Genomic DNA, 72089 nt, shown 5'->3' with positions numbered 1-72089 from the left:
TACTTGTTACCTCCTCTTGTTTAAGAAAACTTTAAATCACAAATGTCACTGTGAATTAAATCAAGGGGTTTAGTGTTTCTTTCAACCGTTTGGAACGATGAGCTGGTTTGTTTTTCCTCTACACAAATTTCACACTTACTTTTGGAATCAATATTAAACGTGGGTATGTGATTCAAGTTAATCAGTCTATGCAAAGTATGATAATTAACATGACCTAGTTTACCATGCCATAAATTTGAAGACTCAAGCATGTAAACAGAAGAAGTAGTAGCATTATTATTATTAACATTATTTGGCTTAACAACCATTACATTCATCTTCCACATTCCTTCTTTTACATAACCCTTCCCAATAGGAACACCAGCTTTAGTAAGTACAATTTTTTGGGGCTCAAAAACCATATTGAACCAATGTATGCTTAGCAGTGTTCCAGAGATCAGATTCCTACAAATGTCATGCACATACAACACATTCTGCAGCTAGAAACTCTTTCCAGACGACATCTTCAATTACAAAGTACCTTGCCTCTATATCTCAGAGGTTTTCTAGTTGCCCATGTATATCTTATCCCCTTTTTCTAGCGAAGTGAGGCGAGAGAAGGCAGACTTGTTCGCACAGACATGACGAGTAGCTCTAGTATCGAGCCATCATTCCTTTGGATTAGCATCCAACAGGTTTATTTCAAAGACTAGAACACATAGGTCTAGGTCAGCGACCTCTTGGGACATGGCTTCCAAAGCATTGGCCTCATTGCCTTTCTTTTTCAGCAGTCTACAATATGACGATTTATGTTCCATCTTGTTGCAGTTAAAGCATTTCCCTTGGAATTTCATCTTCTTTGAAACTCCACCTTTTGGTCCTAGTTTAGACCCTGGCTTAGGCGTAGGTTTCTTCCCCTTGGATTTTTTGTCATGCTCCATCATATTAGCCTTAGCAACATTGGGATTTGAGGATCGCTTCTCAGAACATTTGTTATCCTCTTTAATGCAAAGTCTACGAATGATATCTTCAACACTCATTTCCTTTCGCTTGTACTTCAGAAATTTTTTGAAGTCTAGCCATGCAGGGGTAACTTCTCTATAATAGAACCTACTTAGAAACACTCACTCAAGACTATCCCTTCAGCATGTATTCCATGGATAATCAACTGAAGATCTTCCACTTGGCTTATCAATTTTGAATCTACCATCTTGAAGTTCAAGAATTGGACAAACAAGAATCTCTTGGCTCCAACATCTTTGGCTTTGTACTTGTGGTCGAAAGAATCCCATAAATCTTTAGCCATTTTCTTCACACTATACAGCGAATGAGACATTCATAATATAATTCCTACAAAGGAATTCAACGTGCTTCCATGCCTCAACTGCATGTTGAGTTTGCACATCTACTTTTTCCTCTCCAATAGTGGGAGTATCCTCTTTCAAGAATATCGCAAAACTCAATGTTGTTAAGTAGAATAGCATTTTTTGCTGCCAGGTCATTTCTCATTATGGCTCATAGGAACCGAAACCTGCACAGGTTGGTCCCTTGAGGACTGGTTCTTTGTGGTCGAAGCCGGAGTTCGGGAAGATCCACCAGTGCTTTCAGTAGGAATAACATCCATGTGTTTCAACCATATCAAAATGGTGAAATTTTGTACTTTTATCAATTATGTCTTAAGATCAAAATTTAATACGAGCAATCATGTCATACTTTAATGGTGAGTACTCACATGTGAAAAGCAAAACAACAATATATACATGAGGTATATAAAAGTATATATATTAATTTGCATGCATGTATATAAATATAAATATATATATTTTTCTGTCATATTAATCTTATCCATAAATATAAAAATTTATATCTCTATTTAAAACGCAACACAAAATTAAATGTGAAACTTATATATATATATATATATATTTAAGTATAAATATAAAAGAAAATAAAAAGAAACTATTGGACATATATAGTATAGAATCAGTGCACTATGTATAGAAGTTAATAAAATATATACACATATATATGTAATGTGTCTAAATTGCAATATTAAAAGAAATATGTATGTTTGTCAATTTAAACATAAAATATGAATCAATAAATATACACACTTCAACTTAATAAAAATCAGATGAGACTAATATATATTATGTTTATATATATAGTTATGAACAATATATATATATATATGAATATAAATATACATGAATCCCTAATTTTATATATGAAAACTTTATAAACGTCGGATAAAAATTCAATAAAAGGATCATATATAGACATATACGTGTTTTTATTTGATAATTAAAGTTTATATAAATGTGCACACATGAATCAAGCATAATATTTTTTTTATGTGTACATGCATAAACAAGTGAAGCTATTTTTTTCCATCAATATTGATTAGTAAAATTGTAATTCAAATAAATCATATATAGATATGCATTATATATATATTAATTAATGGTAAGCACGTAAGAGAAAAAAAATGGCATACATAAATATAGAAATATATTTAATGGCAAAACTCATTAAGGTAAAATACATATCATATATGGAAAATATGTTATATATATATATTTCGTGCATATAATATGAACCATAAGAAATATAACGATTACATACAAATATGCATATATATTATATGTTCCACTTAAATGATAAAGGGAAAAAAATTAGGCATATACCCATATATGCTTAAATAACTCAATATAAAAATTGGAAGAAAAAGAACGTTAGGAAAAGAAAAACTAACGTATCAGAAGGAAAAATTGTACCAAAAAAAAAAATAGATTAGTGCACATATAACATATGTGTGTAGATGTTTTTGGCACCGATTAAACTGTAAAAAACTAGAATTAAAAGAAAATTTCTAAGAAAAATTTCCGTCCTTCAACCTGTTCGTCTTCTCAAAAGGAGTCGAGATCTGCTTTAAGATTGTTAGAAATAATATAGTGGAGAAGAACAAAACATATTTATTAATATATTTAATTGAAGAATGGAGATACAAAAAAATACAGTACAAAGAATAAACCAAAGCCAAGACACACAAAATACACTTTCCTTAAAGCAGATTTGCCCCCTCTACCTGAATGGTGCTAGAGGATTCGTGAGCAACCACTTCCTAGGATACAACAACTATCAAGAAGGACGAAAGCACCACACCGTTTGGTTAGGCGAACTCAAAACAAAGCTTCCCTCTATCAGCAGAAACTACTATAGAGACTGAAGAGAGAAAGAGACTAAGTGTGTGATACTCTGTATCTGTGTGTCCTGGAATGAGAGGAGAAGCCTCCTTTTATTGGCTTCATGGAGAGTTGAAATTGTATGAGAATCAAGTGCATTAATGCCAAAATATCCAACAAATCTGAAATATTAAATTCTGAAAATCAATAAGAATTAATCACACTTATTCTTGTAATATCAGCAATTACCCAAAGAGATTTTATGAAAATAAATATGAATTAATCACACTTATTCTAGTAATATTAGTTGTTACCCAAAGTGATTTTTTGACAATCAATCAGAATTAATCACACAATATTCTGATATCTCAATTTTGACTAAAGTGATTTGCGAAAATACATCAGAATAAATCACACAATATTCAGATAATCTCATCTTTAATCAAAGTGATTTGCTAAATCATTACCATTTTATGCATCAATTTATGTGTATCATTTTTTTTTAATTGTAAGTTATTCAAAGTTTATACTGGAAAAAGATTGGTGACATTATACAAAGAGAAAAGATAACTAAGTTCTGAACTGTCGTATTTTAATTCCAGAAACCTTGCAATGGTTCAAGTAAATGTCACATTTTAGATATAAGATGATCATGCAAATAAATTTTATGTTATTCAAAAACAATAATTTTGTTTTATTCTCATTGAGCTTTTGCAAATAAGGATATACTTAGTTTTAGTTGATAAATATTTGGAGACATTTCGTCTTGCAATATCAGCTAATAACATAATTTCCATAAATTTCTCTGCCCTTTGTAGGAATGATTATTGTTGACACGGTTTTTCACCAACAGTGTATTAAGAAATTAAATAGGTAGATTAGTACTAGATTATAAACCACAATGAAGTAATAAACAATCTCTCCAATGCACACAACTTTTACGTGGTTGAGTGGTTAAAATCCACCTAGTCCACGAGTCAATATTATTAATTTTCTCTCTCAATTTTTGCGGAGTTTTATCTATACAAAAATGATTGTCTCCTTCCCTGTCCAATATTCCTAGTATTTATAGGGGAATTTCATGGACAGGTTTGGGTAACCGCGTGAATAAACTGTGTGATTAAATAAGGTATATAATTAATACAAATTATTTCCATTTACATTGGGATATGATTTTATAACATAATAGAATATACTCCTGCTATCTCGGATAATAAATGATGGATATGCGATACAGTCTGGGCATTAATGAGTGTATAAAGAGTCTCTGAATCTCTTGAGATCCTTCAATATACGTTCTATCCAGGTTTCCAAGAGCTAAATATCTCGCCCGAGCTCTTGTTCAACATCTATCTAAACCCTAGCTCGTATTAAACTCAGAGCGCCCAAAGTTGGATTTGGTGAATATAAATCTTGAACTTAACCGTTATCTTGAGAGGCGGTCTGGTAATAAATTGTGTATCATGCTGTCAAACCCCCAAACTCGAGCTGTTCACATCAATGTTAACCAGATATTCCACTTGGCTATTTTTCCACACATTCATCTGCCAGCTATACCCGAGATGAGTAATTGAACTCGTGCTAATTTCAAGGTACAACATTTTCTCCTCAAGCTCCTGCTCGTGCTTGATGTCGTCACTTTTTGACTTGCACATTAGGGGCTTTTAAGCTTCTATCATGTAAAATCATGCTTGCTCACTGCTCAAGTACTGGACACGTGGCTTCCTGCAATTGGTGTCTGTTTGGGTTTCGATGATTGACAACTCTCTTGTCAACTTTTTGCCACCGTATGGTTCATTTAATCTTGGCCTTCGGATCTCGAATTAGCCCAATCGGATGTCCTGGATTAATTCCTGTATTTTACATATAAAAAGGATGATCAAACTTTAAACTTCACCACCTTTGCATTCAAAAAAATTCTTTTTCAAAAACCCAAGTTTCCATTTTCCTTCTCCAAAATCTTCCGAAAACCCTCCATCGCCTTTCAGACTTTCAGAAACTTTCAAGGAGCTTCCTGTGGACATATCAACATCTTCTTTGAATGAGCATATAATCTGTAAGTATTTCCTCACCTAGTTTGAATTTTTTTTCAACTCTTTATTTTCCAATGAGTCTTTTACTCCAAAAAATGCCCTTTGGTCAATATCATGTAGGCTATGTCTGAGTGCCAATAGGAAATAGGGTTCAGTTTAGGCTAAATAAATGAAATCAGAATTGTTTAGAAATAAGGTACTCATAAAAATGGGCATATTTTATGGTTTTTTATGAGAAAATTCTAATGGTAAATTAGTTTGTATACCTGTTTGGAGTGTAGAAGCCAAAGGGGTTTTAGGTGTAATCCTAGGTAGCTTAAAGGTTATGATTCCTTAGGCAATTTTGCATTAAATCGCTTTCAAAAGGAAAATAGTGGGTCTGACGGATCGAACACGCGAATCTCGAAGTATCTGGGACTTTTAAGAAATCGAGGCACGTGGCCTAGGACCACGCGTTTAGGCTAGGGCAAAGCTTAACTCGTATAATTTTTCAAATCTCGAAAATAAACCACTCAAACCTTGGATCTTCCATACCTCTACAATCGTAGCTAGAAACCATCTTAGGTCGCCTACTAATAGGTCGCTTTGTCGTCAGGCGATTTGAATCATGAGCTAGAGCATCTCATTGAGAGCGAAGTGGTGTTGGATGTCTTACCGGTGATGGAGGATGCCTTATTCGCGAGGCTATCCTCCGTCAATCAAGACGAACTAAATTAGCCCACTTCGGTTCTATTCCAACGTCCCTAGTTCTCTGTGCCTGGGGCTTTGACCATGGCACAGGGGGATTCGTTGGAGCATTTTACCTTCGCGAACTTGTCCTAGCCCCTCCCCGCGGGTTGTTATGGGTTCTGGGAATCTGTGAAGAAGGAACAGAGCTGGGGGTTGGAGTCCTGATCGACCGACTGACATGCTGATAATGACCCCTGTGATGACCAATGGGCTGAGGATTCCGTTGGTTTTGCTTTGTAGGCACAGAACTAGGAGTAGCGATTCTGACATAACAACTCGATTTAGACCAGTTATTCCTGTGGGACTTATGAGACCCGCTTTGCCTCTTTCCGACATTAACGTCGGTTGCGAGAGGGGGTCACTGAGCTGAGACCTCTTCAATCTATCTATTTTCCTTAGCGATATGGCTCCTTAACTGGGCTTTTTCCATCTCAATGGCAGTTAAGTATTTTGGATTAGGATTTGGTGGGAGTGACGCTGAACTTCCAGCGTCGTCCTGACCCACCGGTTGTTTCCCAGGACGCTACTGAACATCTGGGCCCCTTTCATTGGGAACAGCGGTATGATGGGCCTCTTACCCACTAGGCTATCCATCTCATTATCATGCATCGATCGAGTGAGCACCATGATGAAAGTCGACTGAAACTTGTGAAGCACTAATTTCCTCTCAATGAAAGCACCAAACTGTTTGCGCAGTTTTTTTCCAACAATGTATTAATAAATTAAACAGGTAGATTAGTGCTAGATTATAAACCGCAATGAAGTAATAAACACTCTCTCGAACACACACAACTTTTACATGATTTAGTGGTTAAAATCCACCTAGTCCCGAGTCAATATTATTAATTTTCTCTCTCAATTTCTGCAGAGTTATAGCAATACAAAAATGACCTTCCCCTTCCCTATCCAATTTTCCTGGTATTTATACGGGAATTACAAGGATAGGTTTGAGTAATCGCGTGAAGAAAACCATGTGATTAAATAAGGTATAAAATTAATACATATTATTCTCATTTACATTGGGATATGATTTGATAATAGAATAAAATATAATCATGTCATCTTGGATAATAAATTATAGATATGTGATACAACCTGGTCATTAATGAGTGTATAAAGAGTCTCTGTATCTCTTGGGATCCTTTAGTATGCATTCTGTCCAGGATTCCATGAGCTGAATATCTCGCTCGAGCTCATGTTCAATAACTATTTGAACCCTAGCTTGTATTAAACTCAGAGCGCCCAAAGTTGGATCTGGTCATTATAAGTCTCGAACTTAACTGTTATCCTGAAGGTTGTCTGATAATAAACTGTGTATCGTGCTGTCAAACCCCCAAACTTGAACTATTCTCATCATTGTTAACCAGATATTCCACTTGGCTATTTTTCTACACATTCATCTACCAACTGTACCCTTGCTGAGTAATTTAACTCGTGCTAATTTCAGGGTACAACAATTATCTTGTTCGAAAATGTCCAATTGGCCCAAGGGCCAACACTACTAGGCTCGTAGCCCTTGATCAAGATCTTACTGGTATGTTACATATCATGTTAGAATATTTGATATGGACTGACATAATTAGGTATTGCTCATGCAGGACAACGATATATTTAATGCATGGTATAGTGTCTATTCTGAAATTAAGATCATAATAGGATGGTCGGTTTAACTAACTATACTAGAGGCACATGGTTGCTACATAACGACTATTAGTTGGCCCATTATGTTTTAGTCGAACACATAACCAGTCCACCTCACATTGTTAGAGGCTCGTCCATTATAGGACATTGACCCATTCGGCCCATTCAACTACCCATTTTGCTTTGTGGTAGATTGATATATGTGAAACAACAATAATGTTGGGGGCAAATATTTTTTAGTAATAATAGTGCTATTAAGTAATGATGGAAATCTGCCATTGGTCCTCTTGTTACACATTTTAGCAGATTTTGGAGACCTCCAAAAGCATCTTCATCACTTCATACTAAGGTATGTCCCCATTGATATGCTTCAAGTTCTATGATTTGTTTAGGTTGATTGTTTACACTTAACGTGCATTTTTCCAACAATTGGTATCAAGAGTCTTCTCGTTATAGATTTGGGGCTATCAAGTTTTTTCAGATTTTTATGGTATTATGGGTTTGATAAATCCAAATCTCTAAATACATTCTTTTAGTTTAAATAAATGTTACATTAATCTTTATTAAGATGAATATGACTTGTGGCAGATGTTTTGTGAGATTGTTGCACACATATTTGGCCATTTCAATGAGTTTGTTCAAACTTTTTATTGTTAGAGATGGGTTTTGAATCATATTATTTTTTATGCTTGTTTTGGCCAAATACCTTTTATTGTTCAATAGAAAATGAAATTTGGAGCAAAACCCCCAAAACGGTTTCGAAAAAGGAGTTCCAGGGGTCAAAATGCGACTGGTGCAGCTTCCAAGTCCAAAACGAGCTGGGTCGACCCATCTAAAGGTCAGGGACGACCTGAGAAAACGACACGTCATTTTCAGTGTAAATTGTCATTTTCTAGCAACAAAACGACATGTTACGTCAAACTACATGTTGTTTTTCTCCCAAACTACATGTTGTTTTTTTGCCAAATCACATGTCGTTTCCTGCCAAAACTACATGTCGTTTTTCGCGTACAAGGGTAGTTTTGGGCCAATTTTTTGTACCATTTGACACCAAATTTTATTTCCTAATTTGGTTAAGGTATTATTATCACAATATTTGGTAAATGCATGGCTTATATTATGTTTGTCTTTAGTTTAATTATGTGATTTGTTGGGTTTAAAACTCTTGATTATTTGCTCACATAATTATTCTCATGTTTTATAAGCATCCATGTTCTCACAATTATTGAATAAAATCCTACTTGAGAATATGAAACATGTATAGTTCAATTATTATAAATTTTGTTGAAATAATATTTCATATTTGTAGACATTAAAAATTGTGAGATCGTAACAAATTTTAAACCTCTCGTGAGTTTAAGCTAACAAATTTTGGAATCTCAATGATTATTTTAATCTCATAGAAGGTCAATCTTGATTTACTTTCCTTAAGTTTGTTATATATGGAATTTTTGATTGTGTGGATTATGTTATTGTAATATATAATATTTTGGCATATAGTATGGATGGTTCATGATAAATTATTGAATATTATTGAATCATTAGTTATGATGATTATTACCAAATGCTTTATAGTTATTTTGGTTATAAAATTTGTAAAAAAAATGAAAAGATGTATATTTGACCTTATTTGATAATTATGAGATTAAAATTATACAGTCAATTTGTAAGCTTTCACATGTCAATTATTGAAGATTGTGATTTTTGTTATTATTATTATTATTATTATTATTATTATTATTTTCTCCTGTGTTAATCACAATTAATACTACTATCCATACGAACAATTTAGTCATCCTGTCGATGATTTTATTGTTGGGTAGGATGCTTAGATGGTGAAGGAGACAGATTAGATGTGAAGAAATCAAACAATTTCTCTATCCTGTTGGTAGTAAATTGATGCAATTGGTTGTTACACTTGACACTTGGTGTGGTTGTCTTTACCTGCATAGGGGTCATATGGTTTGTTAGAATGACTCTGGCATGATATGATTGTTTCTACTGATAGATCATGGAGAGAGCTAAGGAAACAAGTACATAGCATGATCTTTGTTCTTACACGCTTATTGCTATTGCTCTTGGATATTTCCTTTAGCTTCAATGAATCCTGAAATCTCTACCATTTTTATTATCAACAATGGGACAATAATTCATATGTTTGACATATCGATCTGTCATTAAAAAAAACGGACTAGGCTTTAGAATTGATTAATCTTGATGTCATTGTGGATTTTCTAAAAGATGCCAAATTACTCCTTAATTAGTGGGTGTCAATTGTCTATAGTGAGGTATATATGTGTCAATCGATCCTACTATGACAACTTTTATGAGGATGAGATTGCTTAAGCACTTCTTGAGGTATTTGAAGTGAAACCCTTATGTTTTAAGACAATGATAGTTCAGGAGACTACTGCATTGGTTTTATGTTTTGAAATAGTTTTGATTGAACTAGTGAGTCACTTGTTATGATTTTCCTTATAACAGAGGCTCAAGATATGCAACAGATCACAAGTGGACAAATTTTTTATGTATATGAGAATAGATGTGGGATGGTCATTAACTATTTGTGAGGTAACAATCGTGTTAATTGTTGATGTACGTAAATACGATGAATCTGAATTTAATGGGATGATACATGTGTACCAAATATATATTGTGATTACAAATGACATTTGAGGATGTTTGAATCACACATTTAGGCTATCAATGTTTGCTTCAAGATATACTGATTGATTAAAGTCTAATGGCTAGGATATTTACGTAGGCTGACATTGGTGATTTTGTCATAATTCTAGATGAGAAACGAAAATATTATGTTAGGTTTTGACTTATTTATGACCAGTACACATTCATATCATATTAATTTGTTTGTCCATAAGCTTTTTTATGATCTATAATATCATGTATAAGATTTGAGAGACATCAAATATTTATTACTCTTTTGTTAAGGTCTCTCTTGCATGGTTATCTTGAGCGCAGTCTTTTCAAAGTTTTGACTCATCAAAGTTTAAAAGCTTTTGGCTCTTAGAAAGCTTCAAAGTGGAAAACACCTAAAGCGATTAATCCAAACATGCATAATGATATGCAATCACTTCTTATATATATTGTTTGACGAAGTGACAAGTACAAAATGAGACGAATGTATAGTCTTAATTGTTGTACTACATGCATGTTGTTTTAATGGTTGTTATTATATTTGAATGTCTCCTAGGTCAAATCATGTGTAATATATGTATCCTATCGGTATGATGTTATGCATGATTTATATGATTGCCTATTGAAAATTGGAGATTAGTATTGTGTTTGTTGATTATATTGGTCCAAGTGGGAGAGATATTAGAATTTTGTATGGACTAATATAATCACAAACATAATTCCATATTCACAACCATGTTAGGTGTTTTAAAGAGACAATATGTGTTAAGACATTTTCAACGAGTCTCAAAATATTGAGATTTGATGATTAGTATTTTTTTTATTCATATTAGCTTCATATAAGTTGTCATTGAATAAGGATTTGATTTTATGGCTATTTTCAAGAGATTTAGTTCTTTGAGACAAAGTTGACCTTGTTCTTTTGGCAATCTTAATCTCAAATTATAATCATGAAAGAGAAGATGATTATCTCATTGGTTATCTTCAAGAGTAATAAGTTTCATATAATTTTCTCTTTTATCCACTATTGATGATAAGTAAATAAGGTTGTCTAAGTTTGAGTTTTATGCTGGTGTTAGTGAGGGATTAAAAGATTATGTAATTATTCTTTATTTAGCTTCCGTTGCTACTATTGTTGTCCCTTAGCCAGGAATATGTTAAGAAACTTCATATGTGAATAAGCAGATATACAGAAATAAGGTTGATGGCATATACCTCTAAATTGTTAATCGAGAGTCATTAGTAGTTCTTAATCCTTAATTGGCATGATATAATAATATCACAATTTCCATGTTATGTTCAAGCATGAAAGTTTAACCTTAATTACATGGTAATTGAGAGTTTTTTTTTTTATTCTGATGGAAGTTCATGTTAAGAACATACTATTTGAGGATCAAAATAAGGTGAATTAAACCCTATAGCTAGTCACTATATGATAGAAAGGACTTGTTCATTTTGCACTAATATTTAAGAATGACTTGGAAATCAATATTCAAGGATGTGAGAACCAAATTCTTATTTAAGAATATCATATGACTCAATTAAGACTTGAGATAGTGACTGACAAAGACACCCAAGTTCAATGGATTGAATTCACCTTGTTGAAAGGCATCAAGACATTGACTATTAAATTCTCAAAATGTTCAATTCGAAACATTAATATTAGCCAATATAATGTGATAGATTAGTGGGAGTAATGATACTTATCTATTCAAGAGACAAATAAATTGTTATTTAATAATCTCTGCCGAAGGAAAAATCCTTGAGATACTTCACATAATCTAAGTGTTTAGATTATTCATGATGAGATCCACGGTAGGATGAATTGTCTCATAGTTTGCGTTGACTAACTTTTTTTTAGATTAATGTTTCGATTTCATTGAGAATTTTAGAATAATCTAAAATATGACGTATTATAATAGGCGTAAATTCCATGTGTATTGATAATGACGAGATATCACATTTGAGATTATCCCATATATGCTTATTAAAGGCAACCTCGTATTTACTAAAATATACGCATCCCCTTGTGATATTTTGTTACGGGCGTGCTAAATTAGTACTTGAGCTACCATCCTTATGGTACAAGGATGTGTTAGTCCTCGACAAACAAACATCATGACATACAATAATTGGTTTTTCTTTTATGATACCGATTGGACATGCTACATGGATGATAAAGTCCATTTATAAGCATTCATGATGGTAGGACGAGCTATTGTGATTAAGTGTCAAATCAAATGAACACCTACAACTTCCTCTCTCATACATAGAGGTATATTCGTAAGATGAGTTATTTTGTGGTCAGGTGTTGTGTGGACATTTACAACATCCTCATCCGTAGAGTTAGAGTGAGTAGTGTGCTACGAGGACTTTGATTATATAATGTAATTGTTGGGAATAGTGCCATTAAAACAATTGTAGTTAACAATGGTTTTAATGAAATGAAAAAATGAATTGAATTATTGTATATATGTAGCTTATGTACTATATTATTGTTAATAATATTAAGTAAATATCATAAAATTCCCATGTTAATCTATGTGGTCTCAATCTCAAATTGGTATGAGAGGATCGAGATTAAGATAATGGACTTAAATAGGTTGTAGTCAAATAATGTTGTAGAATCTTTAGATTAATTACTGCTAGTACGGTGCACTAGTATTATTGATACATGTGACCTAGGTCCAGGTTACGAGTGTAGTAGGACACTTTAGTGATTGTATTTTAAATACTGAGAGTATGTAAACTGGATCAGATGTGATTTGATAATACTTGTTTAAATACCGTTTCGTAGTATTATAAAACACTTCAACTGGTGATCATATACAAACTGATCTTAATCCTGACGTTACTATGAACTCCTATATATGTCATTTGATCCTTCAATTCATGTGTTACGGTTTGTCAGAATGATTAGGCTAAGAACTATTGTTTTGGGGACTCAATGATGTATATGGCTGGTGACATAGCTTAACAGAAATTGAATCTATACCTTCTTATAGATTGAATGATGGTTCCTTATTGGGTTGGCATTTGGAAGTGAAAAAGTTATTGACGTCAAATACATTATCAGATTACGAATTAACCTTCACTAGTAAAGTCAATGGTACAATAGGAATCAAGATATAATTAAAAGGGTAAAACGGTAATTTTATTCGCACTTATTTATGAATCATCAATAGAGGATTAATTTATATGTAATGATTATATCAATGTACACATTATGGTTATAATAAAGTACTCATTAAATATATGTCCTTAATTCTCTAGAGTTTAGTCTCATATTCATAGTAGAATAATTATGAGATTAATAAATATGATTATTAAATCAAAGAGTCTTTGTTAATAATCTATTATTTATTGGAGCTTGAAATTATTGATCCATGGGTCCCGATGCGACTTTATCAACACTATTCAAGGTAAGAGTTTATACAAGAGTCAAACTGTTAATGGACTAATTAAGAGAATATTTGTTCTTCGAAATAAATATACAATTATGTGATAATTGAAGTTGCACAATTTATTATTGCATTAATGCAATTTTCAAAATTGTATAGAAATAAAATAAATTGATTTTAATCAATTATTTTATTTAAATGAGAAAGGATAAATATGGATAGTCAAAATTGGTTTTGATTATTATATTTATTTAATTAATAAATAAGATGATAATGAAAATTCAAATTTTGAATTTTGAATTTTGAAATTTAAGTTGTTATCTTTTCCTTAAAAAGATGATATCTTATTTGAATGTTTAATTATTAATTAATTAAAATAAATATGTATGAAAAATCAAATCCCCTTATTTTAGGGAAGTGTTACACACATAGGGTTTTTCGGACTGCCCTATGCGTGTACCACTAATGATAATGATTAGTTATTGGTTTTTTCATTTATTTAATTAATTGATAAAACATTTTGAAAAGGGTTTTAAAATGGAATGTAAGACTTTGTCTTTAATTATCAATTATTTTATTATTATTGTTATGATAATAATACCTATATATTCTATATGATAGAAAATAGGAAGAGAATTTTTTTTTAAGAATCAGAAAAATTGATCACTTTTTCTCACAAAAGATAAACTTTTCTCTCTAGCCTAAAATCAAGTCTCATGTATTGAGAATACTTTTTATTCACAAATTTGATTCTTGTTCTCTATATGCTCACCCACATCTTGAGGTGTGAAGAACTACATGGAAGATCTTGGTGTGAGTACTCAAGCGAGGATAAAAAGATAAAATTATATATGAAAAGAATCAAGGACTCTTGATAGGATACAAGAGGTAAATCATTTTGTATAATTTTTACATATACATATTTTGTTGATTAAAATATTGGATATTAAAGGATCCTCATATAATGTTGTTTATATGAAGAAAAAAAAATTGTATGCAATACTACTATTACTGCAATTTCCGCTGCGCACTAGGAACAATTCCTAACAATTTGTACTAGAGTCATCCTTAATCTCTGCATATGTTTATTACTATGTGGGTATCATATGCATTTTTTATATTATGTGTTATATATGAATGGATGGATGTTATGTATGAATTTTTTATGTTCTTAAGGGTTGGTTTTCATGGTTCTTTTGGGTTAGGGAAAGCTCTTAAATTTTCTAGATATGCAAAAATTGTAAGCCATTTTGTGGCATAAGAATTTTGTAATATATTCTATTTTAAATTTCTGGATAAATTCTGTTCTGGCCCGTGCCCCGAACACGAACCCCGAGGCCCAAGTCACTTCCCCAACCACGCCCATGGCGCGCGCCACTACGCTTGAGTTCCTCGTGCACCCCTGCGCCCCAGTCCGCACAGTCATCGCCTGTGCGCACCGCAACCACTGCCCAAAGCTTGTAAGCCCTCCCCCAGGGCTAGTTGAGCACTAAAGTAGTTATTAATTGGGTTTTTTATTTTAAATTTAAATCCTTAATTACAAATTATTTTATTTTTAATTAATTGTTTAAAAACCAAAATTCAAATTGGGACTAAATAACTAATTAGGTATTAAAAACCCATGTTTAATTATTCCTAAAAATTGTTTAAGATAATTAAACAGTTTTTTTAATTCAAAATTAAAATGGTAATGGCCCAAAGACTAAAAGAGAAGGCCAAAGATCAAAGGACTTGCTCTTTATTATGCCTTAGTTAGTCTAATTACTTTCATGTGTATTTTTTGCAAGTGTTATAATTTTCTAGAAATACTCAAAGCACCCAACCCACATTTATTTATTTATTTACTTAAACATGATTAAATTGTTTAATATTTTATCATGCATTATAACATTCCATACATATTACCCAAGCAGTACTGTTATCCAAAAAACAGACACAAATGACGTGGCAAGTGATTCCCGGACACGTGGCTGACACTTGGCGGAATTATGTTAGGGTATCGACCAGAAGAGATATTACAAGCAAAAGGCAATTGAAGCTTACCTGCGAACAGTATGGTCGCAGGTTCCGCGTGCCTCGCGATGCTTTTATAAAGATCTTGGTCAATCCCGAAATTGACTCCCATGATTTCCTGAGTATCCGATTATTTAGGAAAGAATATCTGTAACAAATTAATGTAATCCCCCTTGAGCCTATAAATAGAGAAAGATAGCTCAAGGAAGGGACTTTTGGCTTTCGAATTATTTGAGACTAGAGTGATTCTATTTGATACATTGTCTTGTTCTTCAGAAGTGAGTGAAACTCATTGAACCCTAGTTCTTTGATCACTCTTTTGAATCCTATATCAATAACAATTCAAGTGGACGTAGGTTATTACCAGATTCTGGGGCCGAACCACTATAAACCTTTGTGTTCCTTATTTTTTTCTCATCACATTCTTTCTAACGTGTCTGTCCACATCAGGCAAATTTGACTCCGTGTCAGTTGGCCAAAATCTGGGTCAACATTCTGGTGCTTTCATTGAGAGCTTGATACGGCATCGTTGAGAAGATCAATGGCGAAAACTAACAGGAAAACTGGACAGGCGGTCGGCGATGCACCATCTAACCCGCCTCCTCCTCCTCCAAACGTGGCTGAGGATGAGCCACATTTGGAATTCGATGAGGAAGAAATGGACGACGCGACGCTGAAGAGTACCCTAGGGGCACTACATGAGGAGCTACCCAATCTGAGGGCCAGTCAGGAAAGTGCTGCCGAAATCATGGCGCGACAGCAACAAGAAATTGAGCGGCAGCGCTTGGAACTGAGTGAAAGGCAGGCGGAGATCGACCGTTGCTAGAGGGAGGCCATGGCAGCCCTTGAGGCAGCCTTACAATTGGCTAGGAATCAGGCTGCACCTGCCTCGCAGCCTGATCAACCCGCGAATGGGCAACCCCACAGGGGCCCCAATCCTAGCCCGCCTATCCAACCCTCGAGCCCACAAAGGCCCGAGCAACCACCGGCGCCTCAGGACGATGTCCCGCTAGGAGACCCTGAAGCACAGCCTCCATCCCAAACTGGTCACGGCAATCCCCCACAGCAGAGGCAGAATAGGACCGGGCAGCAGCCTCGTAGTCCGAGACGCCATAGGCGCGATGAGCCAAACCTTCAGAACAGAGGACAGCATCCTCCTGGTGATAGGAGGAACTCAGAGTTAGGCTCTGCAGTCCGAGGCCCACCACGGAATGATAATGCACGGGGACCTAACGACCAACGCAGACCAACCTCTAACGCTCGGAGGTTCCAGTCCGAGAAGGCAATCGAAAGAATAGTCGATCCCACCATAGCCAATCAAGATTCAGAGATGGCCATGGCTATAATGAGGCCGACTCAGGTAGAGGAAATGCCGATCGGAGGAATGAAGAAAGAGGTGGAGGCAGAAGCCAGCCACCTCAGGATGACCAACCCGACAGATGGGACGCTGGGGGGTAGCCCAGACAAAATAACGTCTTCAACCGGCTCGGAGCTAGCGAGCAGCGGAAGAGAGACGAGGACTTAAGAGATGTACTCAATGATCGTCGCGAGCGGCACGGTGAGTACGTGTAACGCCCCAACTCTGGGGACCGTTACGATGTGCCTTGTAAACAGTGCTAAACTCGCTAATCGAGTCATTTGGCCAAATCGTAAACTAAGTAAGATTAGCGATTTAGGGATTAAAAACCTTGGCTAGGATGTAACGTTTCACTAGAACGTTTAATATATACATTGGGATCCCGAAAATATAGTTTCAGAGTTTATTACAGAAAATATTTACAACAGGGCGTTCTAAGCGGCAAAACAGGGTTCAACCCTAGTTCCACTTTAAACCTCGGCCGTGGCGGACGAGCAGCTGCATATGTACGCGTCATCACCTAAGCTCTCCAACTCAAGGGTGGTCTAGCTTCCTCTTGCCTTTACCTGCACCACGTAGCACCCGTGAGCCGAAGCCCAACAAAAAAACACAGTAAAGCATGGTATAATATCAACAATGATCATAAAAACCATTCAGGACTATCAGTCCAGGCAAATAGGTGACAATAGCCAAAAGTCACAATAATGAGCGTCGTTCCCTCTAGCCATGTGACGATAGGGTCACCAGGGCTTAACTGATAAGTGATCCTTTGCCTGGACTGATAGTCATAAAAACCATTCAGGACTATCAGTCCAGGAAAATAAGTGACAATAGCCAAAAGTCACAATAACTCCTGGACTCTCCCCCACCTCCAGTAGTCCAGGAGTTAGAGGTTATACCCATTCTAGTTCATAACCCCGAGCTGATCGTAGTAGATTCCACCTCTAGCTCGGAGGGTATGTTCTTGCTCTGTTATTTTGTTTTCATTATTTTGACTAACTATCCCTTGTGTTTGAATCTTCTCCTCATTCCTTTACATGTGAAGAGATGCATTTTCTTTTTGCTCTGTGATTCAGAATGTATATTCTTAAGACAGTTAATTAGACCTGGTATTGTTAGATTGGGGCTGTGGATGATAATTAGGGCCAGAATCCTTCATCTGCCCCTGGAATTCAAAGTACACGTTTGCTGGTATGCGAGTAAGGCTATGAGATCACATTAAGGAGATTAGAAGGTTGAGGCATTGGGCCTCGTTGGGGAAACGCTGATTCATATGTTTGGGTAGTAAGGGAACCGGTGTTGGTTCAATCTGAGCATGGAAACAAATTAGAGTTATTGTATGAATGACGTTAGAAGCATTATCCTCTAGTTTTCAAGGAAGGTTTTGGCTTGGTCATGAACTGATCAATAAATGGGTGTAATTAATTATGTCCTTGATGATGTGAGAATGGTAGGTGATGATAGAGTAGTTGCGTCATGCATTAGTTGCGAGAGGATACCTGGTTGTGGTGGGAAATAGTACCCCAGACCCGGAATGTAGCCATGATAGTTTGGGAGGAATTCAGACAGTGATTTGATGAAAGAAAATACTGTGATGCAGTTTGAACTGCGAAGATTAATGAGTTTAAGAACCCGGTTTAGAATGGCAGGACAACGACAGAGTATGTTGATGAATTTGATGGGTTGGTCAATCTACTTGAGGGTTCGGTACCATCGGATGTAGCTTGGAAATAACGATTTATTTAAGGAATAAACTCTGGGATGACCCAGAGCGCCAGGGTCACTCCAATGCATGAGATTTTCATCTGTTCTCGAGTAGTAGGGAGGGCCTTGTTATTAAAGACATAAGAGATGGGGCATGAAAAGAGAGTGTCATAGGGAAAGAAATACAGGTGATGGTATTCCCAGTTGTGGGATCAGGTAGGGGCAGATGCCCAGTAACTAGAAAAGAACGACCCTTGATAATTCTACTACTCCTAGTTTTAATAGGAAGGGGATTATAGTTACAGGTTAGCCGCGAGGGCGGTGATGAGGCCTGGTAAAGTTATATAGTATGTGCTAGTTGCAGGAGACGCCATCTGCGAGAACGCTAAGTGAAGGTATGTTTTCTACATGGAATGATTAAGCACGTTAGGGCGGGTTGCCTGAGATTAGATAAGAGAGGACTAGTCTGCCCTGTTACAGTCAAAGTCTAGGGCTAGTCCCTCTAGTTGACTTGTTAGTCTTCGTTCTTTATTATATAACGATATGGAAAAGTTCAGTGCTGCGTGTCTCCCAGAAAAGATTCAGATACGAAGCGCATGCCTCAGGGTAGTGATACAATGGGGCTTGAGATATTGGAGGCCTTCTGGAAATGAGTTTGTAACTTTTAGGAGAAGAATTGGAATGCAAGTGATAAAAGGTTTATAGTAAAAGTGATTGAGCTCGTCATATGAGAGTTTCGTTATGAGCCAGAGTAGGAGCTAATATGTTAAATAAGGGACAACCATGGATTGCAAGAGATGGTAATAATGTCTAGACTTGGAAAGGAAGGACCCCATTGCATCTATGAGATGCATGGACGTTAGGGTAGATAACACCTGGAATATATCAGTTAGACTGAATGGAAACTGGATTAGTCGGTAAGGTTTTAGATGGGTGCACAAAGAAATTGTTGGGTACGCTACGAGCTTTTGGTGTGGATAGACTCGGTATCGAGGACATCATGAAGAATGCTATCAATTTAGCACAAATAATTAATTGTTCAATTGAAGAAAGTATTTGATTTAAGGATGGATCAGTCAGAGCATCGTATCGTGGGACACATCGACACGCCTGTTGAGGATGAAGGGTTCAATTTTCCAGTTGCAAGACGAGACAATGTTCTCAGGAATTGATCTTCGATCTGGTTATTACCAGCTAAGGATCAAGGAAAGAGACATTTTGGGAATTACTTCTTGCACCATGCAGGATGTGATGGATTATCAGTGAGGTTTCTTAACTGATCAATGCTTCAACAGCACAGGTAAGTTCGGCAAAAAGAGAATACAGAAACGGCATAGGTGAGTCATATCCAAATGTGTTAGGATATTGATAATACCAAGACTGTTGAAGTAGGGTTTTAGGTAAAGCTCTAGAAGGTGTAAGCTTTGATTTCTCCAAAGATATTCAAGGTCATGTTATAGGAAGTGGTGGTATCAAGTATGAAGGAATTGAGTCAAAAACCACAAAGAAATTACTGAAGAATGCCTAAGGGGCAAGAAGTAGAGTGAGACTGATGATACGTCGTCTAGTACTTGAAACATCTTTGAGGATAGCTAGACCCGAGATTGGGATGACACAAGAACATAAAGTTGGACTGAATGCATAGTTTTGTATCAGATTTTTAGAAGAAAGAATAAGGATTGGTAGCACCCTATGATATTAGAATCCGTATGCAATGGATGGATACAGAAGGGTAATGTGAAGGATATTGTCTTTGTTTAAGACATGAAACTATAAAGTGGTGCATCAAAGACTAAGACGTGCCCAGGTATAGACTGAAAGGGTGGTTGTTCGTGTTTCATAGTAGATGAAAGAATAGGAACACGAATGTTATATATAGAGCATTAAGTTGACGGTAATGCTAGATAGCCACAGTTAAGATGTGGTGCTGGCACCCACGGAATAGAAGTGAATGTATTAACGCAAAGGATTTGAGTGTTTGATCATCTGTAGAGGAATAACCTCGAGACCAAGACCTGGTGGCAGTTAATGGGTGATTCATATTGGAAATCCTTGATGCATAAGGGAAAATTGATATGGAAGTTGATCTCCTGTGTTGGTAAGATTTGTGCCAGTTGGATAAGACACCACAAATTACAGTTAAGTCAGATGAGGTAACGATCCAGATCGATATAGTACCTGCAGTTGATAGTAGATAGATATACCTCTATGGAGAATGGAATTCAAAGAGAAGATCTTGTAGGAATGGTTCAAAATTCTACTATTTTATTATGAACGAATTAAGATATGAAGATCGGATGAGTGATCTGATGGAACCTGGTGTTGAGGTGGAGATCCTAGATGGATATTGTAACCAAGAAGTTTAAATGGATGTTAAGATCCAAAATCCATATATTGGAAGGTAAAAAGGTATAGTAATGGACCGTAAGAGTGGACCACGTTAGATTGCAAGTAAGATTGTTTGATATGGAAGGTTGTTACATAACAGGTCAAGCGTACACACCTTGATTCGTGTGAAAGAGTATTATAATAATGGGTATTGGTGAAGTGAGATTGTATGTCTCCATGGGACACCGAGGTGATGGTGACGGACTAAGATCCATTATTTTTCCTAGTTTTGGAAAGGATGTAGAAGACAGAGTATAAGAATGAGACTCAGAACTATCAGTTATCTCCAGATAAACTGACAATCTGAACAAGTGACTCAGATTTTGAGAATTATACACTGGATATGCAAGTGTCTGGGGCATTGAGATAATTACAATTCCTTGATTGAATAGTCACAGTGGTGAATGCCAGTCAATGGCTAGGGTGACTTGGCATAAGATATAGTAAGGTAGAGAGCAAGAAGTACTTGTCCTAAATAATGAAATGAAAGACAGAGAATGTTGGGATTCAGTACTGGTTCGATGGAAACCAATGAAGTTGTTAGGATTAGTAGAGCAAAAGTATTTGCCTATCGGAAAGGACATATGAGTTTGCAAGTTTCAAGTATGAGAACAAAAATTTCTAGGACGACATACTTGTATTTCTTCGAATATTGCAGACAATAAGGAGTATGATATCTTGGGAAAGAAAGACGAGTTTTGACTCCCGATATAATAAGACTTCTAAGATCTTACTAAGGGTTATGCCTGGGGCCTACATATTAGCCTTACCCTAGTATGGGTGGTAGCTTCTGAGTGTTGCTGGTGCCAATGTCAAGGAAGGAAATGTATGATAATCATCACCGATGAGGTAAGGAGACCCTAGGATTCCAATAGGAGTTAGTGCGCAAAGAAAAGTTAGTAGAATTATGATAAACGAGATAAGGTTGTATGGATTAAGACTATCACTCTAACAAGAGTGTTGTTGAAGAATAAAAAGGTAAAGGATTGGACTCTGTGGTTGCAGCCAGATTTACGAGATTTTTATTCTGAAGTGTTGGAATAAATTTTGAGGATGAAATTTCAATAAGGAGGGGATAGTTGTAACATCCCAAAAATTCTAATAGGGTTTAGTGCCTTGATTAGCGTGACGGGAGGGCATAATTGGATATATGTGTGTTTAACTGATTAAATGTGTTACTATGTGGCATGCATGATATATATGATAATATGAGTATGATTATATGCATGTTTATGAGTATTAAATATGCATGTGGGCCCATTATTGTTTATAAGGGCATATTTGTAATATTGGCCCGTAGCGGGCATAAATGTGATTATATCTGTTAAATGGTTGAGACCACATTATTATGTGGATATATTTATAGTATATGGCTCGAGGCGATTCTAGTGAGGGGATTGGTGTAATAGTCACAACGGGGGTTAATACCCGGTTCGGGGCGAGCCTTGGGGTATTTTGGGAAGTTAATGTAAATTTGTGATTTATTGAGTAAAGAATAAGTGTTTGATGATTAATTGGGGCATGTCGGGGTTAACTAAGAATTTATAGGATTATTGGAGAATTAGTGGGAAATGGGCATAAAAGACTGTTTTGCCCTTGAGGGGGCTTTGATGGGAAATTGTTAAGTAGGGGCAAATCGGTCATTTGGCTAGAGAATAAGCTTATTAACTTAGAAACTTTTAGAAAACCAGAACACTCTATTTTCCTCACCACTCCCAACTGACCTTCTCCTTCTTCTCTCTCAACTTGGTGGAACTTTGAGGAAGCTTAAGGAAATTGGTTGTTGAAAGCTTTGGGAAGTGAAGATTTGAGGCTTAGGAATTGGTTAGCTGCAGCTAGGGGAGTAGTTCACAGCCAAGGTGAATTTTTATTGTTGTTCCAATGGTGTGTTTGCTTTGGTTTTATAGCTGGTTTTAGTTCTAAAGTTTAAGTTGTGAATTTGAATTTGGATGGAAGTTTGAGAATGTTGAACTGGGGTTTCGTTGCTAGTTATCATATTGGTGTTATGCTGGGAGTTGAATTATAGTTTTAGGATTTATTTTGGAAGTTTTGGTGGACTTTTGGCTGGGGAAAACTCTGAAAAACCCAGGGGATTTTGGGTTCACAGGGGCGCACCGCGACCCAGTTCATGGGCACTGCGGCCCGCGTGCCCCAGATGCCCTGGGAGGGTTGCTGATTCATGGGTGAGTGCGACCCTAGGGGGGGCAAGTCGTGGCCCGCCTCCCTCCAGATGCAGAGGTTGCGCCTCTGACTTGAGGCACGCCGCAACCCTCAGGGCCAGGTCACGACCCACCTAGAGAGTTTTAGCTTAGGTTTGTCTTAAGGCTTTAGGAGGCCCGGGGGTCTAAGATTAAGCGCTCGAGACGATTTCTACTACCTGGTTTAGTAGAAATCAAGGTCCCAGAGGCTAGTAATTTAATCCAAAGTTTTTAAATGCTTTAGAATCCTATGGTTATCCATTGTCGCATTGTGATTAGGTTTTACCGCAAGAGCTCAGGAATTAAGGATCATGCTCGGGGTCGTTATATGTTTGCTGCTTGGGATCCGAGGTAAGAAAACTGCACCCATGTGGTTGTATTTGGGACTAAGGTGCCATGTATCAGAAAGTATGCACTGTGTGAGTGTATTGGTATTATATGAAATGTGAAAGTATGACCTAAGGGAGTTGGGGCTGACGATTAGCACATTGGACGCGGCTTGGCCACTGTGAGCCGGGGTCAGCTAAATAAACAATGCCCTCAACCTAAGTGAGTTAGGGTCAGTTAAGTAAACAGAGAGCTCGGCCTAAGGGTACCAACCCTAAATATTTGTATTATTGATTGAAATGTATGTTTGAGAATATATGTTTGTCGTTGTGTAGCTTAATGCTTGTACTTTGTTGAATAATTAGACTGGTTGGGTCAAGGTTGATTAAATGGTGTTGTTGCTCTTTTATTGGAATTGTTGCCTATAATCTACTATCAGCTGAATCTGGTGAATTATATTTACTATCTTTATACTGTTGCCTATTTGTGAATGTTATTATAATTTTTATTGCTAGGCCTTGGCTCACGGGTGCTACATGGTGCAGGTAAGGGAGTTGATAGCCTGACCAGCCATGAGTTGGAGAGCTTCAGGGGCGGTGTGTACATATGCAGCCTGCTCGATCGCCATGGTTGAGGTAGCTCGGGAGGAACTAGGGTTAAACCCTATTTTTGTCGCTTAGGACGGCTAAATTGTATCTATTTATCTTTTACCAATCTGTAAACTATTTTTTTTTTTTGGATCCCCGTGTACGAACATAATATTTTAATAAAAAATTAACACTTTGTTGACCAAATCTGTTACTACTTGACCTTGACTTAGTCTTTAATTACACATTTAAGTTCAGCTGACTTGCTTATCAGGTAAAGAACTATTTTAAACACACTGTGTAATGGTCTTCGTTATCCAGGGCATTACATCTTCAATCACATGGGTAACTTCCATTACCCGAGACTTCTCATCTTCTTCGACTATGACCATTGCCTGTTGCCCGGGGTGTGATTTTCCCTTCATGGCAATGTTGTAGCATTCTTGGGAGCGAGTTGGTCTCCTCATACTGTGCATATACCCAAAGTTGAGGGGAACTTCATTGCCAGGTGTCGGATCGAGGTAATGGCTTCAAAAACCATCAGTGTGGGTCATCCCAAAATCGCATTATACACAGTCAGACAATCGATTACAATGAACTCAATTATTTTAGTAATAGTTCGCGTATCATCCCCTAGTGTGACCACGAGTGTGATTGTCCCTATAGCTGTCGTTCCTTCACCTGAAAATTCGCACAGTGTCATTGAGGTCGCCTTTAAATCAGTTACACATAATCCCATGTTTTCTTGGGTGGACCTGAAAAGCACATTTATTGAGCTCCAATTATCAACCAATATCCTTTGTACCCTTCGATTAGCAAGCTGAACGGTTACCACCAGCGGGTCATTATGTGGGAGTTGAACGCAGCTAGCATCCTCTTTCGTGAAAATGATTGGTTGTTTTTCCAGCCGCTGTTGTATTGATAACCGTTGCTTTAGGATAGATTCCATACCGTTATGATTTTTTAGCACCTGTATATACCCCTTTTAGGCTCCACTGCTTGTGCCTGCCAAATCAAGTCCTCTGAAAATAGTAGTTATATATCCTCCTACTATTGGAGGAGGATCAACTCAGTTCTCCCAATCCATCTGAACCCTAGGCTGGCCTATTGGAGTTTCCAGAGCTGGACGAGAATTCTGCCTAACAAATTGATTAGAAGCAACTTGGTTTCGGGCGTACTAGGGTAATGGTCCAGCCTGAATGAGAGTGTCAATCTCGTCCTTCAATTTTCGGAAATCATCAAAGTTATGGCCGATGTCATTATGGTATCAACAAAAATTAGATGGATCTCTCTTCGCCCTCTGGTGCTTTAATGGCTCTGGTTTCTTCCACGGATGGCGATTAAAGTTTGAAAGGAAAATATGTTCCAGTGTATCCGTCAGGTCAGTGTAGGTGGCATAAATGGGCTTGAATTTTTCCCCTGGCTTGTTCTTCTTTTTGTCGCTATGGTTGCCCTCACCATTCTCTTTCCTCTTATTGTTTCCTGCTTGGTTATTCTGGACAATAGCTTGAGTCGTAGCTGCATCATCTATCACCACTACAGCGGGCTGAATAGGGGCATGGCTGGTTCCTGCGACAGAAGATCACACCTCCTCCAAGTTTATCCATTCCTAAGCCCAGGCCAAGAACTCATCTACACTTTTAACTCCTTTTCGATGGATCTCCCGCCATAAATCGCCTCATACCAGGATTCCCGTTCTCAATTCCATGAGCTTGGAGCTATCATCAGCATTTCTAAATCATGTTGCAACGTTCGCAAACCTGCTCAGATATGCTTTCAAGGACTCACCAGATTGTTGTTTTATGTTGTCCAATGAGTCGGCACGAGCTTATCGAATGCTTTTTTGTATTTTTTGAACCACTGTCTGGCAGGTCTGGTCAAAGTCGTGGGGAACAATATACATCTTAGGTCAAACCTGACATTGTGTGCAATCATCGGCGTATTGAACATCCCGAGGTGGTCGGATGGATCTGTGTTTTCATCAAACGTTGGCATGGTCGAAATCCTGAAGCCAATAAGATATAGAGTTGCTGCAATGTTTGGGGCGAAAGGTTCGAGCTCCTCATACAATCATCAATTCCTTTTCCAGATAAGAGCATCTTCATTTGCTCCTCCATCAAGGCCAGTCGCTCGAGGGTTGGATCTTTGGTCTCTAGGTTAGCTTGGAGCTATTCACCATCCCCCATCATATTGTACGCATTTGATGGGTTGTTTTCCCTACATGTTTGAGCTTGGTTAGGTGGGACATTCCCATTGTCACGTACGATAGACGGACCTCTCCAATGTTGAGTATAACTCATATCATCATTGTGAGATGGATACCTCCTTTGTGAATTCAGATGATCATGCAGGTCGAGATGTGGATCAGAATGAGGACTTTGTGCCAAACTAAGGTGATTCCTCAGGTCGCTTTCAGACTTGCCTCCACACTGGCCCCCCGACCAGTAACTTCCATTTGCGAAACTTACGACCCACGGTTGAGATCAAGGACCTAGATTATCAGCACGTGCTCATGGGACATAAGTTTCCATTAATGGGCGAGGATTTATCCTACTATTTCCATGAACTGGATGTCTCTCTGTGGGCGCGGTGGTGTAGGATGTCTCACCGATGATGGCGGATGTCTTATCGGTGAGGCTATCCTCGTCCCATCTGGTTGGACCAAATTAGCCTGTCTCGATTCTACGCCGATCTCCCGAGTTCTCTAGGCCTGTGGTTATGATCACGACGCAGGAGGATTCACTGAAGCATTTTGTCTATATTAATTTGTACCAGCTCACCTGTTGGGTTGTTGTGAACATTCATTAGGATCTGTGTGGAAGGCACCGAGCTAGGAGTCGTAGTTTTGACCGATCCACTGACATGTGGGTGATGATTCCTGTGATGATTGGCAGGCTGAGCACTCCACTGATTTCACTATGAAGGTACAAATCTCGGAGTGGCGGTCCTGACAGAACGACTTTGATTGGGTCGGTTATTTTTGTGGGACCTATAGGACCCACTTTGCCTCTTTCTGGTGTTAGTGTCGGTTTCAAGAGGGGGTAGCCGAGCCAGGACCTCCTCGATATGCCTGTTAGCCCGAGCGAGATGGCTCCGTAATTGGGAATTCTCCATCTCGATGGATGTTAGATATCCTAGATAAGGATTTGGTGGGAGTGATGTTGAACTCCAAGCATCTTCTTGGCCCACCTATTGTTTCCCAGGACGTTGCTGAATGTCTGGGCCCTTTTAAGTGGGAACAATTGTATGATGCGCCTCTTGCTCTCCACGTTGTTCCATTTCGTTATCATGCATCGATCGAGTAACCACTGAATGAAACTTGTAAAGTATTAAGCACTAATGAGCTCTCAACGAAAGCACCAAAATGTTGATGTAGTTTTTTTATAACAGTAGATTAAGAAATCAAACAAGAAAGATATTATTGCTTATTTGTAAATCATAATGAACTTTGTCAACAACTTCTCACACACAATTTTACGTGGTTCAGTTGTTAAAATCCACGTAGTCCACGAGAAAATATTATTGCTAACTCACAATTTCTGCAGAGTATATGTATTACAAAGAGCAGTCACTTTTCCAGTCCATTATCCCTGGTATTTATAATGGAATTTCCTGGATAGGTTTGAGTAACCGTGTGTATAAATACGGTAATCAATCAATCAAGATAACTCCCATTTAGATAGGGATATGATTGCCCATGTAAATTACTCCCTTTATCTAAGTCAATACATGTATAATATAACCTAGACATTAATGAGCATATAAAGAGCGTCCAAGCCTTTTGGGATCCTTCACTATGTGTCATGACCAAGTTTCCACAAGCTAAACATCTTCATTGAGTTGGTGATCGAAGAGTATCCGAACCTTAGTTGGGATTAAGATCAGAGCACCCCTAAGGGGATCTGGCCACTACATGTCTCAAACTAGATCATCATCGTGTAAGGCGATCTGACAATTATCTGCATGCTGTACTGCCACGTCCTAACTCGAGTTGCTTGCGTCATCATTATCTAGATGTTCTACTCGCCTGATATTTCTATGTGTTTATCTGCCAGTTGTACCCCTAGCTAAGTGGTTAAATCCATGCTAATTTTTAGAGGACGACATAATTAAAAGGGTAAAACAATAATTTTATTCCCACTAAATTATTAATCATCAATAGAAGATTAATTTGCACAAAATGAATATATCAATTGACACTTTATGGTTACAATAAAGTACTCAATAAATATGTCTTTAATTCTCCAGAGTGCAGTCTCATATTTATAGTGGAGTAACATGAGATTAATAAATATGATTATTAAATCAAAAAGTCTTGGTTAATAATCTATTATTTATTGGATCTTGGAATTATTGATTAATAGGTCCCTAGGGCGGCTCTATCAACATTATTCAAGGTAAGAGTTGATACAAGGGTCAAACAGTGAATTGACTATTTGAGAGAATCTTTTTTTTTTCAAAATAAATATACAATTATGTAATAATTAAAGTTGCACAATTTATTATTGCATTAATGCAATTTTCGAAATTGTATTGAAATAAAATAAATTGATTTTAATCAATTATTTTATTTAAATGAGAAAAGATAAATATGGATAGCCAAAATTGATTTTGATTATTATATTTATTTAATTAATAAATAAGATAATAATGAAAATTCAATTTGTTATCTTTTCCTTAAAAAGATGATACCTTATTTGAATTTTTAATTAATAATTAATTAAAATAAATGTATGAAAAATCATATCTCCTTATTTTAGGGAAGTGTTACACGCATAGGGTTTTCTGGACTGCCCTATGCGTGTACCACTACTGATAATGATCAGTTATTGGTTTTTCCATTTATTTAATTAATTAATAAAACATTTTGAAAAGGGTTTTTAAATGGAATGTAAGACTTTGTCTTTAATTAGCATTTATTTTATTATTATTTAGATGATCAATTTTATTTGATTATTATTATGATAATAATTCCTATATATTCTATTTGATAGAAAATTGGAAGAGAAGTTTTTTTTGTTTTTTTTTTTAAGAATTAGAAAAACTAATCACCTTTTCTCACAAAAGATAAACCTTTTTCTCTAGCCTAAAATCAAGAGTGTCATGTGTTGAGAATAATTTTGATTCACAAATTTGATTCTTGTTCTCGATGTGTCCACCCACATCTTGAGGTGTAGAGAACGTCCTGGAAGATCTTGGTGTGAGTACTCAGGCGAGAATAGGAAGATCGAATTATATACGAAAAGATTCAATGACTCTTGATAGCCTACAAAAGGTAAATCATTTTTTTTTATCATTTTTACGTTTACTTATTTTGTTTATTAACATATTTCATATTAAAGTATTCTCATATAAAGTTCTTTATATGAAGAAAAAAATTGTATACAATACTACCATTACCGTAATTTCTGTTGCGCACTAGGAACTGTTCGTAACAATAACTGTGATATTTCATTTCAGGATTAAGAGTTGCTGATTCTATAATGAATTCACTGAACGTATGTGATGAAATGTCACATAATATCTCACTCTCGTAACTTGACAAGTCTTGTTACTCAGATAGTGTTGATGACATTCCATTTCTGATGAAAAAGTAGTGAAATCCTTTAATAGCATTATGACACACAATTATAGATTACATGTCAATGACTATACTGATAAGACTTACCTAAACGTGTGTACTAAGAAGACATTTCTTAGTTGGATTGTTAGGTGCTCAAGATGTATTTTGTCAGTGAGAGTTACCTTTTTCGTCTATGATGGACATGTTAACGATTGATATTTGTTGTTCAATACATGCATATTGTGGATCACTCTTTGATGTTATGTATGCACATTTGTTGATGCGAGCTAGTGGCTTAGTCTCAATGCTATCTTTTGAGTGGATTCACATTGGAAGTTATCTCCGTTCTCTACAAATCTTCAATGTCTCGTTTTGTATTATATTTGTATCCTATCGATACAATATGTTGCATAATTAGTTTTATAGAATTTTTGTTTTCGAGATTCTTGCATATAGACACACTACTTTTTAGTGAACACTTGCTAATATAATTATGTTGTCCAAGTGGGATATTGTTAGAATATTTTATATGGACTGACATAATTAAGTGTTGCTCATGAAGTGTCAGTTTTAAGCATATAAGGATAACAATATATTTATATGCATGGTATAGTGCCTATTATGTAATTAAGACCATAACGGTATGGTCAGTTTAACGAACTATACTAGAGGCACATGGTTGCTCCCTAACGACTATCAGTTGGCCCATTTAGCTATAGTCTAACACATAACCATTCCACCTCACTTTGTTAGAGGCCCAGCCCATTATTGGACATTGACCCATTGGACCCATTCAACTACCCATTTTTCTTTTTGGTAGATTGATATATGTGAAACAACTATAGTGTTGGGGGACTAAAATATTTTGGTAATAGTTGTGTCGTTGAGTAATGAGGGAAAGTTGCATTGGTCCTTTTGTTACATGTTTTTGCATATTTTGGAGAGCTCCAAAAGCATCTTCATCTCTTCATATTAAGGTATGTCCCCATTGACATGCTTCAAGTTCTTTGAGTTATTTTGGTTGATTGTTTGCATTTAACATGTATTTTTCCAACATATCAATGTTCAAAATGTAACTCATTGGAGGTGATTATGACGAGTGTTACTAACTTCACTATATACATTTCACAATCTTGAATGAAACCGAGATCTTTACTGGAGATTATTATAACCTAGTAGGATTTTCCACTTTCTATATCATCGCTCAAGTACAAACTAGCATACCATATGTTGTACCCTAATTTTAGTACAAGTTCATTCACTCAGCTCGGGTACAGCTGGCAGATAAATACACGGAGAAATGACTAAGGGAAATAATATCTGGTTATTATCCATGTGGACAACTCGAGATTGATAGTAATCATAAGAGGTGTTAGGCAACCTGAGTTTATCTCAAACTAAGGATACGATGGTTGTGAAGCGCGAGCTCAGAATATTAAATAGCTGTCGAAGCACGGGCTTAGAGGAGATATCTAGCTCATGGTAATTCTAGTATATTACATACTCAGAGATCCCCAAAGATTTGGGATCCCCTTTATACGTTTATTTATGACCCGACTGTCGTATTTATTATCCGAGATAACAGGAACCTGTTATCTTGTAATCAACCCATATCCCAATATAAATGGGAATTGTTTGGATTAAATGTAGACATTATTTAAATATGTGATTGACTCACGCGGTCCCCCAAACCTGTCCATGGAATTCTCCTATAAATACTAGGAATATTGGACAGGAAAAAGGATCATTATTCTATAATACCAAAATAGAGCGGGAAGCAGCAATAATATTGACTCGTGGACTAGGTGGATTTTAACCACTGAACCACGTCAAAGTTATGTGTTTTTGAGTGAATTTTGTTTATTTTTCCTTACAATTTATCATTAAGCACAAATCTACCTTATTATTTCTTAATACACTATTGGCGAAAAACCGCATCAACACCATACTATACCTTAAAATTTCAATAAGCCTACTTTTCCAAGTTCATCTCCTTTTGTTAATCTTTTATAAAACTGATACTTCAGTTAGCCATTAATTTGGAAAATCAAGATTTAAATATATTCTCATAATATTTCATTGTTATTCTTAATAGAAATACACTCGCCATTACAGTCTCATAACGAACCCACAAAGACCGATGACAAGGTGCATCAATAAGTTCCTTCTTCAAACTAACAAGACCTTCAATCGTTTGTATGTCATTCTAAATGAGGTATCTGGTCAGGACATCAATAAATATATGCATAACATTTTCATGCTAAGAGTTTTCCTCTCGGCATACAAAAAAAAAAAACAAAACAAATACAATATTAGAATTGCTACATAATTGGTGACTGTAAAAATGACCAAATTATTGCAACAATTGAAATAGGATTATGCTTATGATCTCATTCCAAAACGCATGCTTTCTCAAAAGCATCCATGCACCTTTGGTGAAGCTCTTAATTAACTAGGAAAATCAAAATCTACTTGTTTAAAAGAACACCCATGGATCTTTCCACCAAAATTGGGTTGTTATAAGATACAATAGTACATATCTTATAAGAACCAAATTATATTTCCTTCAACAAGATTCTTTTAAAGGATGTCTCAAAATCTCAATGAAAGTGTGTTAAAATGAAAGAGCATGACAAATCTATCCCCAATTTTTGTCCATTTTTAATTTCATTTTGGATTCTGTGAATAGAACATGACGATTAACTCCAGGGTCAAATTTTCTATACTCGAGCTTCAGTTCCATTCTTGATGGCTTCTTCTTCATATAGAAAAAACTAGTTCCAACAGTTAGATACAAGCCAAGTGAATATAGTAGATTTCATATTCACCCATTTTCTTGAATCTAAACACACAATAACAACAAAAGTTTTCTTTTTTTCCAAATCAAAAACAAGGATTTGGTAACCTAACCAGAAAAAAATATATATTGAAATTCACTTTCTACAAAAAACAAACCAAAAAAAATTGAAAATTAAGCCAAAAACTAAGTAAATAAATTTTAATATTACCTAATATTGACCTGAAAGTGATATGGGATTGAGTTATATGGAATTTAAATATTAGGAACCAGAATTTTATTTGCACCCCAAAATTTAATTAGTACATCTAATTTTTATTAAAAATTAATATATATTATATATTTTTTAATTTGTGCTTATATTTTTCTAATTTTTTTCTTTTTAATATTCTAAAAAATACATATAAATAATATATATTTTAAATATTAAAATAAGAAATATATAAACACTTGTTAAAATAAGTGTTTTTCTACAAAATTATACATTTTTTAAAACAAATTATGAAAAAAAATAAAAAATAAATTTATTGAAATTAGTATAAAAAAAAGAAATTAAAAAACGTCAAAAAAATATTGAGAAAAATTCTTAGTAATGATTTTAAACATTAATTTTTTAATTAATGGGTGACTATATATATTATTGGGATGTAAATATAATGCCCCTGTTACAAAATGTGAAAGAGTTGTACAATAAGTGTATGCGGAGGAGCATAAAAATGACGATAACATAAAAAAACGACTAGCATATCAAAAATGACAACAACAACAATGAAGTAGAAAACCAACCACAAACTGCAATGAAATTTTCTTGTTAACCACTGACAACTTTTTAGAGATCCTTATTATCAGTGCCCTAACACTAAAATTGTATGTCTTTTGTCTCAGAGAGCTAAAGAAAATCACATTCAATCAAGAGACTTTGTATAAGAATTTTGTAAAAATATATTTTTTTCGATTTTATTCATATAATTTGTTGGACTCAAAATCTTCGACCCCTCCCATTTACTTAAAATAAACTTGCTCGATACGGTGTGTTTTGATAAAGACTTTTGCCAAAAGCGATACATCATTAAAAGATGATCTGGCAGTAGAAAAAAGCAGAGGCTAAGAAAAGAAGATTCATATAATTATATTCTATTTTTATCTTTTTGGATCTGAAAAGGTAAATTGATCAGGAAAGTTGTTATTCATTAGACAATTAGATCATTGTTTTTTCCTATTAACTCATTATTCTAATAAATAGGAGTATGTTATGAGATTTCGAGATAATTATGATCTTACTCATTATTTTGTTTAGTTAAATATTCATCTCACTTAAGCATCAAAGATTTTTCTTACAGGTAATCCCCAAACACTTCTGCTTACTTTGGAGAATCACGAATTAGATCAAAGGAGGAGAAGGCTAAGTGACTAGTTTGAGGAAAATTCAATCCCAAAAGTAGCAATTCAAAATTCAACACCAACAATTGGCACCGTCTATGGGAAACAGTTGCTCCAAGAAATAGTTACTGACTAATTCTATGCAATTTCTAGCCAAGAATTGTGTGACAATAACAATACGAACTAAAAAGCCATGGCACCTAAGAACACCATTCTGGCACTCCTAGCCCCTGTAGACGTGAATGAATAGCTTGAACGGATGTGCGAACTAATGGAAGCATCCTAGCATGAAGCAATCTAGGCATCGAAAGATGCCCATGCGAAAATAGAACCTGAAATGGCCACCCTTAGAAAGAAAATGTTGACTTATGCTCTGAGCGGCACAAAGTTCCCCCTTTGGCCAAAGAACCTATGACAGTCCATATCCAAGATAATGACAATCTTGATGATGTTGTTATGGAACTGCCAAATGGAAAAATTCTTGATGAAGAAATAAACATGGGAGCACTACCAGCAATCTTGCCCGAATGACCAGACGCCATTCAACAAGAAAATCATCATCAGTAGGATCAACATATAACTCATGGGCAAGAATTTCCTCGCCATAAGTTGGGACACAAGAGCATTTGGAAAGGAAGTCTGTCATACCCCCAAAATTCAAGAATTCAAGACTTGCTCAAAGATCGTGCCCCCTACAATAACCATCTACTAGAAGATGGAAAGAGGAGATGATGAAAGAAGTTATGTAGAAGTTTTCTGAAGGCAGATCTTCCTACTTGATAGATATGACCAACTTGGAAATGAGGAGAGTCGACAAAACCCCATTTATAGACTGGATCATAAGGGAGCCAAAGTTGCAAGATTTTGTCGTTCCTACTTAACAAACCTTTAATGGAAAAGGAGGTCCTCTAGACCACATTTTTAAATTTCAATAAAGAATGTCTTTAGAAGTGAATAATGAGGCCATTCACTATAAATTCTTCTCCACTACATTTACCAACTACAATCATGTTCCATTAACAACTTTAGTGATTTCAAGAGATTGTTTTTACAACAAAACACTACAAGAAAAAATGCTCTTAATAACACCAAAAATGTGTTATCAAAACATACCATAACACTTTTTGATGTGTTAAGACCGACTATGTTATCGTAGGTCAAGGTACTTTACATAACACTTTATCATTGTTATACAGATGTGTTATTATACTGTCAATGATAACACACTTTCTTTGTTATTTTAATAAATAGATAAGTGTTTAATTATATTATACAGATGTGTTATTATACTGTCAACGATAACACACTTTCTTTGTTATTTTAATAAATAGATAAGTGTTTAATTATATTATTTATAGTCGATTATATAACACATTTCAACACTTATAAATTTGTGTTATACTACACTTTAGTATAACACATTTTTTGTATTATATAATAAAGTTTGCATAACATAATTCTTTACTTATAAAAAGTGTTATTGTAATAGATATTATACAAATTTTTCGTATTATTTTAATATTTAGAAAAGTTTAAATTCTCATTATATATTCATTTATATAACACTAATTTATTCTATTCTATTTTTATTTTTTATTTTTTATTTATATAATTAAAATTAGCTTTCTAATATATACTAGCATCATCAAATGAACTTGATTTTCAAATAACAAAAAGTAAAAAGCATTCAACATTGTATTAACAATCCACAAATTAGTTTAAAACAATCAACGCTGTCATCAAATTATATTATAGCTCTCAGGAGACAAAGACCCGAAAACTTAAACCAATAAATCTTAAATCACATGGTAAAAAACATTATCGCATTATCGCATATAAAGTGCATCCTAATGACCAAATATCGGCTCTCTCATCGATATCTGCATTACTTGGACAATCCCACAACTCAGGAGCTCGAAAAGGTGTTGAACAATGCTCAGATGCCCGTTCCTACACAACAAGCAATGAATCCACCATCAATACAAGTACGAAATATTTAATGAAAGATGAAATCTATGTCCATTCCTCCATTACTTTGGCATATTCTAACAATAGGAACTTTTAAATTGTACAAATTAAAAACTCAAACATTTTGTAATTTGATAAGTTTTTTAAATGAGGCTATCCAAACAGTAACTAAAAATGCAAAAACTTGATAGAAAACCTCAAAACATGAACACATGTCAAGTCTTCACAAATATGCCATTAATTAAAAAAAAATCAATATTTTTTAATCTCTTAAGACTATGAAAAAATAAATTCAGACCTCATACAAATACCAAAGCATTGGATGAATGTCATTCATAGTAGGCTAACTGATGCATTGCATGTGTGTGTGTGTTCGACTGGGGGAACAAAAAAAACACCTGCAATTGTACTGCCTCAGAACGAGATTGAATCTGCCTCCTTGCAGGCCGAGCACTGCCAAAATCCATCAATATGGCTAGTGGTGGTTGTCCTTTCCCATGAGTTATGAGGACATTACCAGGCTTGACATCATTATGAGCATATGGTGGATCTAAATTGTGCATGTGCTCGAGTCCTGCACTAAGCTGTTAAACAGAATTTCAGGTTCAACTATTTTACTATAAATACACATCATTGTATCATATAGACGAGGAACTAAAACACAGGTGATAACATAACTCAATTTAAAAAGTCTTAAGAAACATATCTATCTACCTGTCGAAATATATGAAGAACATCAGTGGTTGAGAAGAACTCAGTTTTAGCTTTCATAGTGTTAGCATTGTCCAACAATGTTGCATCCAAATGAACTGGAAACAACAAATATGCTTCATGCTTCCAAGATCCTTCGTGTGTAGGCTGCCAACAGAAATATCTTAATGAATTATTCCGAATCAATTTCAGAATTTCTTTTTGCAGTTACAACAGTGTTTAAAATACCTTTTTTAATCAAACATCCTGAAGTTAAAAATTGATATTGCTACTATAACCCACCAGATAATTGTTGCTAAAAAAAATTAGCATCTAATTCATTACATACAGAAAGAAATATCAAGTATGCAGCCAGAAAAAAATGGTGCATACAAAGTGGCATGCTTTACTAGACTATATGCAATAGAGACAAGAAATCTAAGACCCAGATAAGCAAAGAACTTTTTTTTATCAATGATGAGAAGGAAAAAAGTTAGTTCATCTAATTCTCTTTAAAGACTTATTACAAACAGTTTCAGGGTTTAATCTAATATTTTGTATCCATTCATGATAAGCACCCAATTAATGAATAAAAAACATTTATACAAAGCAAAAAGAAAAAGGAAAAAGACTCACAAAGAAACGCGTGTATATAAATGTCATATTTGGAAAGTAAGATTGAATAAAGATTAGAGAAAAGTTTGAATCTGAAAACCTAATTAATCCAACTACAATAGGATAATTTAATCTCATTGAGAAACTTGAGAAAAAAAATTATAACTAGGAAGCCACAAACAAAGAAAAACTCAGAACCTGCATGCATAGGAAGATCATGAGATTTCTAGGAAGTACAAAGCATAAATGTAGAAAGACAGCTCTGACGTACTAACCTATTCAGAAAATAAAAGTGTTACTCAATTATCAACACATAAAAAGCATAGAACAGTAAGATCCAATTGCTACTACAAAAGCAGAAAACATAGAAACAAATGACTCATTCAGATCTCTCTAAGTGTCTTTGTCTAATTGTAAATACATGATATGTGTGCATGCTATGCAGAAATGTAGATCATGTTAGGCTAATTCTAGTTAAAACCCGGTTCATGTCAACATCAGCTGCATATCTTCCAACTAACAGTGAAAAAATACTAATTAATTGTACCACTTACTTGGGAGCATTTCCTTGTGAAGTAGCATGAAATGAAGTACAAAGCTGACCTGGATAACATAACATTTAATTCGGTTAATGTGAACCTTAAAATACTATATGATATATAACTCATATTTGAAACTCAATGAAAAATTTAAAAAAAACTAATGACAGTGAAACTTTAAGGCTAAATAGGTCAAAGACCTTGTCATTTTCTTATTAGAATAGAGATTGGTGTATTTGGTTGTAACTTTAGACAGGACAAACACCCATACAACAGCGGTAGCAGATGAAAACTGCAATAAAAAAAAAGGACCCGAAAAAAGAAGTTTCAAAAACAGAGAAATCTAAATCATTTGAATTCTTACATGAAGACATATTTCACAGGTTGTATTCCCTTTCTGGTTACACCATTCCTGTATACAATCTTTATGAGCAAACTCAAAGTTTTTGAACAAGAAAAGCAAAAAAAGATTAGAATTAGACAGTTCCAAAGCAAGAACAAGGAGCTTCCAAACACACCCAAAAGGGAAGTCCATAACTAAACATAGTTGAATACATCAAAAACCCTCACATATTATATAATTTACAACAATATTATAATAATCAGCAGCTAGGCCAATCATCCTTGTAAAGTATCAGTACTATCAAACCAAACAACAAAAAGAGAGCTCATAATCAATAATTAGACTATAAAATTGCTGTAAAATAAATAATTATGCAGTAAAGTTAATGAACTATAAGAAATAGAGTAAACAATAAACACCCATAAGGCATGAGAGTTGTAACCATTCAATACAAATGCTTGGACTCGGAAGGGGGCCCGATAGCATAAGGCGTATAGAAAAACCCATCTTCACTCACTACCAAATTAGGTAGATCTGAAAATAAAAACTCAAAATAAAGAATCCCTTTAAAAATTTCTTATTGTTAATATACGCTCTATACTCAAGAGATGATCAGAAAGTCGTTCTCTTCAACACCAAAAGCTAGTTTCTTATTGTTACTAAAATCACTCCCATAAAGAAACAATATAAATCAAGAAAAACAAAAAGAACAAAGAACATAGAGAGAAACTAATTTGAGAGTAAGATATTGTATCCTAATTCAAGTATTCAACCACATGCAGAGTAAGATATTTAGGGCTTGGGGACCAAAATCCCATAATCATAATCATCATATGCAGCTGATATAATGTAGATGAATTATAGTATATATAAAACGATCTTTGATTGATCATTATCTTGATATGAACCATGCATGTAACCTCTTCTCAAATTCCATAAATAATATACAAACCAGATCAACAACATAAAGAATTTTAGCAAAGAATTTGTTTTAAATACAAATTAGGAAAAAAAAAGTACCAATAATTGGATTGACTATCTGGTTGTGCTTGGTTCAAGTAATAAAATCAGACCTTGATCTAAGACTAAGGATGTAGTCATTACCGGATATAAAATAAAAATCGAACATCCCACTATTACTAGAAAAGCAAAAAAGTAGTCTTGTCCCATGTATTTCTTTTGCATATAAAAGAATGGAAGATTAGCCAACCTATAAACATATACTTGCATACTTCCTGTGTATATAACATACATCCAAAGCTACTTAAGAATTCTTTGGCTCAAACTATCAAAGCCACAAGATTTAGCAACAACCAAAGAATTATTAATTTATTAAGAGATGTAAAAGTTGATATTCAAAAACAGAAAGTGTAATACATCTACAACATATTGAAAATAACATCACTGGAATTGTAACCCAAAATAGCACTTCTTAACTACACAGCCAGATACAAGGTTGGCTTTTTAAGCAACAAACATATACTAAATGGTGATCAAAATAATAAACTGTATAATATATCTTACCATAACATGTATCTGAACAGGAAAACTGACATATTTGAAGGCCTGGAAAAAAAAAATGCTAGTTACTTGAATGTATCAAGAGTATAAATATAAAATAAGCTTACAATTGAAAAACTTTGCAACCACGCGTCTCATATCAGCTAGACTTGAACGCTGAAAATGGAGACAACTAACCTCATTTTGGCATGTTGAAGTTAATATGTTAGATACTGATACAAGGCAGTACTTATAAACTGGAGCAACTGGATCCGAACCTTGCATAACTGAGAGAAGTCCAGCCCACTGTGCTACTCAGTCCACACAATTCAGCTGCTAAAGATTTGGCTGTGAAAAAATATGGGATAAGTTGATAACTACCCATTTTTAGTGTAAGCTAAGCAAAAATAACTACAAATCATTTTTAATTACTTTATACCCATATTTGTTGCTGTTAAGCAAAAATTTCATATTTAGAAAATAAAAAAAAAAATGTGAAACACAATTTCACCTATGCCAGAGTTATAGCATAAGATTTTATTTATTTAAGTTCGACCCATCCAAGATTATAAGAATAACCTCTTAATTACAATCCTTTTATTTAAAGGAAATACCATTTGATTCCAATTACGATGATATTAAATAATTTAGGGAGAACTGTGATGGATTTGGAATTGCAGCTGAACTCAGTACTCTTGGCTAACTGAGTTGCCTACATACCTTCTTTGTGAAGGATCAAGCCACTTGTAGTTCAGATGGAGATATTTTAGAATTTGAATATAAGAATTCCGGTATATGACCATTTTCGGGAATTCTTTGCCATTTGAAAATTTAGCAAAATTCCTAGGTGGATGACCTTTTATGGAACTTTGAGATTTGTGTTTTTATACCATTTGGCGGTATCGGCGACTGCACTTAGTCTTAGCAACTAAGTTGCCTACGTATCCCTTTTTAGGAATCAAGTCTAACGTAGTTCCGGTATTTTCAAAGATTTTATGATGCTTTGATAATTAAGAGGTGAATGACCTCTTTTTGGGATACCATTTATTATGGCTTTGAATTTTAGTGCACTTTTAATTTTGAGGTAAAATTACCATTTTTGAGATTTTGTAAGATTAATGACCTCTTTGGAATTTTGGAATGATATTTCATCATTTGAATTGATTTTGATGAGCTCATTTAGGATTTGGAAATTTCATACCATTTCGCATGGTTTTAGAATTTTATCATTTTGGTGATAATTTTATGTCTTGAAATCTCTTTATATATATTTTTAATAATTTATTTTATATAAAGAGATTATTTAACCAATATTTTAATTGATTATTCCAAAATTTGTGGGGAATAATCTAAAATTTTATATCAGATAATATCATTATTTTAAAATTCAAAATTTATCTTTTTTTAAATTTGAATTTAAAATTTTGAGATAAAATCTGACTGTTTTATGTTTTGAATTTGTCAAATAATATAAATATCTTAAAGTTTGAATTTAAATTTGGGTTCAAATTCAAGATATTTTTATTATATATTATTTGATTATAGGATATATCTCTGGTCTATTTAATGGCTTTACAGAGATAAAGTAAGAGTTATATGATAGACTGTCATTCTCTGACAGAGCCTACACACAAAAAATTTTATCCTCAAGGTAAACCCCTCTTATGTATATATTGTATATGTATAATACACATCTTTTTGAGATATCATATATACATATATAGAGTCTCTTTCTCCACTTAATATAATATACGTGTGTGTGTGTGTGTGTGTATATATATATATCTTGAGTTTGGCTTATCTAATTTTGGCTGATCACAAAACTGATTTTACATATATATATATATATACTTTTGCATATGATCCTTTTTTTTATTTATTTATTTGACAAAACAGTCAATTAATGATGGTTACTTCTTGACCTTTTTTACAGTACAAAATTTTTCTTTCTTCCTTCAGCCAAACGTGGGACTCTCTTGGGACTTTGGGACTTGATTTCAAATTTTACCTACACTTTATATGTAAGCTACCTATTCTCTCATCTCCCTTTTGCTACTCACGTGAGCATACCATGAATAGGCATATATCCCTTAATTTAATGCTTTATATACAGAGAGATATATATATATATATGTGAGAGTTACATATATGTTTTCAAGCTCAACATATATGTATATATGGTCGACGATCATGACTTATTTTACTGGAGAATACAAATTTGCTTTTGCTTTGTTATCATTATAGTTTTTACTGGCCGTATAAGACAAAAGAAAAATGTATTTATAACATATATTGTTTCTTTGTTATAACTTATATGGCATGCAAGACAAGATCAGCCATTTATATATGCATGTATGTCATATAAATTCTGAATTAACAAATGGCATGCAAGACCAGCCATATATATGTATCAGCAATTGAATCAGACACCACCACGATAAGGATCACATTGGAAGCATTTTGAACTGATTTATTTGCAAACATATCAGTATTCAATCAGTTTTCGTGATATTAGTTCTTCCGGTTTTCATTTATTCATTTTGGTGTACAACTATACATATATATGTCAATATTCACTCAAAATTTAGTGATTTTATCTCTTTTGAATTTGACCAGGAAATTGACTAGCCAATCCCAGCACTGCTTAAACAAATACTTTAATTATTTACAATTTCAGCGAGGTATGAGATATTCAACCAAATTTTCTATTTTGCTCTTATTATTTTTTTACATTAAAACCCATGATAATTTTGGCAGCATGACAATTTCTTTAAATCTCTTATTCTTTCTTTTGGTTATGTACCACATATTGACTTATTTTCTGAAGTCTAGTGAACCAAAAGGAAGTCATGAAGAAATTGACAATATAAAAATATCAGTCTTTTCATTTTCCCTTTGATTATATATCACATCGACTTATTTTCTGAAGTCTAGTGAATCAAAGGGGATTAGAATGACTCTTAATCACTATAGATGAAAAAATAAAAGAGTCAAGAGAAGAGGATATAGATCCATTTTATGAATCTGTACTTACCTTGGTAGAGCTTGAAGAAATGCTTTAGAATATGCAGTGTTCTTTTCTTCTCAATTTATCTGGTTCACTTTTGCGTACCAATTTTCTTTTTGCCCAAAAACCCAAAAAAATCCTCTAACTGTTCTCCTCTCTACCTTTTTATAGAGCCTTTTATTTTTATTATTTTTATTTTTAATAAAAACCCACTCAACGTAAAAGTGGTAGAAGTGGAGAAAATATCTACTTTATTTACTCTTTTGACTGACTCATCTTTTTTATATATTATTATTTTAATAACTAAATATTCCTTTCAAGTTTTAACTAATTTATATAGGAAATATTTATATATTAATAATAATAATAATTTGTTGCTGCTCTCTTTTTTTTCGTTCAACAGTTGCATATTGATTATTATATATATCATTGCCATCATCACATTCAAGACTTTGTAAGAAAAGAAAAGAACAATGCAAAGTGAAAACTATGGTCCACACAACAGCTAAGATGAGCAGCAGTTACAAAGCATTCTTATCCTTGAAAAATACATTAGCCCGGGCATTGAAATAATAGCTTAACCCAATCATTGCTTACAAAGGCTAGTAAATATTTTGAGCTGAACTTAGTGCCTCAATTTGTAAATCTCTTCAGTCTAAGCAGCAATTAAAATAACTAAGACATAGAGAGACGACCTTGTATGTGTTAAATATAATCTCCCTAAACTTTACCTTATCTTTCAGAATTTTCTTCTTCTCGTAACCCCATTTCCTGGCCAACTTCAGAGCTGTTTCTACACCTTCAGTATCAGTGTTCATATGCAGCACCATGTCATATCCGAACATTTCTATTAGACAAACAAGCTTCTAAAAATAATCTCAGAAACTATACATACTCAATAAACTAACCTTGCATTTCCTAAAGTTTCATGAAAAGTTTAAGAGAAACAGTCAAGAATAGACATAAAAAGGAAGTGAGGAAAACAAGAGAAGCTTACATGATAGAGAATGACAGAGGTGGAGCCATTGTAGCCAACCACAAACAAAAACCCCATGTTGCAGCAAGGTCTAGAGACTAGCTTAAACTTAAACTTTCCAGGCCATTTCTTTTTTTTTTCTTCAGAATTTTCACTTAAGCTTTCCTGCTTCACAAACGTAAGGTATTATAATACTTTTTCAATAGTATTATATCATATTGACATTTGCAAGCAAAAAAGCTTAGCTTGAATAAGTGTGATAATAAGAAAAATGGTTTCAAACATGCCAGGTGGGTGTCATCTTTCTATTTCTCATATTCTAAGTTGAAATTTTATGTAAAAGAGTTATATAAGTTGGTTTTTGAATAAACGAAATTTAAACATAATAAAAAAAATATTAATCAAATTAATTTATTTCATACCTATCCCACTTAGGAATATTATTACTTAGTGATAATACTTTACACTTTTCACTAAAAGAGTCTAATTATCAGTAAGTGAGAATACTGTATAGATATACACATATATAATATTATATTTAAACAGCAGTATACATATGTATTATGTATTGTTACTTATTACTGAAAGATACATAGACAAAAGAATTGAAGTAAATCTCTTCCATATACATATTTATTTAAATTAAGGATACTTAAAACTGGTTTGCTGGACTTAAAATTGGATTCAAAAACAATTAAGGAAAATGGAAAACTAAATAAGAAGATTTGAAGAACCGGACCTGTTTAATTGAGAGACATAACATATATGTAAAGCTAAAATCACCCAAGTATAATATATTTAACTGTGGTCATTGCAAGATGTTCGGCCATTTTCTGGCAAAGATCCAACTGAAACACATGCACACGTATGAGGAAAGAAAATAGGACAAACATATCATTGTAACACAACTCTTAAAGAACACAAAGAAGGTTTTACAAGTCTTGTTCTTTTCATCTACATAAATAGAAAGTACATAACCAGCATATATCATATCATCATATCTAACCATATTACTTAGTTAAGAAAAGAAAAAACAACTTTCTTCAATTAAGGTGTCTGTCAATTTAGTATATATCCTTGTTAACACTTGACCAGGAAGAAATTTGAGCCAAAGAACCTTTCCAATTTAATGCATTTAAGCTAAACAGAGTTTTCATGGTATTACTGCCCATCAACTAAAGGGAATAGATTTAATGCATCTCTAGACAAGACATGTTCTGTTATCTGAGCTTCTAAACATCGTCATGGAAAATCAAAAGGTTTCAATTACATAATTCAAAAGAAGAATCTTTAAGATGCAAAAAGAGTAAAGATGGTGATAGAGGGTCATCAAGTTGCTTGCTAGTTCTGAATCAAAAACACTAATGCAAAAATGTATCAATAAACAGAACACAACTATCTGTTTATGAAAACAAGCATCGCAAGAAATATGATCAAGTTAAGATCACCAGTTAATAGTGTTGAACATACCAGCACAAGAATTGCAGCCCCCTCCTATTCCAAATTCCACAAGCTTCTCATTTGGTTCTGGTATGCAGTCAGGAAGATTTCCAAAACATTGAGTTGTTTATAATATCTTCAAATGATTATAAATAAGGTAAAAGTTCAGAGACAAAAAAAAAATTGAATTTACCACCCTAGCTAAACTAACATATACCTAGAGAGAATTCACAAGAATCGTGTAAGTCTTCAAGTCTGGTCTTATTCCTTCACAGACAGTTTCCACATCTCCTGTTTTCCCAAACCCATTCATAAGAATATTGAAAGTTGCACAACTAGGCTTGCATCCATATCTTGCCATTTCCTTAGAGAAAAGCATTGCTTCATCGTGAGCTTCATGTCTTTCAATCTGTAAAACACTTGCCATGTTTCATCTACTAGCACATTCTTGAAAAGCATGTCAATTAAAGAATTAGCTATGGATAAATTAGGCTCACACCCTTGTTTCACCATCTCAGAAAGTACCTTGGACTCAAGTTGTGTATTTAATAGTGTGAACCTAAACTGCATTTATCAACACCAGAAAAGCAAACCAATATATAAATCACAAAGGCAATCAATATGTTCGTTAAAAATATTGAAGTTTTAAATGTGAATTGGATTTATTAGTAACAAAATTTTCCTTAATTCTTAGTTATCAACTCTGTATTTGTGTGTGTATATATAGTAGTGCAATTTTTTTTATAAAATATAAAATCCAATCAATTGGAGAAAAATGTAAAATCAAATTTAACTTTTGAATCACAGAGTAAAATAATATTACTAAATATTTAGTCAGACAACAATAGAGAACAATTCATATATTGAGTAAAGGATAGATGTAGTTAGACATAATTTCAGATAAAACATATATGTGTAATTATCAAAATAAAATGATGTGAATTTTGAGTTTCAAAATTACTAGCAATAGTTGAAAAAGAAAAAACAAAAGGGCTAAGTATGAAATTAAAGGTACCTGACATGAATTTTTTTTAATGGAGCAGACTAATACAAAAAGTACAATAATAATACCATTGTAGATGCACATATTGAAAAAGGTAATAGAGAAATTATTATATGATATTATTCTTTAATGTGCAACAAAGATAAAGAGAAAAAGAAAAAGAACAGTATATAAATATAGATATGTATAGGAAGCACTCAATCGACCAAAACAAACTAATTAACTAATAATAGAGTTTGGAAGTCTTGTTGTCAGTTGAGAAGCCTTGTAGTCAATGAAGACAAATGTCGGATCATCTTAGATTCTTACTAGTCAAGTATTTTCTCATTGAACCATACAACTATATTGATTCAGTCACATTTAAAAATCAATATATATATATATGTCAAACGTTTGAAATTTTGGAGAAGTTTTTAATTTTGCATGCATCATTCCCATAATCAAAATATGGAAAGGATTTAATGTAAAGGAAAATCAATAACTATATGTATATATATAGCTCTCAATTCAACTAAAGTACTACCTGATCTGATTTATTAAAAAATAGTCGTGTATTCAACCAGCCACATGACTCTTTTTCTATTGAAATTCAACATTGCATTAGAAAGCCACCAAAACAGGGCTAATAACCATTACACTGAATAAAACAAGCCACCTACTGGGGATCTAACTACCTAAAAACATTATACTTTTGACACCACTTAACAAGAATAAATGCTTGTGTTACAAATATGATATACGACTAAAAAAGCAACCTGTAGAGTTATATCAATGACACTACGATAAGATGACTCAATGCTTATTTAATTAAGATAATCAGTAATATTTGTTGTATAGGCTGGTTAGTATACGCGTCTAACCAACAGTAATTGACCTTTTCATGAATTAACCGATCGATGAATAATTCCACTTGTCTCACTTAACATGCAGTAATTGAGCCTTTAATTGATACTATCTAGACACTACTCTAAATAAAGAATATTGAACTAATATAGATATTTTTTTTATAAATATGAAGGAAATCACAAGAAAACCCCAAGACAAAACAAAAAATAACAAGGCATGAAAGAAATAATACAACAAAATAATGAAACCAATGCTACCTCTGTGACCCAACTCATGCAATTTGTAGGCTTTATCTCTTCTTCATCCTCCACAGTAGCATCATGCGTGTTAGACCGAACTCAACACTGCCTCGAAGAACCTAGCTGCTTGCAATGGCCCTCATGAGTTTCAGCACCTTAAATAAGAATCTAGAAATAAAAATGAACAAATAAGAGATAAATAAGTAGAATATAAAAATCTACATACATTTTATCCTGAGTTTTATACTTTCCTTCTTATTCATTTATTGTTTTGGAGCAACTTTTTCCTCAGTGGTTGGTTGTGGTTCAAGATGACAACCGAGAGAGATGGTGTCGGTGGTTGGAGATGATGAAGAAAGAATGACTGATTCCCTCCATTAAGCCGCTGCTTCACAAACTCTAGGATTCCTTCAAGTGGAACCCGCTCGTTCACAAAATCAACAAGCTCTTTTAATGATCTTAAGTACAAGTTCTCTCCTTCACTGATGATAATCCCAAAACCTATACACCTTCTGGACCTTCAGAAAAGAGAGAGAAAGAGTCAAACAGAGGTGAGAAGGAAATAGAGAAAAATAAAAACTCTAAAATAAAATAACTTTGCCCACGACTTCATGTGATCCAAGAGATTGAAAAGGGCTTAACAAAGGTGGTGGCCGAGGAGCTCCTTTTGTTCGTCGAGCCTCGCAAAACTTTCATGTCCGAGAGAGGTGGTGGCTTTCAATCTTCTGTCTTTACAAAACAATTCAGCCTAGGTTTGCCAAAATAGAGAGAAAGCAGGAAGAAAAAGATAAAGAAAGACGAAAAGATAGTGCTCAAGAGGAAATAAAAGTGTGACTCCATGAATTAACCCTTTTTCACCGTATATTTATAACCATAACCCCACGTTAATGTTTCTCACGTTAATCATAGGCACTTAAAAAAGCATCAATACCCTTCAATAGATATTAAGTTGTTCTCTCTTTTATTTGTCTTGCACGTACCTAGCAGCCATGGAAATGATCTACTCTCACAAAATATAGCAAACACATATTCTCTCTCAAATCATCAAATCTCAAAGGTCATCACCATTTTTTCGCACCAAAATTTAGAAAGTGACGTTATCTCCCACATCTCTTTTCTTCAATCTTCTCACCCAAGTTGAAGAAGATTAAATAAAAATCATCTCCCAAACTTGAAGAAGATTGAACATTTGATTTGATAATGAGTAAGTATTTTTTTATTTATAGGTTATGGGTGTCTTGTGTAATAGTTTAAATAGAATTTTGGAACTACTATACACTAAAAAATCTGTGAAAAGAGATAATTTTATGTTGAGATGACGAATTTTCGAATGATTTTCGCGATTTAAGTCACTGTTCACACTTTGTTCACACATTATTCACACTTTGTTCATACATTATTCACATTTTGTTCACACATGATTCATACTTGGTTCAGACTTGGTTCACGAGTACTTAACACATGATTCACATTTGGTTCACATATGATTCACACTTGGTTCACACATAATTCACACTGGGTCCACACACAGTTCACACACTGTTCACACATGTTTCACACTTGGTTCACACATGCTTCACACATGCTTGCTTCACACATGCTTGCTTCACACATTTATTTCTTGTTTCTTTTGGCTAGTTTTACCTAATAACCTTTGGATTTCGAACCTTTTGTCATATGTTATACAGGTCAAACACATATAAAATATTGTGGTGTTATATAATGGATCGTGGGAACAAGTTTTGAACGAAGGTTGGTCATTTAGTGCTAAACAAAGCAAGGGTATGAAGGTGCCAAAGACTATCACTTACAATAGTCTTATTGATCAATTGTATACTTTAATCGGAGCTGACAAGTCTCGTATTGATCTTGACTCAAATGTAATCTATCATTTTGGAAGTAAAGGTATCCCTCCATCTTTAATTAGCAATGATGATGATGTTGCTTTTTTTCTTGATGAGATAGGAACATTTATCAATCATCGGACACTCCTATGTGTGTCTACTATAGAGAAGAGAAGTAATGATCATTTGGTTACTAAAACACGTGAGTTGTATACTATTCCTCCAGTTGAAACCAAAGTGAATGATGATTTTTGCATTGATGGCAATGAAAACAGTTGTGATGATGATAATAATGATGCAGATGGCAATGAAGATAGTTGTGATGGTGATAATAATGATGCAGATGGCAATGAAGACAGTTGTGATGATGATAATAATGATGCATTAAGCTCAGATGATAATGAAAATATTGATAGGTCTACCTGCAATGATGTACTTGTGAAGCATAATTTACAACAGTCAACCTCCAATGAAGTATTGAAGAGCCATGATTCCTCAAATAATAGAGTTCGTAAAGTAAAACAGGTTGGCGAAGATAATCTATGGAGTACTCCACTTTTGTTGAATCAAGGGGAAAAAGGCTCTACTTCAGCCTCAACAGCTCAATTATTGACATCTTCTTCGAGTATCAATTCGTGGGAAATAAAAGAGGGTCAAATATTTGAGAACAAGCAAGAGTTGAAGATGAAACTCCATCTTTATGCATTAAAGAAAAACTTTGAGTTTAAAGTGAAGAAGTCTGCGAAAAATATATGGTGTACAGTATGTGTTGATGATAAATGCAAATGGAGGTTGAGGGCTACAAAATTGGTTAATTCCAATATGTTCGAGGTTCGTAAATTTTTCGGTGAACACACATGCTCATTGGATGTTCGACATAAAGATCACCGTCAGGCATCCCCATGGCTTATTGGACATGTCATAAGGAGAAAATTTGAGGGTGATGATGTTAATTACAAGCCAAGGTCAATTGTAAAAGATATGAGTTTATCATATGGAGTTCATATGAGCTATGCTAAAGCTTGGAGGTGTCGAGAGCATGCATTGGCTTACATAAGAGGTACACCAGAATCATCATTTCAGAAACTTCCCTCATTTCTATACATGATGGAGCAAAAAAATCCTGGAACTGTTACTCATTTGCAGATGGACAATGAAGGTAGGTTCAAATATTGCTTCATGGCCTTAGGTGTTTCTATAATGGGGTTTAAAACATATATTCGCCCAGTTATATGTGTAGATGGAACCTTCTTGACTACTCGGTGTGGAGGTACTTTGTTATGTGCCATGGGACAAGATGCTAACAAGCAAATATATCCAATTGCATTTTCAGTAGTTGACTCAGAGAATAATGACTCATGGTTGTATTTTCTACTGAGGTTGAAGGAAGCGATTGGTGAAGTGGAGAATCTAGTATTCGTGTCTGATAGACATACTAGTATAGCAAGTGCCTTGACTAAAATTTTTCCTGAGGCACACCACGGTGCTTGTATACATCATGTTAGCATGAATATCCGTGCGAAGTTCAAAACTGACCATCGCCATGAAGAATTCTTCCTTGCAGCGAAAGCTTATAGAAAGCGAGAGTTTTTACACCATTTTGAGAAGATTAAATTCAAAGATCTTGTAATTGCTCAATACTTAGAGAATCAAGTGGGTTTTGAAAAGTGGGCTCGTTCTTTCTTTCCTGGTCATCGATATAATTTAATGACTACATGTATTGCCGAAAGCTGGAACAATGTCATTGCTGAGGCACGTGGGTGGCCAATTACTTGTCTCATGGAATTTATGAGGCACACTTTACAAAAATGGTTTTTCGAGCGTCGAACTGCAGCATCAGCGGCTACAAGTCCTCTTGCCACAGAAGTGGAAGCTGATTTGCGAAAGTTAGCAGACAAGTCCACTACCTCATTCTCTTTTCCGTCTAGTCAGTATGAAATAACAGTATTGGATGGTGATCTTGATGGAGATGTCGACCTGAGGAGGAAAACATGTTGTAGAAGATTTGATTTGACAGGTCTTCCTTGTGAACACGCTCTAGCTGGTGCTCGAGATCGTGGCATTAGTCCATATAGTTTATGCTCCAGATTCTACACAGTTGAAGCATGGTTGTCATCCTATGGTGGATCTGTATATACGCTGGGTAATGAAGAATCTTGGGTGATACCAAATGACATAGGAAGTATGATGATAGCTCCTCCTTTAGTGAAGCAGAAGGCTGGTCGTCCAAAGAAGAAACGACGTTTATCAAAGGGTGAGAAGAATAGCAAACAACATAGATGTAGTAGATGTGGTGTCCTGGGCCACAATCGAGTGACGTGCACCACTGTTTGTCCCCCGCCGTCTAGACATGCTTAGTTTGTACTTTTATTGTTTTACTTTGTACTCTTCAATTGCGGAATTTGAATTTTTAGATTGGTTCAGTAATACGACTTTTTGTGTTAAAGTTTGTTGTTTCGGACACACCTAATTCATATTCACACATAATTCACACATTATTCACACATATTTCACACGCGGTTCACACATAATTCACACATAATTCACACCTAGTTCACACATAGTTCAATTCCGATTCACACATATTTCAATCCTGATTCACACTTAATTCACACCCAATTCACACATAACTTAATAAGATAAAAGTGACAAAGATTTATCCATTCCACTATTAAGATGAAATAAACGAAGTCATTCAATACCATTTAATGAGATGAAGTTGACATAGTTTCTTCATACATTCAAAAGTAAGATACATATATTTAAATAAAAGACAACTATGGTTGTAAGTTATGGTAAAACAAATCTACATAAGTCTTTTTTCTAAAGAAATCCATGTTGTCGTCATTTACTTCGGATAGCAGTTTTTTGGCTAGCAAGTACTCCAGATGTTTGATGACATATACCCCACAATCGCCACTGCAAAGGAAATAAAGTTTTTTAATTATTGGAAGACCATATTGATTATTGGAAGACCAAAGTCTTTTAATATAAATATGGTTAACAGAGTTATACCTAGTTTTGGTCTGTGGCACTTTTTCTATGCCAAGTCTTGTGAACTCAAAACGCACTTTCTGTTCTTGTAGTTGGACATCTTTCCTATGGCTTAACAGCCCACTGGATTGAATTAGAAATGGTAGCATTTTTCCCCATCTGCTCATTTTATTCTCAAACTCCTTGTTGGAGACCACAGTGATATCAGAGTCATAAGCTTTTATAAGACAGCTTGTCAATGATATCTCTAACAACACCCAATGTGTCCCAGAAAAATTAATTTGGGTAAACACTTCGTCAATGTCTTTCCAACTCCTTTTGAAATTTTTATCATCACCTACCAAGTAATCAAGCACTTCTTGTGCCCAAATGTAGCTTGATTTGATTTTCTTCTTGTTGAATTGTTCCCAATGTGGTTCGAAGAACTGTTGGAACATAGAATCCACGATGGTGAATCTTTCGGAGTAAGTCTTCTTGTAAGTGTACACTCGTTCTTTCATCAATCCTAAAGCTGCATCAATGTGCTGCATGCCAAATATTATAAGTATATATACATTCAAATTATATATATTTTTAAAAAAAAATTATTTCAGTAGTCTTACCAGTCCGTCCAGCCATGTACGTGGTGTAAGTAGCTGAATAAACCATTTCGCAGTGCACGAACCAGCCAAGAAAGAAATAGGCTTATCATTCTTTTTTAAACCAATTACCCATTTCTTAAAACGTCTCATTTGCTTTTCGTCATATGGCTGTAGGGGATTAATTTCACAAGGATCAGTTACAATTGTCTTTGCTTTCTTTTTCTTCTTAGTTGGATCAGTAAACTCGGAACCAAAAATTCTTTAATGGTGACTGTTTCGCTCGTTCCAACAAGTCAAATGTCGTGAACTTCGCTATTATTGTACTCATAATGCTCCCTCCCCTATACGCAGCCTTTGCTGGATAATGCCTTTCAGTAGGAAGCATGAGGAGTGACATCTGAAAAGGTAAATTAAATAAGCGCTTAATACATAACTCAGATATATTCACACTTTCTTCACATACGGTTCACACATTATTTACACATGGTTCACACATGGTTCACGCATAGCTCACCCAAATTCACACCAACCTCACATAATTCACACACAGTTCACACACAGTTCACACATAGTTCACACACAGTTCACACATATTTCCTCAAAAGTTCCCAAAATACAGTCTCATTCCTCATTCTAGTCAACCTTTTCTTGGTTATATTAAAGAAATATATGTATATATATATTCATGATTTCAGCCGAGGCCATACCATAATACACATCACTTAGAAATTATTTCAACACTTCAAAATAAGACAGTACAATTTGATATTGACAGTATGTACAAGTTTCTCATCATACTCTTGCCTCACTACAAGGAAATAAGTCTAATAATGGCTTATTATAATCAAGAAAAGGTTCAAGAATCACTTTTAATAGGGTTAGTTAGTGTAGTTTCCTTTTATAATTCACACATTATTCACCATAAGTTCAAAACATGGTTCACACACCATTCACACCAAATTCACACATGGTTCACACATCATTCTCACATTGTTCACAATAATTTCGGAACATGGTTCGCACATCGTTCACACACTATTCACACCAAATTCACACACTATTCACACTAAAATCATACATGGTTCACACCAACTTCACTTCATACATGGTTCACACCACAATCACACATGGTTCACACCAATTTCACACATTGTTCACACTGAAATTACATATGGTTCACAACAACTTCACTTCACACATGGTTCACACTAAATTCACACCACAATCACACATGGTTCACACCAATTTCACACATTGTTCACACTGAAATTACATATGGTTCACAATAACTTCACTTCACACCAAATTCACACTAAATTCACTCCTTATTTCCCAATTAAAACATGCCTCAAGTAGTTAGAAATTTAACCAAAGTACAAATTCAAAATAAACAAAGGATTCATAATAACAACAAGGGATCCCAACAACAATACCTTGGGCTAGGGTATCGGGCTTGCAAGGGGAGTGTGGGGTCTTAGGTGTTGTAAACCTTGGGCTCCGGCGACATGGGCTCTGGCGACGTGGGCTCGACGATATGGCTGAAATGTGGGTGGGTTCAGCGTCGGGACCAAGCGGAGGGGATGGGTTCGTGGGTTCGGGACCAAGAGTGTAAAAGGGGCTGGTGGCTGTGGAGATGATGACGCAAGTGGGAGGAGGGACGAGGTGGGTGCTGGCCGGAGTACCACCGCAGCTTCGACGGGAATAAATCTGGGTTTGGGAGGGAGGGTTTTCAATGGACGGGAGGGGGGAAGGGGAAGAAACTAGAGTTTTATTTGGGTTGTTTAACAAAAGGGGTAATTTTGTCTTAAAGGGTTAAAAATGTGAAAAACTTTAACTAAGGGTTAGAGTTATAAATATAGGGCTGAATAAGGTTAGTTTGTGGAGTTACCCAAATAAAATATAACACAACATTTCATTTGCCGCTGCTTTTTTTTCATTTGCCGCGTTTTAGATTGATTTTTTTTTACTTTCCCCCGTTACTTTATTTTATTATAATAACTTTTTCAATAATCTTATAATTAAGTGTTGTGGAAAGGGGTTTTTGTTGTGGTGATATAGAGCCAATCGCAAAGCGCCAAAGACCATGGGTGACCAATACCGCATCAAACAGGGAGAAAATGAACATCCTCGACCATATCTTCAGTGTTTCATTGATTTGTTACACCAAATTCACAACGTTGACATTGTCATTACGACCAATCTATTTAATAAAGCTTGCAGGTCGACACTCTATTGCATGATAATCTCACCCAGACTCCACCTTATGACCTCAACGATGTACAAATTCGTGCTGAAGGAATTCTTTGGGCATTACAAGTTAGGGAGCGAGTGCAGAAAAAGTTTGCTCTGATCTCTATTACGGCAACAAATAATCCACCTCTTCTACAGATCATTCCCAAGATAAAGGAGTGAAGAAACAAAAGACAATAGATGAAGCACCTCACTACTTGTGTTTTGAATTCAATACTCCCCAGGAAACTATATATGAGTAAAATAAAGATCGACAAATTTGGGGAGCTCCATTCAAGATGCAGTCCATGGCCGATAAAAGAGATAAAACTATATACTGCACCTTCTACAAAGATCACAGCCACACAATCAGATCCAATTAGTTATGTGAAATGGGTGCCTTACTCAGTATATAAAGGGTCTGATATTGTGGCAACTCCTCAATATGAAACCTCAGCCATCACACAAGCACCAATGACCCTCACTCCGGCAAAAATGGCATCCACCAATGGCTAGCAACAACTCAAGTAAGTGCCCATGATCCATGGATTGGGCGAGCCCATTCCCAAAGATGAATAGAAATCAAGAAATTAGAAGGGTATGGAAGAGTGAGTTAGACAATACAAGTCATTAGGTAATAATGTCAACTTCATCACAGCAGAAGAACGCTACTATCCGGTAGCTCTCATTACTTTCACGAAATCTGATCTACTGGGACTACAACTTCCACACAATGACCTGTTGGTAATCAGGTTCCAGGAGGATCAATGCCACTTGGGTTGAGTTTTTGTCAATAGGGGAAGTGGCGTCGATATACTTTTCTAGGAAGCATTCCAAAAAATGGGGCTAGACACTAGACAAATGAAACCTTCCACATTTCTCGTCCTTCACTATAACAGTCTCAAGGTCTACCCAAAGGGAGCAATCAAACTTAAATTTATTGTCTTAAAATGATCACACAAAGTTGATTTCGTGGTAATAGATTCTCAAACAAGCTACAACCCTATTATGGGTAGAGTCTGGATCCATAGAATGCAAGGCATGGTCTCCACTACATCAAGTGATGCATTGTCAATCATTAGACAAAAGCTACTCGATTGATATCAACGGGTGTAAGTAGCAAGCTTGAAAATGTTTTCATTATAATGAAAGAAGCGACTAACGCAAACTCGACTAGCTCTTCAACTCAGGATCACCAATAGCAATTAATGGGAAAATTATCAATGTACCTTAAGGCAGTAGAGGACGAAGACAATCTAGAGCATTCCCTTACCGTGGTAGATGAGCTTGAAGAAATCTCTCTAGATGCCTCAGATTTAAGTAAAACATTGCAAGTAAGTGCCCAACTGCGGGAAGAAGAAAAGACTCAACTCATTGACTTCCTAAAACAACACAGCACCACATTTTCATGGACACCACAAGATATGTCAAGCATTGACCCTACTATCATGAGACATTGTCTAAATATCTCAAAAGAATTCCCAACAATAAAAGTACAAGCAACATTGATTCGCTCCCAAAGTTAACTAGACATTTCATGAAGAAATTGACATATTACTGAAGATCAGCGCCATAGAAGAATGTTTATATCCGAGTTGGATAGCCAACCCAGTGGTAGCCCCAAAAAAGAACGACAAAAAGAGAGTATGCATTGACTACACCTGTGATGACCCAAAAATACTAACACTAATTTTTTGGAAATAAAATCATTTATAACACTAAAAAGGTCTCAAAAATCCATATAAAAAACTTTTAACGTAATGTGTGTGCACACTAAAAATATTTACATTATTAACTTTAAAGCGTTTTAGTAAACCCAAATAGTTTAAACATAATTAAAATAGTCATTCTGAAAGTGCAGATTCCTAAAAGGTTGGGTCACATGTACACTTTCGTTGGCAAAATCAGGATCTCACTGCCCTAGCTTTTCCTTGCCCTTACCTACAACAAGAGAAAATAGGTAAGTGAAAATGCTTAGTAAATCAATCTTGCAATACAAAGTAGAAAACAATAATAGGAACCAATGACCCAATCCTTATCGTCACAAAATATAGCTTACCACACTTAGGGTTCCAAACCACAACAGAAGCAGAAAAATAACATTCCATTAATCAATTGACCCTAGAAACCAATTCGGAAGTTGTCAAGTATCCCCAAGCATCTCTGCTCAAACTACAATGGAGAATCAAGACTCTACACTGATATCTAATTCAGGAATCCCTCACAAGGGTAACCATCGATTACCTAGAGCACTTATGCTAATTTCAAACAAAACAGGTTTAGTGATTTCATTATGGCTTATTGAAACTTCTAGATTTACATGGCTCTCTTACCTCCTGGCCAATTGTCATGGTAGCTGTAATGCCCTGGATAACCAAGACCGTTACGCTATGTGGTTTAAATAGTGCAAGACTTGCTAATCAAGTCATTTAGACAAAATGTGAATCCAACTTCATCAACAGATTAGGAATAAAAGATTTTGGTCACAAACAGGCTATTTTCATTAAAAATGATAGTTTAAATACATGGAAACTTAAAACAGGGTTTAGATGACTTAGTTACAGAAAATTCCGAAGGTTATAAGCAATTCGAGCCACTCTAATGGCAAAATACAAATTTTAGGTTTCCGTCCTTGTACAATTCCCCGACCGTGGCGGTCGAACAGCTGACAATGTACACCTCGCCCCCAGAGCTCTCCAACTCATGGTTGATTCAGCATACCCCTGCCTTTACCTGCACCACGTAGCACCCGTGAGCCGAGGCCCAGCAAGAAAGCATGATATCATAGCAAGATCAACTTTATTAATCAAATAATCCACCATGTACAACTAGGAATTCGACATTTCATAACATTTATCCAATCAGTAATAAAATTCAGCAGATTAACAGTTTATCATCCAGACAGTAAACCAATCATATCCATAACACAATATTCACGCTCAAAATCAAAAGTTTATCACATCCATCAAATAATATTCAGGGTCAGCGCCCTTAGGTCGCACCCTCTATTTAACACACTGTCTTCGGCTCACTTGGGCCGCCCCCAGTGTAATACTCACTGATTCCGGCCAGCTTAACCGAGCTCAGTGATAAATAAGATGCCTCAGCTACTAGTGGCCGAGCCGCGCCCTATGCGCAAATATTGATTCCGACACCCTTAGGCCGGTTATCGCATGTCCCATGGCATAATAATACCATCTCATGACATGATATACAAATATAGGAAGCTCTTAGTCCCATCGTGTCCACATGGTTAATCACATTCACATAACAATGCATATAAACATAGGGAGCACTTAGTCCCAACCTGACCACATAATCAGGTGCAACTTTCTTACCTTTCATTTCGCTAGCTTTGATCACTTGACTCCTTGAGCACGATCCCCCTCGAGCCCTAGCGCTCACCTAAACACAATCATAGGTCAAAGTCATCACCAAACCTCAAGTCCAAAACCTAGCCTCAGGACCAATCCCGAGCCCCCGGGAAGTCCTAGTTCCACCAAACAAGGTGGTGGAACCAAACCCTAAACCCTTGGTCAAAAACCCTTGCAAATAACCCTAAAATCCCTTTATGGAAACAGGGAAGCACTACAGCTCTCTTAGGAGGGCGCTACAACGCTACAAGAAAAACCAAATTCCCCCAGAAAGCTTGGCCTAGCGCTACAGCTCCCAAAGGCTAGTGCTGTAGCGCTAGTCACAGACAGGCAATGCCCCAGTTTTCCCTCCTGCGATTTCCTCGAGCCAAACTCAACCAAAACCTCTCCAAACCTTCACCAAACTCAAAAACAACCTTATTAACACACTCCACTCATGCCAAGCACCCCAAATACCCAGAACTCAAACACATGCATCCCTAATCTCAAAATTCACCATAGCCACTTCTAGATATCAAAACTCAGCAGAAACCAGTCAAAACATCAAAGTTAAAAGCTTAGGAATTTCTTACCTTTAGTGGGAATTCAGTTTCAAGACAACCTCTACACCTCCTTAGCTTGCTCTCCCTTAACCTTTGGCTTGAATTCCCTAAAGTTCCCATCAGATTCAACTTAAACACCATAGTTCAAAAACCAAAACCAGAAACTGAAGAACTCTAAAGTCTTACCTCAGGTGATTGTGTGTTCTTGCTAAACCCCTGCCAGTTCTTCAAGCCTAGCTTAGGATCCTTAATGCTCAGCCTAACCCAGCTCTCCTCTGAGCTTTGCTCCAAGAAAACCCAAGAAAAGTGGTGAGAGAACCACAAACCAACCCTAGAGAAAACTCTCTCTGTTTTCCTCTCCTTTCTCTTTTCTTTCTTTTTCCTTCTTCAGACTTCTGTAGTATTCTACCACTTCCACTAACATAAACCCTCAGTAATACCCATCTTTAAAAAGCCAAATGACCTTAATGCCCTCCCTTTTATTTCTAACCCTTTAGTCCACTTAAGGGCATTTTAGTCATTTCACCCCAATTCCCGCTAACTCCTCAAGTGTCTCTAATATTTACCGCTTACTACCCAATACCTAATTAACCACCCATAATATTCCTCGATGTCAAAATAGACCCCAATATACTCAATAAATTCCCATTTATACCCGCAAGCTCACCCCGAGCCAGGTATAATCCCCGCCATGACTTTTTCGCTAATCTGCTCACTAGGATCGTCTCGAGTCATAGATCACAGATATATCCACATAATAATGTGGTCTCAACATTAGCCTACCAATATACACACAAGTACACAATTACGCTCTCAATGAGCCAAATTACCAAAATACCCTCGCAGCAGAGTATATAACCCCATGCATGCTTTTATCATCATATAATAATATGACCCACATAATCATGCATATAATCACATAATAGCACAATAAATCAATTATGGCCTTCCCGGCCTCCTAATCAAGGTCCTAAACCTTATTAGGAAATTTGGGTCGTTACAGTAGCTAATTGAACCAATAATGTCAAAGGAAGAAAACGTCTACATAATGACTGAATAGGCAAAAAACATTTGCGCTACATTTCAATAGGTGGAAACCGTCCACGCACTCATGAGCCAAGCAGAAATCGTCTGCCCAATAATACAACATGTGGAAACTGTCCACAAACTCATGAGGCAGGCCAATTATATTAATGGAAAAAACCATCTGCACAGTCATTAAATAGCCAAAATACATTCGCACTATATGACAACATGGAAACCGTCCACGTTGAAATCACATGTGGAGCATAAGTGTCGCATAATCATTGCATCTAAACGAGCCCTCTCTCTCTAAATAGCGTATAAGCCCTAGTTCTAGCAATAAATACACGATTTAATTCATGTTACAAACATAAAAATCATAGATTGACTTACAAGCTGTCCTTTGTTGCGCACAGGCAATCTTCTATAACGCCCCACGTTTTGGGCACCTACGAGTAACTAAGAACGGGATGGTGAGATGTATATGAATATTATTATGAATGATAATATATGCTTCAGAATCAAAATTCATGTTGCAAATATTAGCCAAAGTGTGATATGTGCGGTTTGGCGATAAACCGAGCATTTCGGTCTTGGACCAAAATGGAAACCCTAATCGGGTAAATTCTCTGATAATCATTATTTGAGAAGAATAATTATGGAAAAATAATATTGGTCATTAAATTATTGGTATAAATAATATTAAGGTAAAAAAAAATTATTTTTGTATGAAAAATCTCTTAAAATGCATTTCTGTCAAAAATGCACATTTTAGCCAAAAATGGGGTTTTGGCTAATTAAATTATTTGAGTTGTTAATATAAGTGTGTGACCACTTAAAATAAATGGAAAATCCTATTTAATTTGATTATCTTAGGTTAAAATCTCAATTAGGGGAAAGCAAGAAAAATTACTACATAGTAACTTTTTGAAAATACCATTAGCCTAAGATTAATTAAGCTTAAGTTATATTAATTAAGAGCTAATTCAAGAGTTAATTGGGGTTATCATAGGCAGAAGTAAAGGGGTAGAATGGTCATTTGGTGTTTATATTTTTACCACATGTAAATATTAAAAGTCAAAAAGTCTTCGTTATTCACAAACATCAAAACTTGGAGGTGAAGTTTGCTCTTAATTATCTCTCAAAAAATCTCACCTGGCCGACTGACATACCACCTTTTCTCTATGATTTTTCTTGACAAAGTATTCATTCAATCCTTCCTTTCTCATCTTTCATCTCTTCTATACCTATTTCAAAGTTATCTAATCCTAGTTTGAAGCTAAGGAGCCTACACAAGACTAGTGCTACAAGAGATAAAAGCTAAACTCTTGTCAAAGTTTGTGTTTAGTTAGTTTATGTACTTAGATGAGTTTATGTAGCTGTGTAATATGACTTTTGGCCTTGTGGGGAGTGCATATATGTTGGCTAAAGGCTGAGCAAGGGATTTATAAAGCTAGAGGTTACCCAAAGGTCAAACCTAGGTCATCAATAGGTATATGGTCACCTCCCATGTGTTTTTGCTTGATTTTTTGTTAAATATGCCATTTTTTAGTTGTTTGATGTATGTAAATCCATTATTGGAACTGTAATAATGTTTTTTTTTATCACTGATCATACATGTATGAGCGTTTGGATACATGTTAGTTATGGAATCCAACACTCCATAGGAAAAATTGTGATTTTTGTGGAAAATGTTTAAGACTTGACTTTTCCAAAGGGTCAAGCAAAATCTGTATGAATCTGATTCTCGATTTTCATGGTTCCATGTCATAGTTTAAGATGTGCAGATGTCCATAGTGTTTAGAAACGTGGAAAAAGGCTTTGAAATGACCAATATATATTTTTTGCATATTTTGTGAACAACTTGGAAAATGGCTTTTAAAAAACTGGGTAAATAGCCAACTTTGGATAATGATTTCTATAAGCAATCTATTGAATTTTTAGGTGATTTTTGGAATGATTTTTTTTTTTATATTTCTTAATAAATTAGAAAAGTTTCAAAGAAAAATAATAAAAGGTTGACAGTTATCAATTTGCAAAGTTAGACAAAAATTTATGGAAGCTCAGAATATAGCTTCTAGACAGCTCATAATTGTTGCTTAATTAATTAGTTCTACTTAATTTATCAAAGTTTGTAATTTGTGTAATTTTACTACAAAATTTGGGATTTTTGGTAAAATTGAAGAAAGGGTAAAATTGGTAAAGCGTGAAAGCTTCCAAAACTATATTTTTTCCGACTAGGTTCGATAGTGAGAATGGAGTGAAAAAATTTGTAAAAAGTTGACTTTCAAAAAAATAGACCTGTTGAGGGAAGTTTTTTCAAACAAATTTAAACGCCGTTATGGCTTAAAACATGTGAGGACAAAAATATCCTTTGTAGGTATTTTTTTGTGACCTTAATGCCCAAGTATAATGCTAATATACTATAATGTCATAATTAATCTAAGTACAAGGTATGCTAGTTACAGTGTTGGCTAGCAAAGCGGGATTCTCTGGGGGAAGATTGCCCATCTGCAGCTAAGGATAGCTGGTAAGTCTGTTTATAATTTATGTGTCTGCAACATGAGATAACTAGTGTATTGCTTGCTAGAAGTGGGGCTTATATGCTAGTTAGAGAATAAGGGCTCATTTGGAGACAATTTCTAGGGGTGATTACGCTCCACGTGAGATGTTGTGTATTAGTGGTCTGGTTTACTCCTGGGACATTTGAGATAAGTATATCGGATAAACCTAGGAGTCTGAACTATCCTACGAGTTCTTATGCTCCATTATTATATGTTATTTTAATTTGATGCACGATCGTGAAAATTGGCCAAGAGATAAGTATACCGGATAAACATAGGAGTCTGAACGATCCCAGGGGTGCTTATGCTCTATTGTGAAATATTATTATTTGGTCTGGTTAACTATCGTGACATTTGGCCAGGAGGTAAGTATATTGGGTACATCTAGAAGTTTCGATGAGTCGGTGTGGATCCACCAAACCTCGTTCTTTGTTTGAAATTACTATAAATGCCCTTGGTAACTGATGGCTACCCTCGAGAATGATTCATAAATAAGATATTAGTGTAGATACTTGAGTCTCCACATCGAATTGAATTGAGATACTAGGGGATATTTTAGCAACTCCTGAATTGGCTTCTAAGGACATTTCTATATTGGATGTCACTTCCTGCTTCTACTCTAGTCTAAATTTATTTACAGGATTTTGTGATCGATTTCTACTAAAGGCAAGGCGATGCCTCCATGACGCTTAGGCGTTCATGAAATTGTTTTGTTAGGGCCTGGATTTATGCGAAACCCTAAGTGTGGTAAGTTGTGTATTGTGAGGACAACGAATAGGTCATTGTTCTTGTTATTTGTTTCAACTCTATGTTGTTAAATTGACTTACTAAGCATTTTCGCCTACCTAGTAGCTCTTGTTGTAGGTAAGGGCATGGAAAAGTTGACGAAGTGAGAGTTGGAGTTTGCCTGCGAAAGTGTACATATGGCCCGACCTTTGGGGAGTTTTCAATTTTAAAATGAGTCTTTTGATTATGCTTTAACTGTGTTTAAATTATGTAGGGTTTACCACAATACTTTTTAAATTTTATGTAAATATTTTTAGTGTGTGCACACATTACGGTCAAAGTTTTTTTTATCTGGATTTTTGAGACCTTTTTAATGTTATAAATGACTTTAATTATGCAAAATTAGTGTTAGTATTTTTTGTTCGTTACATCTTCCCACAAAGAATCTCGCCTTGTTAGCCAACACTGTAACTAACATACAGTGTACACAGATTAATTATGACCTTATACTAGATTATCATTTTATTTTGGGCATTATGGTCGCAATTGAATACACACTAAGGGTATTTTTTTCCTTACACGTTTTAAGACATAATGACATTTTAAGGTTGTTTGGAAAAATTTCCTCAACGGGTCTAGTTATTTGAAAGTCGACTTTTACGGAATTTTCTGCCCTGTTTTAAATATCCAACCTAGGAGGGAAAGTATAGTTTTGGAAGTTTTCAAGCTTTACTGATTTTACCCTTTCTTTGATTAGTTACCAAAAATCCAACAATTTTTTGTAAAATCACTTTAAATAATTTAATTGATTAAGAAATAATTATAAAAATATTTATTAGGTTTAGTTTATTTTTTTAAGAATAATTAAGAGAAAATTACTTTCATTTTGAAAAGATAATTTAATTCATTTCTTTACAAAAAATAGGGTTTTGGACCCTTTTAATTTTCTTAAACCATATCCATTAATTAATTTTCTTATATCCAAATTAACCTCAATAATTATTTAGTGTGCAAAACTCAAAACTTTGTTAGTTTCATTATAATTTGCCTAATTTAGAATATTATATATTGAAAACTATAACTCTAAAAGTTCTCAAACTTTGCATAACCAATATTTTCTATTCCAAGAAGTTTCTTGCTAAATTTTATACAGAAATAACCATTTTTATAATTTGGTAAAAAAAAATTCAAAACTGCCCAGGGAAAAACTAATCTTTTTATTGCACATTGGAAATTTATAATATCCATATGGTTCATTATTTAGGTCTAAAATTTATTAGTCCCATACTAGGATATATAAAAATCATCCATACGAAAAATTAAGTCATTTGAACAATTTTTACTTAGTGAAATGTGTTCCCAAACATGGTTGTCCAAAAGCTATTTTGAGCTTTCAGAATTTTTTATCTAACTTTGAAAATTTATATCTCTTAGCCTTTTCAAAATTTTCCTTTGAAACCTTACCAATTGTTTTACCAATATTAAAATAATGTTCATTCCAAAATCAGCCAAAAATACATTAATTTATGCATGGAACTCATTGTCCAAAGTCAGTTCTTTGTACAGTTTTTTAAAAACTTTTTCTAGATTGCACACCAATTTCGCAAAAATCATAACTTGCCCATTTCGAAACCTTTATAAATTTTTCTATGCACTATGAACATAAAATCTTCCTAAACAATTTTCTCACATATATGTTTTCTCACATCATGGAACAATGAAAATCTAGAAAAATATTCATATATGTTTTGGTTGACCCATTAGAATTCAAGTCTTAAATATTTTCTCACATAAAATCATAGTTTGCCTATGGAATGTTGGATTCCATCACTAAAAAATTATTCAAACATCCATGCATATCTTATCAGCCAACAAACAAATATTATTACAATTTCAATAATGGATTTAAACACATTAACCAACTCAAGAAAGGAAAATTATTAAAAATCCAAGCATAGATGTGATGAAGGTTACCATATACCTCTTGTACCCTCCTTTCTGTCGCCCTACACTAAGCTTCATTAAGCATGATTTTGTTTCTTAATTAATCCTAATTTAGTTAATTAATCTAAGCATAATGGTGTGTTTTTAAAAAAAGTTACTGTTGTCTATATTTTCACCTCCCGACATGTGGCAGCTCACAGTGACTGGCTCGGATGCTCGTAGACATCTTCGGGGTATGTTACCCCCCAAGACCTCTCCTCGGAGTGAGGATCTTTCCAGGAGAGGTCATCTATCTTTGCCAGTTGGTAGGTCGTGGGTACCTTAAAGGTATATTACCATCTGAGGTTTTCCCAGGTCCGAGGTTTTGGTTCTTAGACCTAAGATAGGCGCCAGGTGTCAGTCAATGCAGGTTTGCAGCGCCAAAGGATTGTTTGACAACCTTTTTGGCGATCTGTCCACAATGTTGTTGAGTGTACGACTCGACAATTCGCACTCCCACTACGTCGTCTGACATGGAGATTTGTGCAGCACGCCCTGATAGTACCTGGGGCATGTTCCCCATAAAGTACGTACCTTTCTGTAATGGGGCCCGTGGACCTCCCCTGGGTTGTGGTCTCTATTCAATGCAACCCAATGCATTGAATTGTTATTAATTCCCCAATAATGGGAAGAACATGTATCAATTATAGATGATTAGTAATAATGACTCTAGCCTCTATAAATAGGGTTGGGAGTCTCATTGTAAAGGTTTCAGTTTTTTAGAGAGAAAAACACCTTGTACTCAGAGCAATCTAAATGCTACCTTAGAATACACCATTGGATTTTGCCTCAACAAACTTCCAATCCTCTTAATACCAGAGACTCGTGGACTAGGGCTCTTTTATAGCTAGAACCACGTAACAACCTTTGTGTACTTGTTATTTATTTCTTTGATCTCTCGTTTTAAGGTTGATAGCGAGAAAGACAATCAACATTTTGGTGCTTTCATTGAGAGTTGGAGAAAGCATTCAGAAGGAGGGGAATCCAGTAGGCAGATACCTCACGACATGCCTGAGATGGTGGAGGATTACGACGAAGACGCCGAGTACGACGACGAAGATGACAGTGTCGATCAGAAGTATTGTGAGGAAGAATACTATTAGCCCATGGACGCGAAGGAGACACCGGAGGTGGTGGTGTTCCGTGAGCCAGTGGCCACCCAGCAACAAAAGATCAATGCTCAAGAAGGTAACATCGCCACCCTACAGGAGATGGTACTTGCCATGAAGACCACTCTTGCAGCCCAGAGGCTGCGAGTGGACCCCTATGGGAAAGTACCAGCTAGGCACCCAACTGGCGTTCAACCTGTGCACCCTGTTGGAGTGCCACCTGTCAATACAGCCAGAGTGCCTCTTAAGCACCCGGCTGGATAGGCATGAGATTTTCCAACTGGAATGCACACCAAGCACCCAGCAGGAGTTGGAACTCCGATGCCACCACAGGATCGCGGCAGAGGGAATGTCGACGAGAATCTTGCTCCAAGGAAGAAGAAGACTCGTCAAGATCCCGAGGACCACCAAAGGCCAAAAGCAGGCAGGTAAGGATAATAGCTAGGGGTTAAGGACACCACCAGGCTGTCAATGCCCGTGGAGCTTGGGGTGTTCCCCTCCAATGCTCCCATACGAATCACGTGAGGCTTGGAGGTGGTGTCCCCTCGGGAACTCGCCCACCCCGTAAGAACAATGGTTCGGAGGCTCCCCCTAGGAATGCCTCATTGAACCGAGCACATGGCATCAATGTCTCGATAAATGATGAAAATGTCGAGTCCAATGGTGAAACCGAGGTGGCTCGTCCCTAGGATAATGGTGTGTTATGAGGTCAGGCTAACCTGCGAGACAAACTTATTGCCTGAAGGTACAATAAGGCAGGGGGGTACAAGCCCACTGGGAAGGGTCTATCCGACCTCCAGTACAATCTCAATGCCCGAAGAAGAGATAACCCAGCTCAGAGCATCAACTAAGATTGTGACCCGCTCTGCACAGAGTTACAAAGCCTGAAGCGGATCAAGCTCATAATGGCCAGGCGGCAGGGCCACGAATCTAACTCAGAAGACGAAGAGGTGGAGCCATGTGCTCCTCACATTGTTGAGGCCCCTCTACCACAAGACTTCAAAATTCCTATCATGCCACCCTATGATGGTGGCTGGGACCCCACATACCACTTGTCTATGTTCAATAGATTAATGTTAGTGCATCGTGTCTTCGATGATGACGCTAAGTGTCATGTGTTCCCGATCACCCTAATGGGACCAGCATATGAATGGTTCATGAAGCTCCAACCAGGATCCATTCAATCATGGGATCAATTGTTGTCTGCCTTCCAAAGACAATTCATAGTAGTTCAGAAGGTGAGCTTCAAGGTAAATGCCTTGGCTAACATAAAGCAAGGGACCTTTGAGACTCTCAGGGCATACATCAAATGCCTCAAGGAGGAAGCGGCGAGAACCAAGAGAGTTGATGATGGCCAGCAATTGATGGCCTTACAAGCTGGCATTCACATGGGGTCCCCGCTTTGGGATGACCTCCAGCGGAAGGGATGCTGACGACTCGATGAATTCGTTCGTCGAACACAAGAATATATCGGCTGGGAGGATGCCTAGATTGGGTCATTCGGAGCGCCTACTGCTTTCCCTACTTTGACCACGCCTGGCCCCGTGGCTTCAAGAATCCAATATTCCCCTTACGCTCCCGTCCAACCAGGCTTGGGGGGTATCCAACCCAGCCAAAGTGCTCCTCCTTCCAGTTTTAGCGCCATGCCCACTCTTGGATTCAGTATGGCTCTAGCAGGATATGGGGCAGTGCCCACTAGATACAGTGCTTTTCAACCTGCATTTAGTGCTGGAATCGGTACTCCATCCCAGACTGCTGAATCTAGTCGAGCTTCTGGCAATAGTAAACGTGGGGGCAAGGGCAAGGGACGGAGGCCTAAAGGAAATGGAACTGCACAGGCTGAGTAGGGAGCTACCTCTGGCGAGAATTATGTCTCGCAGTACTCCGATTATACTGACTTGCTACACTCCCGAGAAAATATCTTCGTGGCCACGACACAACACATTCATTATAGGAAACTGCAACCCATCTGGAGAGACAGGGAAAGGCAGGACCCTAGAAAATTTTGTCATTTCCACAACGACATAGGGCACCACACCAATGAGTGTCGCCAGCTGAAGGATAAGATCGAGAACCTCATCAAACTGAGACATATCAACCAATATGCTTAGGGAGGAGTGCGTCAGGCACAACCCCCCGCGGCAAGACCACTTGTGCCACCTGTTGCTCCGCAGGTTCAAGTAGTTGCTCCTGTGGTGCCACAACATCCAGTGGCCCAAGGACCTCCTCAGGTAAACGGGTGAGTAGGAACCATCATGGGAGGACCCCACTTGGGTGATACCTCTGGAAGCTCATAGAATTGGTATGCACAAGCTTTGAATCACGATGATGATGTGATGGCTTTGGCTAACTTGCCTGCCCAAATTCCTCAAATGACTGACTAAGTCATAACATTCTCTAAAGACGATGCTTGGAGAGTGAATTTCCCGAACCACGACCCGTTGGTAATTGAAAGCCAAATCTCCAACAAAATGGTGGTGCGAATTCTGGTAGATAACGGGAGTTCGGTGAACATCCTGTTTAAATCAACCTTCAAGAAAATAGGGTAGACCACAACAGGCTTGTCCTCGTGCGCCTTGAATCTTTATGGATTCTCAGGAGAGGCCTTCATCCTAATGCAACAAATAAAGCTCCCTCTAACACTTGGAGAGGTGCCTCGATAGGCCTTCAAATATTGCACATTTGTTGTGGTAGATTGTTCGTCGGCATATAATGCCATCTTGGGACGACCTGTACTGGTAGAGTTCAGAGCCGTCACTTCCATCCACCACCTGTGCATGAAGTTTCTCACGGAGGCAGGAATTGGTACTGTTCATGGAGACCATAAAGAAGCGAGACAGTGTTACAATGTCTCTTTCAAAACTCCCATAATGGTGGTGGAGGAAGAAGGCCCCGAGAAGCCCAAGGTGTTGGAAGTACACGCAGTCCAGGAGACCGAGCCCAATGAATTGGATGCCAACGGTTCAAGAGGAGAGGTCCATTGAACAAATAGAGGAGGTAGAGGAAGTAGTTCTTGATACCTCCACCCCCGATAGAAAAATAAAAGTTGGGGGAAGCTTGAAAATGAATGTCTGAGTAGCATTGGTGGGATTCCTCCAAGAAAACGAAGACATGTTTGCATGATCACATTGAGACATGTCTGGTATTGATCCTAACATCATATGCCACACCTTGAATGTCGATTCCAACTTTGCTCCCGTCCAACAGAAGGAAAGAACGTTTGAGCAAACTCGAAAAGAGGCTCCCAAGGTCGAGGTAGACAATCTCCTCTCCAATGGATTTATCCGAGAAGCCCAGTTCCCCAGGTGGCTATCCAATCATGTTCTCATGCCAAATACAAATGACACTTGGAGGACATGCATCAATTTCTCAGACCTTAACAAGGCCTGCCCGAAAGACTACTTTACGCTGCCTAAGATAGATCAGATGATCGACGCCACCTCTGGCTACGAGTTGTTGTCATCATGGACGCATGCTCGGGATATAGCCAGATATCCATGCATGTCGCGGACCAAAAACATACTACTTTTTGGACCGACAAGGGTGTCTACTATTCCATTGTGATGCCTTTCAGACTGAAGAATGACAGTGCCACCTACCAGAGGCTAGTTAACAAGATGTTCAAGAACCAGTTAGGATGAAATATGGAGGTTTATGTGGACGACATGCTGGTCAAGTATAGGACCGCTCCTGACCATGTGGGCAACTTGGCGAAGGTTTTCACAGTGCTCTTCCAGTTTAGAATGAAATTAAACCCCTAAAAGTGCACATTTGGGGTTGCCTCCGGTAAGTTCCTAGGATTCAATGTTAGTGCTCGGAGAATTGAGGCAAACCCGAAGAAGATCAAGGCCTTAATCGAGATGCCATGTCCTCGGAAGCATAAAGACATTCAGAGCCTGACAGGGAGGATCACAACTTTGAGTCATTTTGTCTCCAAGGTGACAGACAAGTGTATCCCTTTCTTTAATGTCCTCCGAGGAAATAAGAGATTTGAGTTGTCAAAAGAGTGCGGAAAGGCATTCCAGCAGCTCAAGGCGCGCATGGAAAATCCTCCAACTTTGTCCAAGCCAGTAGACAGAGAACCTCTCCTGCTCTATATGGTCGTCTCGGAGAATTCTATCAGTGTTGCATTGGTGCGGGAGGAAGGCCGTGTCCAGCTCCCTGTCTACTATGTTAGCGAAAGACTCCTCGATGCAGAATCTAGGTACCCATTGATGGAGAAGTTAAATTTTTGCTTACTGGCGGCTTCTCGAAAGCTAAGACCCTACTTCCAGGCGCATCTAATTAAGGTCCTCACAAATCATCCCCTTAGGCAAGTCCTTCAAAAGCCGAAGATGTCGGGAAGACCCTTGAAGTGGTCGGTGGAGTAAAGTCAATTCGACATCACCTACCATCTGAGGACTACTATAAAAGGTCAGGCACTCACCAATTTCATCACCGAGTGCTCAGCGAATTAGGAGAATATTAATGGTACCCTAATAGTCGGACCAGCCTGGAAGGTGTTTATGGACGAGTCTTCAAACGAAAATGGTTCCAGGCCCGGACTTATTTTTGTTTCCCCCAAGGAGCATAGAGTGCATATTTCCATCCACTTTGGGTTCAATGCCTCTAACACTGAAGTGGAGCACGAAGCCTTAATCGCTGGGATCTGCGTGGCACTAAAGCTCTAAGTTGAGGGCCTCAAGATTTTTAGCGATTGCCAACTTGTGGTGAACCAACTACTGGGAGAGTACAAGGTCTGGAGGACAAAAATAGCAACGTATCTGGCCAAGGCTCAAGAAATACTGCATAACATCAGAAGACTCACTATGCAGCAGGTGCGGCGAAAACAAACTTCCAATGCTGACACACTGGCAAAGTTGGCCATAACCAAAGATGTTGAGTTGATCAATGTGGTCCACATTGATTACTTGGAGTCTTCCAACATCTCAAATCTAGAGGAGGTGAAGCTATACAACCCCAAGATGGGTGGATGGAGCCAATAGTAAATTATCTTGTCTCTGGGGAGCTACCCCAAGATAAGAAAGCAGTGCAGAAGTTGCTCTATCAAGCACCCAAATATGTCATCATGGAAAATAGGCTTTATCGGTGAGGTTACTCTTTTCCTTTGTTTCGATGTGTGTCCAAGCAAGAAGCTAGTCTGATACTCCGAGAAGTACACGAGGGTTTTTCTGGAGATCACGCTAGGGGGTAGAACCTTTCCAAAAAGATCTTGAGGCAAGGGTACTTTAGGCTCACCATGAATGGAGATGTGATGGATATGTCAGGAAGTGCGACAATTTCCAATGCTTCATAAACAACCCCTGAGCACCACCAAATGAACTTACACAGATGACAAGTCGATGACCTTTCACTGTCTGGGGCATCGACCTTATCGAGTCACTACCTACAAGAAAGGGAGGAGTGAAATATGCCATAGTGGTCGTTGACTACTTCACAAATTGGGTTGAGGCCAAACTACTCGCTACGATCACCTCCAATAAGGCCTTGGACTTCGTCATTAAGAACATAATTTTCCAATACGGGCTCCCGAGGAAGATAGTCTCGAACAATGGATAGCAGTTTGACATTGAAGTATTCCTGAACTTCTGTTAGCGACATGGAGTTATTAAAAGCTTCTCCTCTGTGGCCCATCCATAGGAAAATAGCAGTTAACAAGACACTTAAGACCACTTTGAAGAAAAAGCTGGAATAGGCAAAAGGAGCTTGGTCAAAGGAGTTGCCTAGAGCATTATGGAGCTACCGTACCATTGCCAGGACCTCCACCGGCCATTCTTCTGTCTCGATGGCCTACGAGTATGAGGCTATGCTCCCAGTTGAGGAAGCAATCTCCACACATCGATGGGATACATATGACTCGACCATGAACCATGCTTTACTACGATAATCCCTAGAACTCGTGGAGGAGCTACGTGAAGCTTCTCAACTTCGAGTAGCGTCCTACCAGCAGAAGGTAGCTAGGTATTTCAAATCTAAGGTGAAAGATAGAATGTTTGGGAGACTTCGCGTTGCAAAGA

At 36.1% G+C, this 72089-nt stretch overlaps 2 protein-coding genes and 1 long non-coding RNA gene across 18 annotated transcripts; 1 reads left to right on the top strand and 2 right to left on the bottom strand.

Moving 5' to 3' along the window:
* Positions 1-36184: 36184 nt before the first annotated feature.
* LOC133825219 (uncharacterized) lies at positions 36185-38284 on the bottom strand. The gene is made up of 5 exons (XM_062258194.1): positions 38114-38284; positions 37950-38041; positions 37765-37813; positions 36620-36763; positions 36185-36489 (listed from the first exon to the last, which is right to left on the bottom strand). Exons 1-5 carry the CDS (start codon positions 38282-38284, stop codon positions 36235-36237), a joined length of 711 nt encoding a protein of 236 aa, XP_062114178.1. The 3' UTR covers positions 36185-36234.
* A 4793-nt stretch (positions 38285-43077) lies between these two features.
* Positions 43078-47953, bottom strand: LOC133823278 (uncharacterized). 16 transcript variants are annotated; one of them, XR_009888226.1, is made up of 8 exons: positions 47746-47951; positions 47122-47621; positions 45515-45579; positions 45233-45424; positions 45046-45102; positions 44315-44423; positions 43597-43740; positions 43078-43465 (listed from the first exon to the last, which is right to left on the bottom strand). It is a non-coding gene; the product is annotated as an uncharacterized LOC133823278 (long non-coding RNA). The 16 variants fall into 16 exon arrangements; XR_009888232.1 differs by having other exon boundaries at positions 43597-44423; positions 45046-45151; positions 47746-47953; XR_009888223.1 differs by having other exon boundaries at positions 44315-45102; positions 47746-47953.
* Positions 47954-48887: 934 nt separating this feature from the next.
* On the top strand, positions 48888-51305 carry LOC133825217 (uncharacterized). The gene is made up of 2 exons (XM_062258193.1): positions 48888-49293; positions 49342-51305. Exons 1-2 carry the CDS (start codon positions 48888-48890, stop codon positions 51303-51305), a joined length of 2370 nt encoding a protein of 789 aa, XP_062114177.1.
* The last annotated feature ends 20784 nt before the right edge of the window (positions 51306-72089 follow it).

This window comes from Humulus lupulus, chromosome 3 (genome assembly GCF_963169125.1).
Source record: "Humulus lupulus chromosome 3, drHumLupu1.1, whole genome shotgun sequence".
Taxonomy (NCBI): Eukaryota; Viridiplantae; Streptophyta; class Magnoliopsida; order Rosales; family Cannabaceae; genus Humulus; species Humulus lupulus.
Note: the sequence above shows the minus strand (reverse complement) of the source record. Positions and strands in the feature narration are given on the sequence as shown.

What these genes read in the sequence shown, in the direction of transcription:
- LOC133825219 (XM_062258194.1), bottom strand. Translation starts at nt 38,284, where the DNA reads ATGGACTTCCCTTTTGGGTGTGTTTGGAAGCTCCTTGTTCTTGCTTTG. An exon ending in CCTGTGAAATATGTCTTCAT is followed by an intron (nt 38,042 to 38,113) that starts GTAAGAATTCAA and finishes TTTTTATTGCAG; the next exon opens with TTTTCATCTGCTACCGCTGT. An exon ending in TCACAAGGAAATGCTCCCAA is followed by an intron (nt 36,764 to 37,764) that starts GTAAGTGGTACA and finishes TTCTGTTGGCAG; the next exon opens with CCTACACACGAAGGATCTTG.
- LOC133825217 (XM_062258193.1), top strand. Translation starts at nt 48,888, where the DNA reads ATGAAGGTGCCAAAGACTATCACTTACAATAGTCTTATTGATCAATTG. An exon ending in TGATAATAATGATGCAGATG is followed by an intron (nt 49,294 to 49,341) that starts GCAATGAAGACA and finishes CATTAAGCTCAG; the next exon opens with ATGATAATGAAAATATTGAT.